The sequence below is a fragment of the Coregonus clupeaformis genome, unplaced genomic scaffold (genome assembly GCF_020615455.1).
Source record: "Coregonus clupeaformis isolate EN_2021a unplaced genomic scaffold, ASM2061545v1 scaf0049, whole genome shotgun sequence".
In the NCBI taxonomy this organism is placed as follows: Eukaryota; Metazoa; Chordata; class Actinopteri; order Salmoniformes; family Salmonidae; genus Coregonus; species Coregonus clupeaformis.
Window position 1 is genome coordinate 259,365 of NW_025533504.1, and position 72,089 is coordinate 331,453.

General features: G+C 44.1%; 3 protein-coding genes and 1 pseudogene across 5 annotated transcripts in view; 1 reads left to right on the forward strand and 3 right to left on the reverse strand.

The window, feature by feature from the left end:
• Nucleotides 1-2,079: 2,079 nt before the first annotated feature.
• On the reverse strand, nt 2,080-3,517 carry LOC121555547 (annotated as a pseudogene).
• Nucleotides 3,518-27,978: 24,461 nt separating this feature from the next.
• Nucleotides 27,979-30,966, reverse strand: LOC121555562 (transmembrane protein 196-like). Its single transcript, XM_041869400.1, has 4 exons — nt 30,685-30,966; nt 30,544-30,600; nt 28,974-29,228; nt 27,979-28,352 (listed from the first exon to the last, which is right to left on the reverse strand). The coding sequence occupies exons 1-4, from the start codon at nt 30,847-30,849 to the stop codon at nt 28,266-28,268; spliced, it is 564 nt and encodes a 187-aa protein (XP_041725334.1). The 5' UTR covers nt 30,850-30,966; the 3' UTR covers nt 27,979-28,265.
• An 11,831-nt stretch (nt 30,967-42,797) lies between these two features.
• LOC121555554 (metastasis-associated in colon cancer protein 1) lies at nt 42,798-49,879 on the reverse strand. 2 transcript variants are annotated; one of them, XM_041869387.1, is made up of 7 exons: nt 49,833-49,879; nt 49,617-49,691; nt 48,551-48,644; nt 47,039-47,164; nt 44,685-46,738; nt 44,323-44,511; nt 42,798-43,998 (listed from the first exon to the last, which is right to left on the reverse strand). In XM_041869387.1, exons 4-7 carry the CDS (start codon nt 47,154-47,156, stop codon nt 43,795-43,797), a joined length of 2,565 nt encoding a protein of 854 aa, XP_041725321.1. In that variant the 5' UTR covers nt 47,157-47,164; nt 48,551-48,644; nt 49,617-49,691; nt 49,833-49,879; the 3' UTR covers nt 42,798-43,794. The 2 variants fall into 2 exon arrangements, with proteins under 2 accessions (XP_041725321.1, XP_045068698.1); XM_045212763.1 differs by lacking the exons at nt 49,617-49,691; nt 49,833-49,879 and having other exon boundaries at nt 48,551-48,907.
• A 12,641-nt stretch (nt 49,880-62,520) lies between these two features.
• The window catches only part of LOC121555559 (ATP-dependent translocase ABCB1-like), a 22,714-nt gene continuing 13,145 nt past the window's right edge, over nt 62,521-72,089 (forward strand). For both annotated transcript variants that reach the window (XM_041869396.2, XM_045212764.1), the window contains exons 1-6: nt 62,521-62,586; nt 63,837-63,914; nt 65,058-65,160; nt 65,266-65,311; nt 65,509-65,659; nt 71,900-71,993. In XM_041869396.2, coding sequence (XP_041725330.2) covers nt 63,863-63,914; nt 65,058-65,160; nt 65,266-65,311; nt 65,509-65,659; nt 71,900-71,993 — 446 coding nt within the window. In that variant the 5' untranslated portion in view covers nt 62,521-62,586; nt 63,837-63,862. The remainder of the gene's footprint in view (nt 62,587-63,836; nt 63,915-65,057; nt 65,161-65,265; nt 65,312-65,508; nt 65,660-71,899; nt 71,994-72,089) is intronic.

Sequence of the window (72,089 nt, forward strand, 5' to 3'; positions counted from 1 at the left end):
AACACGCCTGTGATCTCAGCTTGACAATCAGTTGTTCTGCGTTATCTGCAATAAAGTGACATGTTTGCACAACATCTACAACTGATACACATAGCCTTTAATACATGCTAATAATCAATCAACACCCGTTCACGTCAAATAAATTGGTGAAGAATATTGGGACAAAGTTATGGTGATAAATTAATTTGACGTGTTTTGATTTACAGGCGGTTTGCAGGGGCTTTAGCCGGAGAGCTTGCTACTATAGCCCGCCATAAGGGAAAGAGCATGCGCCCCATCAGTTCGACTTATTACATCGTTTTCGTTTATATGGAAGCCACAGAGAGAAAATAAAACACACAAACAATATTTGTTAACTTATGCTTCATCTTTTACTCTGTCTCCCATGAATAGCCTATTACATTTAGCAAAGTAACATGAATATTTGTGAATAGATTATACAGAAGCCTAAGATAATACAGACAGTCATTTACAATATGCCTGCTACATCGTCTAGGCTACGTAGTAGGGTATATTAAATATCATGATTTAAGGTGTTATGAATCGCATATCAATATATATCACAATTGAATAGGCCTATATTAATTTAGTATTTTTCAGCTTTTGCAAAACTATTCTCCATTTCTCATTAAAGAAAGAAGCAAATTCATGCAACTGATCAATCATGTCGAATTGTAACCTAATTTATCAGGAACATGGAATAACCAAATTTATCAGGAACACGAATAACCTTATTTATCAGGAACAGGAATAACTTCATTTATCAGGAACATGGAATAACCTCATTTATCAGGAACACAGAATAATTTAATATATCAGGAACAGGGAATAACCTCATTCATCAGGAACACGGAATAACCTTATTTATCAGGAACAGGAATAACTTCATTTATCAGGAACATGGAATAACCTCATTTATCAGGAACATGGAATAACCTCATTTATCAGGAACATTGAATAACCTCATTTATCAGGAACATGGAATAACCTCATTTATCAGGAACATGGAATAACCTCATTTATCAGGAACACGGAATAACCTTATTTATCAGGAACAGGAATAACTTTATTTATCAGGAACATGGAATAACCTCATTTATCAGGAACACAGAATAACTTAATTTATCAGGAACAGGGAATAACCTCATTCATCAGGAACACGGAATAACCTTATTTATCAGGAACAGGAATAACTTCATTTATCAGGAACATGGAATAACCTCATTTATCAGGAACACGGAATAACCTAATTAATCAGGAACATGGAATAACCTCATTTATCAGGAACATGGAATAACCTCATTTATCAGGAACATGGAATAACTTCATTTATCAGGAACATGGAATAATAGCAAATGTCAACACTATAGGCTTCAGTGACGCACAAAGTGTTGCTACACAATTATAAACCGCAAAGTTTGCCTACTACTATATGATAATAATTAAAGTGGTAGACAGGTTTAATATACAAATAGGCTAATAATAATAATATTAATAATAATATTAATAATACATTATTCCAACAATGTCCTCTCATTACTACAAAACAAACATAATAAATATTGTAATTATTTAGTCCTTCATAACCTATACCTTCGCGTCGAGAGAAATCCGATAATCTGAGGCATTTCAGGAGTATGTTGGTTTAAGATAAAGCGTGATTATGTTGACTATAAGCCCATGCCAATAACAACCGTGAAACGTTTCCCAGGTGGACACAGTTTCATACACCCCTCTTACTGAATGACCCCTGCGAAAGTTGTTGTCGTAAATGTGGATGTTAAGCATGGCCCACTTGTGGATTGGAGCAGGGCACATTATAAACATGTCAAAAGTTCAACTTCAATGTGTAGACGTAATGCCAATTTATTAACTATTTGGGTTAGAATAAAACTCAAAGTAGCCTAACTGATAGCCTATAAGATAATTCTGCTGCATAATATTGCCTATTTGCATCAAAAGAGGGACTTACTAAAGTATTTGACAATTGTTCGATCCTAGGACATTTATATTTTTATAATCACACCATATTTGTTTGATTAAAACTGAATTCATGAAGTAAAAAGGCAATACTTTTTTAAAAATCATTTACTTTATTGCGGAAAATATACAATTATTTACACAACAATAATAAAAATAGGAATGCATTTCAGACATCAGATCTATTCCTCATGTAACACGTGTCATCAATAAATAAATACATGAATTCTTAAAAGAATAACCTCAATTATTTTTGCACAGGTTGGCGACACATTATTTCAAAACATTAGCATATAATACCGCAGTCAGTCCACATCGAAAGTCTCACACGGAAACTGAGACAAATGCTTCGATGCTGCCCTTTAACCTCCACAGAATACAGTCCACAGAGTCAAAGACATGCATAAAAACATACATTTCCAAGTAACATTCGTCGTCAACAATAAAAAACTAACGTATATCAGAATGTAGTAGTGTAGTAGCCTAGCACACGAATGCAGGTCCAGGTCGTCCAAAGGCGGGCCTTTCCCCCGCAAAGTGCTCTCCCCACGCCCTGTCCTCTTTGGTTTAAATAGTTTGCTCCCATAAACCGCAGCTTTGTGTGTTTCCAGCATTATTCTCCAAATTTGGCCCGTTGTCATATTGATAAGCGGAATCAGCTGTCACCTGCAGATCAGAAAATGTATAAAAAGACGATTAATTCTTGACGTCTGACTACGAACAAGTGAAACAAACACAGCAACCTAGACTTGTTTGTGGCTGCAGTATGATTCACAGATCCAGTGAAGTACAATAGGCTATTAAAGTTGAACACTATTCAAGCTGATACTGTAAAAAAAAAAAACAATAGCCCAAATAGGCTATAGTCAAATGTAGAAGGCCTATAGGCCTAAATGGACTGTTTTTGTATTTTGCCATTTTCGTACAACGAACATCAACTGAAATGGTTGCAATGTAGTATGGTCTTAAAAAGTAAGACAATGAGTTGGAAAACAGAGCATACCATTTTGGACTACAGCTCTTCGGCCGTGAGCTAGTGAGATGCTGACATGGACCAAGCGCCCTCCATCCTCCATACAGAGAACGCATAGCTTAATCTCTCATGAGCCACATAACTACAACTTGCCATTTTGGAGTCCAATTCATCGCTCTGCAGAACTTGGTACAGGAAATCGATGTACCTGGCAGCAAGTTTTAAGGTTTGTATTTTGCTCAGTTTGTCTGAGGGCAAAGTGGGGATAATTTTCCGCAAAGAGGAGAAAGCTTCGTTGAGTGACTGCGTCCTCTGCCGCTCGCGCACGTTCGCCATGACTCGTTGCGTCTGTAGGTCTTCGAAAGAATGTGGACTGCTGCTGCTGGACTTTTTCCCTCTTTTCCCAGGGGTAGGGCTATCTGAATCCTCCCCGTTTTTCCTGCTTGATCTCCTTTTCCTCCCACATCTCTTCGGTTGCCTGTCCAGTTCCCCCCTCACTGTTGCTGAGACTGTCTAGTGGAGAGCCTGGGGAGCTCGACTCTTCCCCGTCATTTCCTCAGACATCACCCCTCAGTTAGAAGACAGACAAGCGACAGTCAGTCCGAATGATCCTCGCATCAAGTTAACGGTTAATTCCAGTTGCGCCTTCGTTTCGCCGCCTTTGAAGACACCAATAATAAAGTATCCATACATGGGATCCCGAGACAAGAAATATTTTCTGATACTTGAGAAAGTTACGGAGTTCTTATAGCCTGTAAGGCGTAAAGATTTGGAGAGAGAGAGGATTGGCCAATAAAGTTTATTACGTGAAAAGAGGGGTGGGCGCAAGCAAAGAACTATGAGGAACTCCTCTCGCTGCATGGTCTTCTGAAAACAAAGTCGGAGACTGCTGAAAGCATACTTCATCAATGGCGGGTTTGGTATTGTATAACCTAGAATATAAATATGATAGGCTTATCAAAGTAACAATTTTGACTTTTATACACATTTTGTTTGATTTGAATCTCATTTAATAGGCATATTAGGTAAAAATGACACTATAAGGTAAAAAAAAATATAAGGTTAAGCGTTGAATGCAATATTTGTTTTTACGCACAGCAAATAATCTAGATTTTTAACTAAATTTATGCCATGCACCATGTTGTAATTCAAGGTGAAATTAAACACTAAAGTAAAACAGTTAAATGATATGGAGCCAAACGATGAATACCTAAAAGTTATTCTAATATTCCTCTAGTTTGGATAAACATGATCATAATGCGCTGGCTCATCGATGCGCATAAGTGGCGCGCATCCAACTGACCACACACACACCACCTGTAAGCATACAACTGGAAACCCTCTGCTGACCCAACCTTTAATTTGCTTAAACAGTTTTCGAGGTAATTATCCTGGATGAGAGTATACATAGATACGTTTCTTTAAGGGCATTTCAATTGGTCCTTAACTGGAATCAATATATTTATGTATTAATATAAGACTTAGCCTATGCTTTCTGTTGATTAGGCTACTACAGTACTAATTTTAGCCCTTTATTCTGGAAACTAGAGATGCGTTTGAGTCCAACAATATCATAGACCTCTAGCCACAATTCTTCAGTGTTGTTGAAATTCAAATTGTATGTGTGGCTTCAGTGTTGTTGAAGCTCTCATGAGAAGACTGTAACTAGATTGTCCACAAGAGGGCATATTCCTCTATCTCTACCTTTTTCTCTATCTCTAGACTCCAGAGCAGGGCTCTCCAACCCTGTTCCTGGAGATACCCTCCTGTATGTTTTCGCTCCAACCCTGTTCCTGGAGATACCCTCCTGTAGGTTTTCGCTCCAACCCTGTTCCTGGAGAGACACCCTCCTGTAGGTTTTTGCTCCAACCCTGTTCCTGGAGAAAAACACTCCTGTAGGTTTTTGCTCCAACACTGTTCCTGGAGAGCTACCCTCCTGTAGGTTTTTGCTCCAACACTGTTCCTGGAGAGATACCCTCCTGTAGGTTTTCGCTCCAACCCTGTTCCTGGAGATATACTCTCCTGTAGGTTTTCGCTCCAACCCTGTTCCTGGAGAGATACCCTCCTGTAGGTTTTCGCTCCAACCTCAGTTGTAACTAACCTGGTTCATCTTATCAACCAGCTAATTAGAATCAGGTGTGCTAGATTAGGGTTGGAGTGAAGACGTACAGGACGGTAGCTCTCCAGGAACAGGGTTGGAGTGAAAACCTACAGGATGGTAGCTCTCCAGGAACAGGGTTGGAGTGAAAACCTACAGGATGGTAGCTCTCCAGGAACAGGGGTTGGAGTGAAAACCTACAGGATGGTAGCTCTCCAGGAACAGGGTTGGAGTGAAAACCTACAGGATGGTAGCTCTCCAGGAACAGGGTTGGAGTGAAAACCTACAGGATGGTAGCTCTCCAGGAACAGGGTTGGAGTGAAAACCTACAGGATGGTAGCTCTCCAGGAACAGGGTTGGAGTGAAAACCTACAGGATGGTAGCTCTCCAGGAACAGGGTTGGAGTGAAAACCTACAGGATGGTAGCTCTCCAGGAACAGGGTTGGAGTGAAAACCTACAGGATGGTAGCTCTCCAGGAACAGGGTTCTAGAGCCCTGCTCTAGTGTCTAGACCAGGGTTCCACACCTGGCGCATGTTTATTTTATTTATTATTGTTGGACATGAAAGACCGTAGGCTAAAAACACCAGGAAATCCTCTCCAAGTGATTTTAATTTTGGAAATCTGTTCCCAAGTATTCCCTCGCATAATAGAGAGACACATGTGATCGTATGCAAATGTAAGCAAGGTTTGAAATGATCGTTTTAGTCAAATATTATATCTGTTTGGGCTTCTTGCGGTCAATTTGCAGTCTACAAATTATTTGTAATTATGTTCCGGCCCCCCGACCAAAAATGGTCCTGCGGCTGAATCTAGTTGAGGATCCCTGCTCTAGACTGTTATTGGAAGATATCCCCCCCCCCCCCATGCTATAAAAGTATAATTTACAGTAATTTAGCATAATACTAAAATCTAAACAAAAAACAGCAATCTCATAAATACTGCAATCAGATATTCATGAAGTCAATCACATGAATTAAATGTTGTAACATACAGTATGATTACTTAGTCCGGGTTAAAGTTGTAGCCTAGGCCACATGTGGGATCCCATATAAAAGAGAAGGTAACACTGCTGCTACCTCACTCTCTAACCAAGGTGAATTGAGGAGCAAAATGAAGTGCAGAGGAAATTCTGCAACTCTTAGAGGACAGTGCCCCTATATAAAAGGCCTCTGTCTGTAAAAAATATTTACCAGGATGTGGGGGTGGTAAACAATAAACAATATCCATATTGTGTCATAGTAAGAGGATTACCTTCTCTGGGTTCTAGAATCCCCAGGAGCACCAATAGGGGAGCAGGAAGCAGGAGGGCAGGCACGGTTAGAGGTCACAACACTAGTGACCATCCATTGAAACCAGCATCTAGCCAGGGCCCAGGGCTCAGAGTGAACCATTGTTCTGACTGGGGGACAGACAGGGGGACACCTCAGGGTATACCTTACTTGCACAGAGGTTGGTTAACTGTGACCTGACCTGTCCTGACCAATAATTTAATTTAATCTGTTTGACATGTTAGGGGTCAAACTGAAGTACCAGTATCCAGGAACATCCATACATTGTGACTTTAGATCTTATTGCGATATGCCAACAATTTAAGGGCTCATTTGAAAAAGAGGCCTGGGTCTCAATGTGACTCCCTGTCAAAATAAAAAGGCAAAAAAAAATATGATTTCACACAACTTTCCAGAATAATTTAGCACTGAGACTAAAGATTAAACTATTGATATTTCAGTCGACTTTAAGAGTTTAGGAGCAGCAGGTCCCCTCACCAGGTGACTCTACCTGGCTGTGTAGCCTTGTCCATGGTGCTGATCCTTACAGCATTACTTTGCCTGATATAGTAGTCAGTGTACAATAGCTTATGTTGAGCTATTGCCTTGATTATGGAATACATCACATTGTGAAGAAGGACAAAGCGGTGGGTGTGCAGTTAGGAGGCAGACAAGGATATTACGTTGTTTTTGCTTAAGGTGAGGGCTTTTCTTTGACGTTGATATAAATAGGCGCCAAAACGTACAATGTTTACAAAGCAATAAACAGGACGAAAAGAAGAGCAACGTAAACTGAAAGTCAGAGCAGTAGCCTTACCCAGGACTCCATAATGCCTGATTGAAAGTCAGAGCAGTAGCCTTACCCAGGACTCCATAATGCCTGATTGAAAGTCAGAGCAGTAGCCTTACCCAGGACTCCATAATGCCTGATTAAAAGTCAGAGCAGTAGCCTAACCCAGGACTCCATAATGCCTGATTGAAAGTCAGAGCAGTAGCCTAACCCAGGACTCCATAATGCCTGATTGAAAGTCAGAGCAGTAGCCTTACCCAGGACTCCATAATGCCTGATTAAAAGTCAGAGCAGTAGCCTTACCCAGGACTCCATAATGCCTGATTGAAAGTCAGAGCAGTAGCCTAACCCAGGACTCCATAATGCCTGATTGAAAGTCAGAGCAGTAGCCTTACCCAGGACTCCATAATGCCTGATTAAAAGTCAGAGCAGTAGCCTTACCCAGGACTCCATAATGCCTGATTGAAAGTCAGAGCAGTAGCCTAACCCAGGACTCCATAATGCCTGATTGAAAGTCAGAGCAGTAGCCTTATCCAGGACTCCATAATGCCTGATTGAAAGTCAGAGCAGTAGCCTTACCCAGGACTCCATAATACCTGATTGAAAGTCAGAGCAGTAGCCTTAACCAGGACTCCATAATGCCTGATTGAAAGTCAGAGCAGTAGCCTTACCCAGGACTCCATAATGCCTGATTGAAGTCAGAGCAGTAGCCTTACCCAGGACTCCATAATGCCTGATTGAAAGTCAGAGCAGTAGCCTTACCCAGGACTCCATAATGCCTGATTGAAAGTCAGAGCAGTAGCCTTACCCAGGACTCCATAATGCCTGATTGAAAGTCAGAGCAGTAGCCTTACCCAGGACTCCATAATGCCTGATTGAAAGTCAGAGCAGTAGCCTTACCCAGGACTCCATAATGCCTGATTGAACGTCAGAGCAGTAGCCTAACCCAGGACTCCATAATGCCTGATTGAAAGTCAGAGCAGTAGCCTTACCCAGGACTCCATAATGCCTGATTGAAAGTCAGAGCAGTAGCCTTACTCAGGCCTCCACAATGCTTGATTGACCTTGATGACAGCTTTGCACACTCTTGGCATTCTCTCAACCAGCTTCACCTGGAATCCTTTTCCAACAGTCTTGAAGGAGTTCCCACATATGCTGAGCACTAGTTGGCTGCTTTTCCTTCACTCTGCGGTCCGACTCATCCCAAACCATCTCAATTGGGTTGAGGTCGGGGATTGTGCAGGCCAGGTCATCTGATGCAGCACTCCATCACGCTCCTTCTTGGTAAAATAGCCCTTACACAGCCAGTAGGTGTGTTGGGTCATTGTCCTGTTGAAAAACAAATGATAGTCCCACTAAGCCCAAACCAGATGGGATGGCGTATCGCTGTAGAATGCTGTGGCAGCCATGCTGGTTAAGCGTGCCTTGAATTCTAAATAAATCACAGATAGTGTCACCAGCAAAGCACCCCCACACCATAACACCTCCTCCTCCATGCTTTATGGTGGGAACTACACATGCGGAGATCATCCGTTCACCCACACCGCGTCTCACAAAGACAAGGCGGTTGGAACCAAAAATTTCACATTTGGACAAATTTCCACCGATCTAATGTCCATTGCTCTGCTTATTTGAGCTATCTTCTGTATAACTACCTTGTCACAACAAGACTGATTGGCTCAAACACATTAAGAAGGAAAGAAATTCCACAAATTAACTTTTAAGTAGGCACACCTGTTAATTGAAATGCATTCCAGGTGACTACCTCATGAAACTGGTTGAGAGAATGCCAAGAGTGTGCAAAGCTGTCATCAAGGCAAAGGGTGGTTATTTGAAGAATCTCAAATATAAAATATATTTTGATTTGTTTAACACTTTTTTGGTTACTACATGATTCCAGATGTGTTCTTTCATAGTTTTGATGTCTTCACTATTATTCTACAAAGTAGAAAATAGTACAAATAAAGAAAAACCCTTGAATGAGTATGTGTGTCCAAACTTTTGACTGGTACTGTACAGGCAGTTAGATTTGGGTGTCATTTTATGCGAAAGTTGAAAAAAAGGGTCCGATCCTTAAGAGGTTAATCAACAGATCATGGAAAACAGAGTAGGCCTTATAACTATTGGAGCCGCAACAAAAAGTTTGGTGTCTAAAGTTTGGTGTCTAAAGTTTGGTGACCATGTTTCTTTCTTCAGTGTTTTTTTTTCTCACTTTGCAGTTTTCATTTCCTTATAAAATATGAATGGGCTGCATACTATATCAGTACATAGGTTATCCAGAGTTTTGCATCAGAATGTTGTATGTTGTTGTGTATGTATGGCAACACATTCGGCTAGTTCCAAAATTGCGACAGAACCATTGTTTAAAGGTCCCTGACAGTTCTTGGTAGAGCTAAAACAATCATCAGTTTACCAGAACCATAATATATAACTCCCATAGTTACACAACAATGGAATCAAATGTTGAACTACTGCATGGAAATCATAGGAGGTGTCCCAAATGTCACCATATTCCCTATATGTAGTGCACTATGGGGCCTGGTCAAAAGTAGTGCACAATATAGGGGATAGGGTGCCATTTGGGACACAACCATAGGAGTAGTATAAAGGGTAATATCTATTTCAGTCTTTTTGGCAGATTCCCCCTCAGTGTTCCCCTCACCGCAGCAGAAGAAGAGACTCTGAGAAAACACAGCTGTTTCATGAGAATATGATGTCATGAGAGGACACACAGACAGGCCTGGTGTTGATTTTTAATAAAGACAGGCCTTTAGGAGCCATAATAACCTCTAAAATGAGATAGCATTTGTCAGTGGTGGATATTAGGAGAGGTAGCAGGCTAGACATATCATTAGGACACTGAAGAGGGACCAAGATAAGTCCTGTCCTGTCATGCTTATTTTAGAATAGAATGAGGCTCCATAAACTCTAGGCTGCTCCCTTTAGGGTTAAAGTATGCTCTAAGTATTTTCTTTCTGAATATTAGTGCTGACCTTGTGGTGATTTTTTGCAAGTGGATATGAGCTCCGACCCAATATGTCTGGGCAGCCAACCCTTTAAGTTCGGCAAGGGCATTCTGTGTTTTGATAAGATAAGAGGTTTGCAGGTCTAACAGTTATATACTGTATGTTTTTTTCTTCATAATAGTTTTCCCCCTTAATTATTTAGTGTGGGGTAAAAATGGTTTCAGGATGTAACTGTCTCCTACACTACAGGTTACATAAAGGAATAACACAAACTGCGTGTCCCATCCCATCCCGCACCACCATAATACAAACCCACTCTTTGTCTAGTGAGTAGGAGGGGTGATTATGTCTAAGTGTATAATGGTGATTCATGCAACTTGACTTGACAGTCCTGAGTGATCCACCCCAGAGGATCACTAACAGCCCCTCCCACCAGGTCACTCAAGTCCCTCCAGCCTGCAGTCAGAACCGGGTCCAGCTCCAGCCTCCACCACCATAGCCAGAGTCAGCCCACAGGGACTGGTGACCTTTACTCTGTTATGAATCTATCTGCTGAGCCATATCTCTCTCTCTCTCTCTCTCTCTCTCTCTCTCTCTCTCTCTCTCTCTCTCTCTCTCTCTCTCTCTCTCTCTCTCTCTCTCTCTCTCTCTCTCTCTCTCTCTCTCTCTCTCTCTCTCTCTCGCTCTCTCTCTCTGTCTCTCTCTGTCTCTCTCTGTCTCTCTCTCTCTCTCTCTCTCTCTCTCTCACTTTCTCCCCCCTCTCTCTCTCACTCCCCCCCTCTCTCACTCTCTTTCCACCCTCTCCTTCTACCTCCCTCTCTCTTCCTCTTCTTCTCTCTCTCTCTTTCTCTCTCTCCATCTCTTAACCTACTCAGATATCTGTAGAAATAACAAATCCTGCACGGTCTCTCCATAACATAAGTCTCCCCACAATTGCCAGTGATATTCCTGTTCACTCCATTAAGTTGAACACACCGAGTGGGACGCCAGAGAGGGAAGATGGATCAGCTGCTAGCGTTGAGAAAAGACAGGGGCCTTGTCTTCAAAGAGGCAGGCAAAGCTTGGAGGATAAAGTCCCCTCGGGCCTCGCTGACTAACAAGGTCAGGCTCTTGTGGTGGATGACAGCAGAATTCATTCAACCAAATGACCTCAATAGTCTCAAAAAGTCGCATTCCGAGGAGAAACTCAGACATCATATCTGGGTGTTTGATAGCGGCCAGTCTAGCAGTCGGTCGGGGGAGAGAGGAGAGAGGGAGGAGAGGATGTGGGGTTTAGATTAGAGAGAGGTGAAGATGAAGACAGGCTTTTATAACCAGTCCGGAGCTCCTGAAGTAAACTGTTAAAGAAGCCTTTTAAAAACACAGGGCTTTGATGCTGGGAGAGGCTAATCATTTTGGTTGGCTATGTATCGCTTTAGCAGAACTCTAAAGAAGTCTCAGACTGTCCAAGAAAAATACCCTCAAATCAGATCAGTCACCAATCATTGACATGGCATAGTGGTTTGTCAATATGCATCACTAGGAGCTAACTTTCATTATTCCGGTACTAAACAATACAAAAAGACAGTTTGGAAAACAATTTGTAGATCTTGGTAGAATATAATCTACTCTATACCTGTATGGTTTGTAGATCTTGGTAGAATATAATCTACTCTATACCTGTATGGTTTGTAGATCTTGGTAGAATATAATTTACCATATCTGTATGGTTTGTAGATCTTGGTAGAATACTCTCCCGTGTGGTGCAGTAGTCTAAGGCACTGCATCGCAGTGCTAGCTGTGCCACTAGAGATCCTGGTTCGAATCCAGGCTCTGTCGTAGCCAGCCGTGACTGGGAGACCCATGGGGTGGTGCACAATTGGTCCAGGGTAGGGGAGGGAATGGCTGGCAGGGAGGTAGCTCAGTTGGTAGAGCATGGTGTTCGCAACGCCAGGGTTGTGGGTTTGATTCCCACGGGGGGCCAGTATGAAAACAAATAAATAATATAATGTATGCACTCACTAACTGTAAGTTGCTCTGGATAAGAGCGTCTGCTAAATGACTAAAATGAATAGACTCTGCCATATCTGTGTGGTTTGTAGATCTTGGTAGAATAGACTCTATCATACCTGTATGGTTTGTAGATCTTGGTAGAATATAATCTACTCTATACCTGTATGGTTTGTAGATCTTGGTAGAATATAATCTACCATGTTTGTAGATCTTGGTAGAATAGACTCTACCATGTCTGTATGGTTTGTAGATCTTGGTAGAATAGACTCTACCATGTCTGTGTAGTGTAGTAGGAAGATGTCTTGTCTCTAACGTCAGCAGCCTGTGGTTATAATGGCTCACTGGGATCTCAGACAGCTCTACCATACATCAACACCTTATTGGCTACTGAACCCCAACAAACCTCTAGCATGTTTTTACAGCTTGGAAGCCAGAGGTGAGGGGAGGTCTGGGGAGAGCTAGGATCCCCACGGTATGCTTTCCACCTTATACTTTGGAATTCACACACACACACACACACACACACACACACACACACACACACACACACACACACACACACACACACACACACACACACACACACACACACACACACACACACACACACACACACACACACACACACACACACACACACACACACACACACACACACACACACACACACACACAAACAAACACACATCTATGAAATTATTTTATAAAGCCCTTTTTACATCAGCAGTTGTCACAAAGTGCTTATACAGAAACCCAGCCTAAAACCCCAAACAGCAGCAATGCAGATGTAGAAGAACATGCATGCACATACACTTTGGAATTCACATACATGCACACTGTCATGCACACACACACGCATGGATGAATGCACGCACGCACGTACACACATACACACATTTTGGATTTCACACACACACACAAATACACACGTGCACACACACATACATAAACACACACATACGCACACTTTGGATTTTACACATGTGCACGCACCCACACTAATACACACACACAAACACACACACAAACACGCGCACACACACACAGTGAAAGGCTTTCCCCTAGGGCTGTTTGAAGCTGCCTCTCCAGCTCATGTTTATTATTCCTGAGTGATTCTCTCCACAGAGATTTGAAGGGGCACATGGCCCTCTTCCTCAAAAGCTTTATTTCTATGTTTTCCTTCAACAAAGTAAACATGCATTGTGAAAACAAGGCAGATTGGGGCAACAAGTTACATCATGGACACAGAGGGAAACAGTATAGTCACTATTTGTGCCTTCTGGCAATTGTGAGAAGTTAACAATGAACCATTCTTGCGCCTACTGTAAACTTGCTTGGTAACATTGGAAAATTTAATATTTTAGACCATAACATGAGATGAATGTGAATGTGGTGAGTTTCCAACATGATATACTAGGGGTATGTCCCAAATGGCACACTATTCCCTTTAAAGTGCGCTACTCTGGTCAAAAGTAGTGCACTATAAAGTGAATAGGGTGCCATTTGGGAAATATTCCAAGGGCCCCTCGACCACTGAACCATCCTGCTCAGCCTTCTGCTACCCATAAAGCACTCTGCCTGCCAAACAGCAGACCCCACACATCCTCCCATCCTCTGGCTCCTGCATGAGGCCAAGGCACTGACCCACGGAGGGAAAAAGCCTCACTACAGATAGCTATTTCAGACCACAACAGGTGCTACTGTAGGTTTAGTGTGCAATGACTGAAAAAGTTATTTGAGTGAAGTAGCTAGATGTTTCAGTAGCAGTCACTTCAGGGCAGGAAATCTAAACCATTACATCAATATTGGTTATGATGTCATGTAATAGCAGGCTGTAGCCGTAGCAACATAACCTATAGCTACCGTACCATAAAGCCTTACATTTAAGAATGCAGCTACATATTTCGTTTGTTGCCTAGTACTGCGAGGTGAGGACTCCCACCATAGTCTCTTAATGCGAGCTCTGTGAGAGGAGAGGAGGTCACACAGAGTGTCTGCAGCTGCAGTCCAGGATGAATGGTGGACAGGGGGATGATGATGGGCAGGCAGATGCATGGGGGGAGGGGGGGGGGTGCTCTTAGCCAAAAACAAGAGAGGGACGGAGGCTCGTTCTGGCTCCCCGGCGAACCCGCTCCCCACCCCCCCCACTCAGAGAGACAGAGACATTATGGTGTCCCACCTAGCCTGTAGTTCTACTCCTACAAGAAGAGAGACAGACAGACAGACAGACAGACAGACAGACAGACAGACAGACAGACAGACAGACAGACAGACAGACAGACAGACAGACAGACAGACAGACAGACACAGACAGACAGACAGACACACACAAAGAGAGAGATAATTCCTCACTGGTTTCTCAGGTCAACAGGATAGACAAGTATTATGAATGATGTGGAGTTATGTGAGAGGAGTCATCCTCCTGTATATCTGAAGAGGGTGAGGTGGCTCTCAGCCCAACAACCACATACACCATGAGAAATATAACCATTTACACCATGAGAAATATAAACATATATACCATGAGAAAAAAAAATATCCTAGCAGTCCATCTTAAATTATGCGAGACGCTGACACCACTTCTCCTCTGAACTGCAGCTGTGAGTTTCACACTGCGTCACAAATGTCACCCTATTCCCTACATAGTGCCCTATTCCCTATTCCTTACACAGTGCACTACTAGTAGTGAATAGGGTGCCATTTGGTACGCAGACTAAGTTTCCGTCTCCAACTAAAATCCAGTTCCCCTCACCTCTCATCTCCTCTCCTCTCCTCTCTGCTCTCCCAAGCTTGTCAGTGAGGTGACCTCCTCCTCCCCAAGTTAGACCAATCTGTCATGACACAATGGGCTACCTCTCCTCTTCTCTGCTCTCCTCTCCCACCTTGTTGTTTTTGGAACGCAGACCCCCTCATTCTGTTGGGGGCGTCCCAAACGGCAATCTATCCCGGGAATAGGGTGCCGTTTGGGACACACCCTTACGCTATTCTCCCTCTGTTGACTGACAGACATTAGAGGCCGTCGAGGAGTCGACGGGACGGCGCTATGTGCGATTTATCTTCACTCATCTCAATTCACACTCGTGAAGTCCATTTCACAATGTGTTTCTAAGGGGTTGTTTATTTGTACACGTTAATATGGTGACCGCCGAGTCGCGGTCCAGTGGTCGAGTGATCCTGTCTGACCACCCAGCTTGGACAGCCTCTCTCTCTAAGGTGTGTCATACAGGATACGTCCCAAATGGCACACTGTTCCCTATTTAGTGCACAAGTTGACCAGGGCCATAGTCAAAAGTAGTGAACTATATAGGGAATAGGGTGACATTTGGAACGCAGAAACAGTCAGCTAACATGCAGACTGTTTTACATTTACAGTATGAATAGAGTAATTACACTGATTCTGTACATGTACACATCGTTTGACATTTTCTGATCTCTGATCCTCAAGCTATGGCCACACTCAAGAAGCAACAACTCTGGACATTAGGTTTTAATAACAACACATGGGTTTTATATACTGCTTTTCCTGGACTCTAAGACGCTCCTTCAAACCAACAAAGTGCATCACCAGCTATGTACTATGTCCTTACACCTATTATCATCAAACAGTAGAGGTACTCCAAATAAGACAATAACAGAATAATGACAGTGTGGTATGGGTATTGTGAACACAGAGCAGTGTGAATGTCTGTGCCTGGTGAACACAGAGCAGTGTGAAGGTCTGTGTCTGGTGAACACAGAGCAGTGTGAAGATCTGTGTCTGGTGAACACATTAGACCAGTGTGAAGGTCTGGGTCTAGTGAACACAGAATTGTGTGGCGGTCTGGGTATGGTGAACACAGAGCAGTGTGAAGGTCTGTGTCTGGTGAACACGGAGCATAGTGAAGGTCTGGTGAACACAGAGCCGTGTGAAGGTCTGGTGAACACAGAGCAGTGTGAAGGTCTGTGTCTGGTGAACACAGAGCAGTGTGAAGGTCTGTGTCTGGTGAACACAGAGCAGTGTGGTTGTGTCTGGTGAACACATTAGAGCAGTGTTCTAGTGTAACGTGGACCCCTGCAGCCCCTGGCTCTGCAGACCATCTGGAGGTCAGGGAAGGTAAAGAGGAATGTGTGGCTCCAGACTGCAGTAGTAGGGGAGCAAATAGTAGTCCCAAATGGAACCCTATTCCCTATATAGTACACTTCTTTTGACCAGAGCCCTATAGATACTGTAAGGCTGCTCTGGTCTAAAGTAGTGCACTTCGTAGGGAATAGGGTGCCATTTGGGACGAGGACTATGAAAACCCTGTCTTTCTGTGGGTTCTAGTTCCACTATGTATATATACTTCACTGGTGAAAGACATAATTTGACTCTTTCCACTCCAAAGCATCATTATGACCTATCAAAACATACATTAGTCTACTGTCCTCATCATTATGACCTATCAAAACATACATTAGTCTACTGTCCTCATCATTATGACCTAACAAAACATACATTAGTCTACTGTCCTCATCATTATGACCTAACAAAACATACATTAGTCTACTGTCCTCATCATTAGGACCTAACAAAACATACATTAGTCTACTGTCCTCATCATTATGACCTAACAAAACATACATTAGTCTACTGTCCTCATCATTACAACCTAACAAAACATACATTAGTCTACTGTCCTCATCATTATGACCTAACAAAACATACATTAGTATACTGTCCTCATCATTATGACCTAACAAAACATACATTAGTCTACTGTCCTCATCATTATGACCTAACAAAACATACATTAGTCTACTGTCCTCATCATTAGGACCTAACAAAACATACATTAGTCTACTGTCCTCATCATTATGACCTAACAAAACATACATTAGTCTACTGTCCTCATCATTACGACCTAACAAAACATACATTAGTCTACTGTCCTCATCATTATGACCTAACAAAACATACATTAGTCTACTGTCCTCATCATTATGACCTAACAAAACATACATTAGTCTACCGTCCTCATCATTATGACCTAACAAAACATACATTAATCTACCATCCTCATCATTATGACCTAACAAAACATACATTAATCTACCATCCTCATCATTATGACCTAACAAAACATACATTAGTCTACTGTCCTCATCATTATGACCTAACAAAACATACATTAGTCTACCGTCCTCATCATTATGACCTAACAAAACATACATTAGTCTACTGTCCTCATCATTATGACCTAACAAAACATACATTAGTCTACTGTCCTCATCATTATGACCTAACAAAACATACATTAGTCTACTGTCCTCATCATTATGACCTAACAAAACATACATTAGTCTACTGTCCTCATCATTATGACCTAACAAAACATACATTAGTCTACCGTCCTCATCATTATGACCTAACAAAACATACATTAGTCTACCGTCCTCATCATTATGACCTAACAAAACATACATTAGTCTACTGTCCTCATCATTATGACCTAACAAAACATACATTAGTCTACTGTCCTCATCATTATGACCTAACAAAACATACATTAGTCTACTGTCCTCATCATTACGACCTAACAAAACATACGTTAGTCTACTGTCCTCATCATTATGACCTAACAAAACATACATTAGTCTACTGTCCTCATCATTATGACCTAACAAAACATACATTAGTCTACTGTCCTCATCATTAGGACCTAACAAAACATACATTAGTCTACTGTCCTCATCATTATGACCTAACAAAACATACATTAGTCTACTGTCCTCATCATTACGACCTAACAAAACATACATTAGTCTACTGTCCTCATCATTATGACCTAACAAAACATACATTAGTCTACTCTCCTCATCATTATGACCTAACAAAACATACATTAGTCTACTGTCCTCATCATTAGGACCTAACAAAACATACATTAGTCTACTGTCCTCATCATTATGACCTAACAAAACATACATTAGTCTACTGTCCTCATCATTACGACCTAACAAAACATACATTAGTCTACTGTCCTCATCATTATGACCTAACAAAACATACATTAGTCTACTGTCCTCATCATTATGACCTAACAAAACATACATTAGTCTACTGTCCTCATCATTATGACCTAACAAAACATACATTAGTCTACTGTCCTCATCATTAGGACCTAACAAAACATACATTAGTCTACTGTCCTCATCATTACGACCTAACAAAACATACATTAGTCTACTGTCCTCATCATTACGACCTAACAAAACATACATTAGTCTACTGTCCTCATCATTATGACCTAACAAAACATAAATTAGTCTACTGTCCTCATCATTATGACCTAACAAAACATACATTAGTCTACCGTCCTCATCATTATGACCTAACAAAACATACATTAATCTACCGTCCTCATCATTATGACCTAACAAAACATACATTAATCTACCATCCTCATCATTATGACCTAACAAAACATACATTAGTGTACTGTCCTCATCATTATGACCTAACAAAACATACATTAGTCTACCGTCCTCATCATTATGACCTAACAAAACATACATTTGTCTACTGTCCTCATCATTATGACCTAACAAAACATACATTAGTCTACTGTCCTCATCATTATGACCTAACAAAACATACATTAGTCTACTGTCCTCATCATTATGACCTAACAAAACATACATTAGTCTACCGTCCTCATCATTATGACCTAACAAAACATACATTAGTCTACCGTCCTCATCATTATGACCTAACAAAACATACATTAGTCTACCGTCCTCATCATTATGACCTAACAAAACATACATTAGTCTACTGTCCTCATCATTATGACCTAACAAAACATACATTAGTCTACTGTCCTCATCATTATGACCTAACAAAACATACATTACTCTACTGTCCTCATCATTATGACCTAACAAAACATACATTAGTCTACTGTCCTCATCATTATGACCTAACAAAACATACATTAGTATACTGTCCTCATCATTAGGACCTAACAAAACATACATTAGTCTACTGTCCTCATCATTATGACCTAACAAAACATAAATTAGTCTACTGTCCTCATCATTATGACCTAACAAAACATACATTAGTCTACCGTCCTCATCATTATGACCTAACAAAATATACATTAATCTACCGTCCTCATCATTATGACCTAACAAAACATACATTAATCTACCATCCTCATCATTATGACCTAACAAAACATACATTAGTGTACTGTCCTCATCATTATGACCTAACAAAACATACATTAGTCTACCGTCCTCATCATTATGACCTAACAAAACATACATTTGTCTACTGTCCTCATCATTATGACCTAACAAAACATACATTAGTCTACTGTCCTCATCATTATGACCTAACAAAACATACATTAGTCTACTGTCCTCATCATTATGACCTAACAAAACATACATTAGTCTACCGTCCTCATCATTATGACCTAACAAAACATACATTAGTCTACCGTCCTCATCATTATGACCTAACAAAACATACATTAGTCTACCGTCCTCATCATTATGACCTAACAAAACATACATTAGTCTACTGTCCTCATCATTATGACCTAACAAAACATACATTAGTCTACTGTCCTCATCATTATGACCTAACAAAACATACATTACTCTACTGTCCTCATCATTATGACCTAACAAAACATACATTAGTCTACTGTCCTCATCATTATGACCTAACAAAACATACATTAGTATACTGTCCTCATCATTAGGACCTAACAAAACATACATTAGTCTACTGTCCTCATCATTATGACCTAACAAAACATACATTAGTCTACTGTCCTCATCATTACGACCTAACAAAACATACATTAGTCTACTGTCCTCATCATTATGACCTAACAAAACATACATTAGTCTACTGTCCTCATCATTATGACCTAACAAAACATACATTAGTCTACTGTCCTCATCATTACGACCTAACAAAACATACATTAGTCTACTGTCCTCATCATTATGACCTAACAAAACATACATTAGTCTACTGTCCTCATCATTATGACCTAACAAAACATACATTAGTCTACTGTCCTCATCATTATGACCTAACAAAACATACATTAGTCTACTGTCCTCATCATTATGACCTAACAAAACATACATTAGTCTACTGTCCTCATCATTATGACCTAACAAAACATACATTAGTCTACTGTCCTCATCATAATGACCTAACAAAACATACATTAGTCTACTGTCCTCATCATAATGAACTAACAAAACTAGCTAGTTTCTGGTGCGGAAAGTGGAGACACACAAACACGTTTGTTTAACTATCCTTGTGGGGACCAAACAATTGATTCCCATTCAAAATCCTACTTTCCCTAACCTTTAACCCTAACCTTAACCCCAAACCCCTAACACACACAAACACACACACACACCCCTGACTGCAATTTGATATTAATTAGCATGAATCGCTCAAAACACAAAATCATTTTCAGTATCAGCAAATATTGCACTAGATTCTTGAATAACACAGGGCATGAATCATTAGTGTTCATATATCCTTACTGTGTCAGTAGTATTGACCCGTTGCTCTCCTCCTCCTCCAGCTAACCATCCCTCTGGTTCTTACATTACCAGTGGAACTGAGAAAGTCGAGGTTGATACCTCAGCAAAATCTGTCCGGCCCACGATCCCATTCAATCTGGCCCACGGAGGGTTGAGGTTTTTGTGTGAAAAATCTTCTTTTGGGAGAAAGAAAACACACACTCCAGGCCACACTTGAACGTCTAAAACTAGACAGGAAGTATTTGGAAATTATAATGGACGTATATATTATCACATAACTGCCTTTTTTTCTGGCCCACAAATTGATTTCGACAAACAAATATGTGCGGCCCTCAGTTGAATTTCAAAATCCTGATGTGGCCCTCGAGCCAAAACGTTTGCCCACCCCTGTCTAGAGCCTGCTGTTAGAGTCTCCTCCGCCTTATCAAAGGGCCATGCTGTGAGGGAATCGCTTTAAAGTGATGTACATGTGGCTGGCTGGTGGAAAAAGTGACAGTGAAAGAAACACAGTGTGTCCAAGGATGTGGATATGACCCAGCAAACCACAGCGATCACTCCCAAACAGACTCACAAACACTTCACATTTCCTCTCCCTGCAATGAGTCACAGAGCTGGAGCGGCAGATTTTCACCATTCCCAGCGGTGGTCCTGGAGAGAGAGAGAGAGAGAGAAGAGAGGGAGAGAGAGAGAAGAGAGGGAGAGAGAAGAGAGGGAGAGAGAAGAGAGGGAGAGAGAGGCACCTCTTGCCAAAAGTATGACCACCTCTTATACTACTGTATGTTCTAACTCTTGTACATAGTGGTGTAGTAATACTCATTATTATTAAGACTCATTATTAGTAATACCCATTATTATTCATACTCATTATTATTAATACTAAATATTACTAATACTCAATATTATTAATACTCAATATTATTAATACTCATTATTAGTACTACTCATTATTAGTAATACTCATTATTATAAGTGGCAAATATTTATTGTAATTTTATGGCACTGTACGAAATGCTAATTTATTTACATGTTACACTAAGGGAATTGAAATGTTCTCTTAATTGTTCCTGGTCTGAAGGAGTGTCTTTGGTATATAACAGCTGACTGATTGATGAGGAGTTGATGAGAGGCTGGTTTCAGGACAGATCAACAAGTGACTCAATGAAACCATGACTGTAGAAAAACACCATCTAGAGGCCGCATTCCAAATGGCACTCTATATCCCCTATATAGGGCACTTCAGATCCCTATAGGCTCTGGTCAAAAGTAGTGCCCTAAACAGGGAATAGGGTGCCATTTGAGACACATAGTGCACAGTACACGGCCTCTTCAGTAATCTATCTCCCTCCATGGAGGCAGTGTTATACTCTGCTCTTTTAGAGGTCTGCTTCCATGCGCTGGTCTCAACATTCATCCATTACCTTCCACAGTACTCAACTACCAGAGTGACACATGAACTGCGGGCCAAGAAACCGTAAACCCATGTTTGTTTTGATTTTGTCTAATTGTTAAACTTTCTCAGCCTTCACATCGTCTGTCACCAAATTATTAGAGTGTACTCAGAGGAGGAGTGGGGAGTGATGGAGTGATGGAGGGATAGAGAGATGGAGGGATGGAGTGATGGAGCAGACACTACTGATGCTTTTATAGTGTACACAGAGGAGGAGTGGGGAGGGATGGAGTGATGGAGGGATGGGTGATGGAGCAGACACTACTGATGCTTTTATAGTGTACATAGAGGAGGAGTGGGGAGGGATGGAGTGATGGAGGGATGGGGGATGGAGCCGACACTACTGGTGCTTTTATAGTGTACATAGAGGAGGAGTGGGGAGGGATGGAGTGATGGAGGGATGGGGGATGGGGGGATGGAGGGATGGGGGATGGGGGATGGGGGGATGGAGGGATGGGGGGATGGAGGGATGGGGGGATGGAGGGATGGGGGATGGAGCAGACACCACTGGTGCTTTTATAGTGTACATAAATCAAGGGGCTAATAAATTAATAGCTGCATGACTTCTTGGCCTCAGCATATATCACAGAGGGGAACAAGTTGAAGTCCTGTATACCCCAGAGGACAGAAGAATGCTTCTGTTCAGAACTGTGATTTGTGGATGTCTCTTAGACACATTAGCCTCTGAAACTCAAGCTCAAAGACGGTGATCAGGCTCCGAGGGGCCAAGGGCTCCAGTTACACACACTAACAAGCAGAGCCCCTCTGTATACAACAGGTCTGTGTCCCAAAAGGCACCATATTCCCTATATACTGCACTACTTTTGACCAGGACCCATATAATCCTGTTCCCTATATAGTGCACTACCTTTGACCAGGACCCATAAGGCTCTTGTCAAAAGTAGTGCACTATATGGGGAACAGGGTGCCATTTGGGACGCACACCAGAACACCTCTGAATCATGTCTACCTGCAATGTTATGGGTGTGTTATTGGATAGATAGGGGTTTTGGAGGAACATACTTTTTTGGCACATTTTCAAGAAGTTAGTTACAGGCTACGTTAGTGGACTCATAAAACAGGCCCCTTAAATGGAAAATCTGCGATTCAAACAACAGAGATTATACATCATTAATTTAAACATCCAAAAACTGATGTACCAATCCCAGATTGCCCCTTTAAACCAGAACTACACCCCCTGCCAACGTTCTCCTTTCCAGGCTGGCTGAAGTGAACTGTAGTGGAAATGTAGTTTTGTCTAGACACAAATTCCAAAAGATTATAAAGAACCATTAATCTCTATGAGTTTGCAGATTCAAACTTCTTACAGAGAGCAAATGGAGAGGCAGTGGATTACTAGAAGAGAAAGGACAACAGAGGAAATAATATGGAAGGACAGTACAGATTAACATGGTATTAGATACGGGATACTGTTCTCATGGCTTTCACCTCTTTGTATCAACACAGACATAAAGAGCTCGTTCAGACTGAATAGACATGAACACACAATGCATGTCCCGATCAATTCCTTGTCTTTTGACACCACAACATACATGCGCTTTACTTTATGAATAATCTCTTCCCTTATCAAGGACTACAAGTCATGAAGGGTTAGACTCTTTCTCAGTCAAACCCCATCAATCCCTGCCCTTATCAAGGACTACAAGTCATGAAGGGTTAGACTCTTTCTCAGTCAAACCTCATCAATCCCTGTGGTATACAATGGAACAGCCCAGTTCATCTGTGTATATTAAGGGCAGCTTGTGTTGTTGGATGGAAATAGTTTTACCCACAATACGATAGTTCCACCCCTTGGATTGACAGTGTACTGCAGTCTAATTCCCAGTCTAAAATCTCCTGTTTGCTCTCACACAACTGAACGACTACTACAGTCAATGGTACAATATTAGCCAAAGGATAAAGAACATGACCACTTCATAATGGAGTTATATAATCAACATGATGCCACATATACATCCAGTACAGTACATAAGTGATGATAGAATTAAATATCAGATGTAAACAGTATTTGACTTGGGCAGGAGCTCACCGGAACTGAGTACAGGCACCTCAAATGTTCTTCTGCTTTGCTTGAGTTCCTGCACATCGTATAGAATATTACCTCAAAAGTATTGAGGGTTCCCGCACCTAAATATAAACGGTACCAGCACCCAAAATGAGTACCTGCCCATATTTCAGTCCAAATCAAGCACTGAGTGTAAAATGAGACAGTGTGATCACAGAACACTTCTGGCTGAACCTGTGGGATGTCTGTTGTTCACCTAAACAAACCTACAGTGATATTCAGTGCACCCGCACACACACTCAGTATGCGTCCCAAATGGCACCCTATTCCCTTTATAGTGCACTACCTTTGACCAGGGCCCATAGGCCACCATGCACTATGTAGGGAATAGGGTGCCATTTGGGACACAGCCTCAGTCTGCTCTGTGTACAAATCACCTCCCAAATATTGTGGGGGCTGATTCTTTCTGTGGCTCCAGGATTAACCTTCAGTCATATATCTTCAGACACTCCCTTCCGAGACAGGCAGGCAGACAGACAGACAGACAAATAGACACACAGACAGACAGACAGGCAGGCAGACAGAGACAGAGACAGAGACAGAGACAGAGACAGAGACAGAGACAGAGACAGAGACAGAGACAGAGACAGAGACAGAGACAGAGGCAGGCAGGCAGGCAGGCAGGCAGGCAGACAGACAGACAGACAGACAGACAGACAGACAGACAGACAGACAGACAGACAGAGATGAATTAGCAGCGGTGGGGGAACATCACCTTGTCTACATCCCAAATAGCACCCTATTCCCTGTATAGTGCACTACTATTGTCTTTCTCTCTGCATGGTTGGGAAGGGCCCTTCAGTTGATTTCACTGATAGTCCACACCTGCTGTTTACCAAACATGTGAGGAATAGCATTTGATTTGATTAGACTTTTGACCAGGGCCCATAATGTTCTGATAGAGGGAACAGGGTGCCATTGAGACAGACACTCTGTATCTGTGCTGCTGAAGGAAATGGTTTGGTGTAGCTACATATCTGGAGCTGCCCATCACTGACTGAGTCTTTTTCTGTCATTCTCACTTTTTAACCAGATAGCAGACAACTGTGGTGATTCAGCTGCAGTACAGTATCAACACAGGTAACTAAAGTACAGTACAGTACGGACCTCTCCACCGGGGCAATATCGTGTGCATCTCAAATGGCACACTATTCACTATATATGCCCTATGGGCCCTGGTCAAAAGTAGTGCACTATAAAGGGAATAGGGTGCCATTTGGACACATCCACTGATCCATCACTGTAGTACTCACTCAACATTCCCTGGAAACATAAAAGATGGCATATGTCTGTCTCTGAGCGCTTCCCCTAAAGTATCTCCTGAAGGAAAGAACCCTAAAGTCTCTCCTGAAGGAAATAACCCTAAAGTCTCTCCTGAAGGAAATAACCCTAAAGTCTCTCCTGAAGGAAATAACCCTAAAGTCTCTCCTGAAGGAAATAACCCTAAAGTCTCTCCTGAAGGAAAGAACCCTAAAGTCTCTCCTGAAGGAAATAACTCTAAAGTCTCTCCTGAAGGAAATAACCCTAAAGTCTCTCCTGAAGGAAAGAACCCTAAAGTCTCTCCTGAAGGAAATAACTCTAAAGTCTCTCCTGAAGGAAATAACCCTAAAGTCTCTCCTGAAGGAAATAACCCTAAAGTCTCTCCTGAAGGAAAGAACCCTAAAGTCTCTCCTGAAGGAAATAACCCTAAAGTCTCTCCTGAAGGAAAGAACCCTAAAGTCTCTCCTGAAGGAAAGAAAAATACAATGGAATAATAGAATAAGTTATTATTGGCAGCCAGCCAGCCAGCCAGTCAGTTAGTCAGTCAGTCAGTCAGTCAGCCAGCCAGTTAGTCAGCCAGCCAGTCAGCCAGTCAGCCATCCAGCCAGCCAGCCAGTCAGTCAGCCAGTCAGCCAGCCAGTTAGTCAGCCAGCCAGTCAGCCAGTCAGCCATCCAGCCAGCCAGTCAGTCAGTCAGTCAGCCAGTCAGTCTGCCAGTCAGTCAGTTAGTCAGTCAGCCAGTCAGTCTGCCAGTCAGCCAGCCAGTCAGCCAGCCAGCCAGCCGGCCAGTCAGCCAGCCAGTCAGCCAGTATGTTAGTCAGTCAGCCAGTCAGCCAGTCAGCCAGCCAGTCAGTCAGCCAGTCAGTCAGTCAGTCAGTCAGTCAGCCAGTCAGTCAGTCAGTCAGTTAGCCAGCCAGCCAGCCAGTCAGCCAGTCTGCCAGTCAGCCAGTCTGCCAGCCAGCCAGTCTGCCAGTCAGTCAGTCAGTCAGTCAGTTAGCCAGCCAGCCAGCCAGTCAGCCAGTCTGCCAGTCAGCCAGTCTGCCAGTCAGTCAGCCAGTCAGCCAGCCAGCCAGTCAGCCAGTCAGTCAGCCAGCCAGTCAGCCAGTCAGTAATTCAGTCAGTCAGCCAGTCAGCCAGCCAGTCAGTCAGTCAGTTAGTCGCCCAGTCAGCCAGTCAGCCAGCCAGTCAGCCAGTCAGTCAGCCAGTCAGTCAGCCAGTCAGCCAGCCAGTCAGCCAGTCGTCCGGGACTAGAGCCAGGTGAAACAGTATTTGGAAGTTTTTCCAAAAAAAGGGGAAAGGAGAAAAATATAGCAGTCAGTCAGTTTGTCTCCCACACCTCCACCTGGTTCACCGTGGCAACAGATTTATAGGACAGACAGAGCTGGGTGAGGACCTTCAGGGGAGCTTTGTTTGGAAGGTTTCACCCTGTCCAATGTCCCCATGAGAGCAGGGGTGGCCCTGGAAGGACGAGGTTTCACTTTACAGGAAGTTCTGGTGGTTCTCACAGCTCCCCGGGATACAGTCTTCCTGTGTCCCAAATGGCATCCTCCCTATGGGCTCTGGTCAAAAGTAGTGCACTGTGTATGGAATAGGGTGCCATTTGGGACGTAGCCATCATCTGTATTCTTACTTTACAAGGGATGAGGGAGTCGGTTAGAGAATACATGAATGTCTTTCCTCGTCCGTCCAGACTCTGCTTAACTTCTCTGGACAGCATTCCCATAAATAGGACTGGATATTTTCAGGTTAAGGGATACACAAACTGCAACACTCATGTATCCATAACGTTCCAGATTTATTATGCTGTTCAAATGTTCTACTACAAGAATCATCGTCTGAGTCCCTATTCCCTATATAGTGCACTACCTTTGTCCATAGGACTCTGGTCAAAAGTAGTGCACTATATAGGGATAGGGTGCCATTTGGGACACCTAAGTTAAAAGGAGATGGAGTGCTCCCTCTAGTGGGGAAAATATAACTATCACTACTGCCTACTACTGGTGGTGGTCTGCTGCAAAATATACTAATGCATTTAGAATTAATTTCCTACTGGATACAATAAAGTCATCAAAATCATCACCATCATCGTCATCATCATCATTCATCATCATCCATCGAAGTCGTCATCCATCATCATCGTTGTCATCCATCATCATCATCATCATCATTATCATTCATCATCATCCATCGAAGTCGTCATCCATCATCATCGATGTCATCCATCATCATCATCATTCATCATCATCCATCGAAGTCTTCATCATCCATCATCATCGTTGTCATCCATCATCATCATCATCATCATTCATCATCACCATCATTAAACCTTTAATTCATTATAATTCTCTAAATTGTAAAACCATGTCACAGATGGGACATTATTATATTTGCATGCTTATGAATAAACAATAACATATTTAAATAATAAATACATAAATAATAATTAAAATAAATAATAGTACTGGAAACAACATCCACCGTATGACATGATCTCTATGACCAGTCAAACTCTGAAGCAGTAATGTCTCTCAATGTCTTAAGACTGACAATCTCAATTGTTTTAGTTGTTCTTTTTGAGCCTTTGGAGGTGCCATAGCTTTGTCCCCTTTACCTGCTGTTTCCATGTTCTCCAAAGCCCTGTCTGGGGACTATCCAGGTGCATCATTCAGCCTCCATCGTCATTGGTGAGCCGATTGTCAAATCTCACAGCGCCTTCTCATAGCGTTGCCGTAACTTCCGTTGATTAAGTTGATTCCTTTGTGTATCAGTTAAGTGCAAGAGATCACGTCCCCTGCAACCGTTGGGGTTGTATGGAACCAACATTGTCTCCAAGTTGCTTTGAATACAGTAACACAGCTGGGCTTTAGCCTAATGATAATGGAGGTGAGGACTTTCCATTGAAGGAGATCTGGGGGATGCTGGCTGCTCTTTCAGATCTCTCAGCAAACTCCTGGAATAAAGAACAGTACAGTGGGGTTATATGAGGTTCACAATTATGACTTTTTTGTCATTTTAGTTAGCAGACACTTATGAAGAGCGACTAAAAATAGGTGCATTCCAGTGGAGGCTGCTGAGGGGAGGACGGCTCATAATAATGGCTGGAACGGAGCAAATGGAATGGCATCAAACACCTGGAAACCATGTACTTGATACCATTCCACTAATTCTGCTCCAGTCATTACCATGAGCCCGTCCTCCCCAAGTAAGGTTGCACCAACCTCCTGTGGTGCATTCATATCTCTCTTTAGAACAGTGGTTCTCAACTCCGATCCTCGAGTAGCTCCAACAGTACACATTTTTGTTGTAGCCCTGGACAAACATACCTGATTCAACTTATTGAGGGCTTGATGATTAGTTGACAAGTTGAATCAGGTGTGCTTGTCCGGGATACAATAATAATGTGTATCGTTGGGGGTACTGGAGGACCGGAATTGGGAAACCACTGCTTTAGAAACACATAGTGACAGAAATGACAGGCCATTCACTCTGTCTGACTGAAATGTCACTATTTTATTTCCAATTATATAACATTATTGAGTTTTCCATTTTTTAAATTTTTATCTGAGCTCACCTTTTCACTCATCTCATGGGAGTGGTACAGGGACAGCTCTCTCTCCAGGTACATCCTCTGCTGTTCGCTGCTGGCCAGACGACAGGTGAGCCAGGTAAACAGGATGGACACTCCGATGCCCAGGCAGGCCAGCACCATGATGGCCAGGTAGAGGGACGGCAGGGCATCGGGACGCTTTGCCACCACACGCACAAACTGGAAGTTTAGGATCCCACTGATCAGCCCACAGATACAGCAGGCTGAAAACAGGATCATCTGGAGAGAGAGAGAGGGAGGGAGAGAGAGATAGAATCACATAAAAATAAATGTCCTTACTATGACTGAGATATGTGGTTGTCCCACCTACATTTACATTTACATTTTAGTCATTTAGCAGACGCTCTTATCCAGAGCGACTTACAGTTAGTGCATACATTATTATTATTATTTTTTTTCATGGGAATCAAACCCACAACCCTGGCGTTGCAAACGCCATGCTCTACCAACTGCGCTACATCCCTGCCGGCCATTCCCTCCCCTACCCTGGACGACGCTGGGCCAATTGTGCGCCGCCCCATGGGTCTCCCGGTCGCGGCCAGCTTCGACAGCTATCTTAAGATGAATGTGCTAATTGTATGTGGCTCTGGATAAGAGCGTCTGCTAAATTACTACTACTACTACTACAAATTTTGCCATGGGGTGAAGAGAAATTGTTGTAGTTTTAAAGAAAATTTCCTGCAATTCTACACATTTTGCCATGGGGTGGAGAGACATTTTTGCAGTTTTAAAGCTAATTTCCTACAATTCTACACATTTTGCCATGGGGTGGAGAGACATTTTTGCAGTTTTAAAGCTAATTTCCTACAATTCTACACATTTTGCCATGGGGTGGAGAGACATTTTTGCAGTTTTAAAGCTAATTTCCTACAATTCTACACATTTTGCCATGACTTATGCCATGTTAATGATATCTGAATGAGAGTGACTAACAAAATCAATGAGGGGCCCTCTGGACGTCAGGGCCTCTGAGCACGTGCCCTGCATGCCTGGTCGGTACTCGGCCATGATTACTACAAGTTTAGATGGCTGGCTAGACTAATTTAGCAATCTAAAAATGGTTAGCTGACATGGCCAACTGAGTGACTGTCAGTGACTGACATAACAGCAGCCTCGGGCCCTAAGCAACCGCTTATGTCGCTTATGCCTGGAGCCGGCCCTGGGTGTTTCAAGTTTAGAGTTTTAATGTCACATGCACAAGTACAGTGAAATGCCTTTCTTGCAAGCTCTAACCCTGGCAAGCTCTAACCCCAACAATGCACTGAATGTTCAAAAAAAGGGTTCCAAAATGGTTCTTTGGCTGTCCCCATAGGATAAACATTTTGGGTTCCAGGTAGAACCCTTTAGGGTTCCAGGTAGAACCCTCTGTGGAAAGGATTATACCTGGAACCTAAAAGGTTCTCCCTGAAACCAAAAAAGGTTATTCAAATGGTTATCCTATGGGGACAGCCAAAGAACCCATTTAGGTTGTAGATAGCACCTTTTTTTCTAAGAGTGTACCCATGTTAAATATATTGTATTAAAATCAACTTACAATCAAGCCTGACCTCTTCTTTGCACACACCATCCCACATAGTCCACAGATGAGAAACTGGGGGGAAATAAAAAGTTATACCCTCCCATTCCTATTAACCATAGAGCTAATAATACTGCAAAAGTGAATGATTTGACTTACACACACTCCGCTCCATATAGGGGAGGCATCCCCCAGCTGCAGCTTGTGAACCGACCGGACTCGGATGATGCCGACCACCCCGAGGGCGATGCTGGATGCACCGAGCCCCATCTCCAACACCGACAGTACCACCAGACTCCAGATGGTACATCCTCTCTCCGGCATCACTCATTCCTCCACAGCGTGTCAGTCAAGAGATGGTGGTGGTGGTCACCCCCTCGAACCACCCAAAAAGCAGCGAGTATTGTTTTTTGCGCTAAAGACATTAATCCATTAATCCAAATTACGCAGGTGGACTTTTGCTCAGAGGGAATGTTTTCTATCCAGTATCCACCAAGTGATCCAGACTCCACTGTAAGACTTTAAAAGGTATTCCTAAATCATATCTTGTCATGGACTACTTGGACTATTAGGAGGCGTTTTGGACAGCTCTGCAGACAGCTAGTATGCGTGTTTGATCTACTGTAAAAGTAGATCAAACACAACTGGCGTCACGCTCGCCAGTTGCCACCCTCTCAAAACTTTCCTTGCGCACAGCTGCAGGGGTCGCGACTCACGTGACTTCCTTGACCTCTTATAGTGCTCATGTGTGCAGTTTATATACATGAGGGTGGTTTAGGGTAAATAGCTAGTAAGATTATATAACTAACTAATCCCATTAATTGCCCCTAAGGGGATAAAAATAATAATATTTAATTAAACCCCCAATCAATGCTTAATGCATAGGCTAATGCACAATGCATAATATTTGATATGTTTGATATTTGCAGGAAAGTTATTGTCAATTGCATAGCTTGCATGGTCCAATGTTACAGTATATAGCTGAATGAATCCAGAGGTTTTATTTTGCACACATTATTACATATTATAAACTGGGTGGTTCGAGCCCTGAATGCTGATTGGATGAAAGCTGTGGTATACCACCTGTATGACAAACATTTATTTGTACTGCTCTAATTACATTGGTAACCAGTTAATAATAGCAATAAGGCACCTTGGGGGTTTGAGGTATATTGTCAACATACCACAGCTAAGGGCTGTATGCAGGCACTCCGCGTTGCGTCGTACATAAGAACAGCCCTTAGCCATGGTATATTGGACATATACCACACCCCCTCTGACCTTATTGTATTTTTATTTTATTTTTATTTATTTTTAGTCATTTAGCAGACGCTCTTATCCAGAGCGACTTACAGGAGCAATTAGGGTTAAGTGCCTTGCTCAAGGGCACATCGACAGATTTTTCACCTAGTCGGCTCTGGGATTAGAAACAGCGACCTTTCGGTTACTGGCACAACGCTCTTACCCACTAAGCTACCTGCCGCCCCTATATTATATTTCAACTGTAGTATTTAAAAAATGTCATTATGGCATTATGAAATATATCTAGTAGGAATACTTCCTGTGTAGTATAAAACCCAGCAACATGTTGTAGGGCCTGTTTCCCGGACACAGATTAAGCCTGGAACTAGACAAAAAATCATTTTCAATGGGGTTGTCCATTGAACATGGTTTTTAATCCAAGACTAAGCATAATCTGTGTCCAGGAAACCGACCCTTAAACGTTGCATAATAATTCACAAACCCTGCCAACCTGATCCTTTACTCCAAGCCCTGGAGAACAACTCAGTCTGACATAGTAAGAGGCGTGCTATTTTTAGCACCTGCCACAATATTACATGAACACTTCCCTCTATAGAGGCAGGCATCGATGTTCACCTGCTAAACCCTACAACCCTAATCTCTGACTGAGATAACACTCCATGCTCGGTGTGTGCGTTCCACTTCTTTTGACCAGGGCCCATAGGGCACTATAAAGGGAAGAGGGTGCCATTTGGGACGTAGAGTGTCAGTGAATGGGAAGGCTACAGTATAAAAGGTTCCCTCAACAAAAGTAGTCATATCTCATTAATCACAAAATACACTGCCTCACTGAGTCTGAAAAGGCAGAGTGCTGGTCCATTCTTTGTGCAGGTTGGTTTTGCCTGGGGGCATTTGGGGGTTTTGCTCATCTGGTTTCGCTGCTATGGGTGAAGTCTCTCCGCTGATTCTCCCTTGGCTTGTTAACAAAAAAGCAGGCAGGCAACAGAAACATTCCAGACAGTGTTCGCATTCAGTTCACACAGACAGTCCATGTTTTTAGTGCTGACGGTCTCAGACAACCTGTTCCTGTGTGTTCTGTTCTTTGCTCTACTGTCGGTGCAAGGAAGAAACCAGGAGAAAGAAATTGTCAAGCACGCATTACTTTTTACACTTGACAAGCTGCAGTTTATGTTAATGCTGTTGATGTTTGGGTTTGTGGATGTTGTATGAGTGTTGTATGAGTGTTGTATGTGGAAGAGGATGCATCCTTTAGTCATGTTATCTTGTTCCTGTAAAAAAGAAAAGCTACAGGTGTACTATTAATACCTAAACGGTACCCTATTCACTACATAGTGCACCACTTTTGACCAGAGCCCTACTACGGACCCTGGTCAAAAGTAGTGCACTATATAGGGAATATGGTGCCATTTGGGACGCACCTTGTGTGTTTGGAAATGGCCGTCTTCTTTAATAGGCCGGGCAGAGGAGATACTGTCTGATGTGGTGGATCATGTGACGTCAATAAGCATAATGATGGTGATCTACAGTCAACATCAAAACAGGGTCGTGGGGATTAGCTGTATGTCTTATTCAAATGGGCACTGACGATCTGGCTCAGATTTAGGGGTCGACTCGGTACATTACAATATTTTAATGAACTCTGTAATCGACTATTAACTTTAACCTACTCTCACTGCAACATGTGCAGGAAGTTGCGTTTACAGATTGAGCACGGTTAAAAAATAGAAAGTGACTGTACATGAGGCATGTTTCACACATTTCTTGAGCTTGAGACATCACATCATTTAAATGTAGAACAGGTAACCTGCCACCTCCGTTTATGAAACATGTCAGGTGCATTGTTGTTTCGTCTTCACAAAGGGAAGCTGCGTACCTCCATCAGGTACTTCTCTTCCTTCCTGTTTACTTTAACTAAAGAAACCACTGAAACTATATTTGATCATGCAAAATCAGACCTAAATAAATAGACAATACATCTCTGTCTCTTCCTATATGATACTAAGCGAGTGACAGCCAGGCATGTTGACATCTCACTCGTGACGATCTGTGCCGTCCCAGATAGTGCATTTTACAGCCATTACCTCCATCATCACACTGCTCCCAGTAATGTGGAGTGTCAGAGCCAGCGCCATCTTAGAGGACAGCTCACCAGGTACAGGCAACGCTACCTGCCTGCCTTCAACATGTCTAGTGAAGGAAAACCACAAAGTAACTATTGCTGTAAAACAATAACCTGCATGGTGTTATTCTAAAGGCCTAGACTGTTAGATGCAGGCCTGGGTCAGTCAGTTCTGTTTTCATTTCCTGAATAGCAAACAGAAGATTAAAGTGCATTTGGAAAGTATTCAGACCCCTTGACGTTTTCCACATGTTGTTACGTTACAGCCTTATTCTAAAATGGATTCAATAGTTTTTTCTTCTTCCTCATCAATCTACACACAATATCCCATAATGAAAAAGCAAAAACAAGTTTTTATAAATCTTTGCAAATATATTATAAATAAAAAACGAAAATATCACATTTACATAAGTATACAGACCCTTTACTCAGTACTCTCTTGAAGCACCTTTGGCAGCGATTACAGCCTCAAGTCTTCTTGGGTATGACACTACAAGCATGGCACACCTGTATTTGGGGTTTCTCCCATTCTTCTCTGCAGATCCTCTCTAGCTCTGTCAGGTTGGATGGGGAGCGTCGCTGCACAGCTATTTCAGGTCTCTCCAGAGATGTTCGATCGAGTTCAAGTCTGGGCTCTGGCTGGGCCACTCATGGACATTCAGAGACTTGTCCCGAAGCCACTCTTGCATTGTCTTGGCTGTGTGCTTAGGGTCTTGTCCTGTTGGAAGGTGAACCTTCGCCCCAGTCTGAGGTCCTGAGCGCACTGGAGCTGGTTTTAATCAAGGATCAAGAATGATGGAGGCCACTGTGTTCTTGGGGACCTTCAATGCTGCAGACATGTTTTGGTACCCTTCCCCAGATCTGTGCCTCGACACAATCCTGTCTTGGAGCTTTACGGACAATTCCTTCAACCTCATGGCTTGGTTTTTGCTCTGACATGCACTGTCAACTACTGTGGTACCTTATATAGACAGGTGTGTGCCTTTCCAAATCATGTCCAATCAATTGAATTTACCACAGGTGGACTCCAATCAAGTTGTAGAAACACCTAAAAACCGGTTTACGCTTTGTCATTATGGTGTATTGTGTGTAGATTGATGAGTGAAACAAATAATTTAGTCTATTTTAGAATAAGGCTGTAACGTAGCAAAATTTGGAAAAAGTCAAGGGGTCTGAATACTTTCCAAATGCACTGTAGACGCGGCTATCATTTCTGCACATTCAGATGGGACATCTGTTTCCTATGAAGCAGATCTCCCAGTCTATGGTGGTGACTGGTGATTGAAGGAAACTGATTGATAAGGAAACTGATTATTTAAATGGATTAATCCAGGTTTTTTTACACATTGAGCAACCGGTGTGGTGTCCGAACAACGATGCTGCGATGATGTGTTGATAAGGAATCCGCTGACACTGTACTTGATTATAAAGGTTTATTATATCAAAGATTTCAGCATCAATTTACAGACTCTGCAGAATCTGGAGAGCAACGAAACCAATCCCAAATATGATCGCTCTCCCTGTCCTTTTGTTAAAACATGATATATATATCCTATGCTTCATGTAACACAAGATGGCGTGATTTGAATAGACCAATCCCTGGCCTCCACATATCCGAATCTCCACTGTTTTAGGGGGCCCCTATATTAACACTTTCCAGATGTTTCAGCAAAGTAGAGTAAAGTTCATCTAACCAACAATATGAAAAGCTCAGATACTACAAATTTCCCCCCTTCGAGACTAATTAAGTCTCGAAAACAAAAAGAATAGGATTATGACAAATAACAATTTTTATTACATCAGGCTTCTTGTGTAACTTTAGCAACAAAACAAAGTTTATGGAGTGTGAACAAATTTTTATGGAGTGTAAGAGCGAAAAACCTGTCTGGCAGCTTTGTTTCCAAATATCCATCAATCAATCAAGACAGGAAAATTCTCTCACGGCCCCTCTGCTCCAGGCGACCACCTAAGTACTCCAGATCAATTTATAAATCTTTATCAATGCATTTTAAGCTATGATGCAATCGAATACACGTGAAAGCCTCAGAAAACAAAATACAATAAAAAAATGTCCACATTCAGGCTGGTCGACCCATCGGACCCTCCCGTGGATTCTCTCTGTCCCTGCCTAGACCCAATATCCCTAAGCGTCAAAGAAAAAAGAAAAACATCTGATGTCCCCACATGTACCCAACAACAGAAAACATAATTCTTCAAAAAATTAATACAGAAAGAATATGACACAAATTATGTATTACACATGCAAATATGTATATACAGTGGGGAGAACAAGTATTTGATACACTGACGATTTTGTAGGTTTTCCTACTTACAAAGCATGTCCAGAAAATCACATTGTATGATTTTTAAGTAATTAATTTGCATTTTATTGCATGACATAAGTATTTGATCACCTACCAACCAGTAAGAATTCCGTCTCTCAGAGACCTGTTAATTTTTCTTTAAGAAGCACTCCTGTTCTCCAATCATTACCTGTATTAACTGCACCTGTTTGAACTCGTTACCTGTATAAAAGACACCTGTCCACACACTCAATCAAACAGACTCCAACCTCTCCACAATGGCCAAGACCAGAGAGCTGTGTAAGGACATCAGGGATAAAATTGTAGACCTGCACAAGGCTGGGATGGGCTACAGGACAATAGGCAAGCAGCTTGGTGAGAAGGCAACAACTGTTGGCGCAATTATTAGAAAATTGAAGAAGTTCAAGATGACGGTCAATCACCCTCGGTCTGGGGTTCCATGCAAGATCTCACCTCGTGGGGCATCAATGATCATGAGGAAGGTGAGGGATCAGCCCAGAACTACACGGCAGGACCTGGTCAATGACCTGAAGAGAGCTGGGACCACAGTCTCAAAGAAAACCATTAGTAACACACTACGCCGTCATGGATTAAAATCCTGCAGCGCACGCAAGGTCCCCCTGCTCAAGCCAGCGCATGTCCAGGCCCGTCTGAAGTTTGCCAATGACCATCTGGATGATCCAGAGGAGGAATGGGAGAAGGTCATGTGGTCTGATGAGACAAAAATAGAGCTTTTTGGTCTAAACTCCACTCGCGGTGTTTGGAGGAAGAAGAACGATGAGTACAACCCCAAGAAAACCATCCCAACCGTGACGCATGGAGGTGGAAACATCATTCTTTGGGGATGCTTCTCTGCAAAGGGGACAGGACGACTGCACCATATTGAGGGGAGGATGGATGGGGCCATGTATCGCGAGATCTTGGCCAACAACCTCCTTCCCTCAGTAAGAGCATTGAAGATGGGTCGTGGCTGGGTCTTCCCGCATGACAACGACCCGAAACACACAGCCAGGGCAACTAAGGAGTGGCTCCGTAAGAAGCATCTCAAGGTCCTGGAGTGGCCTAGCCAGTCTCCAGACCTGAACCCAATAGAAAATCTTTGGAGGGAGCTGAAAGTCCGTATTGCCCAGCGACAGCCCCGAAACCTGAAGGATCTGGAGAAGGTCTGTATGGAGGAGTGGGCCAAAATCCCTGCTGCAGTGTGTGCAAACCTGGTCAAGACCTACAGGAAACCTATGATCTCTGTAATTGCAAACAAAGGTTTCTGTACCAAATATTAAGTTATGCTTTTCTGATGTATCACATACTTATATTTATGTCATGCAATAAAATGCAAATGAATTACTTAAAAATCATACAATGTGATTTTCTGGATTTTTGTTTTAGATTCCGTCTCTCACAGTTGAAGTGTACCTATGATCAAAATTACAGACCTCTACATGCTTTGTCAGTAGGAAAACCTGCAAAATCGGCAGTGTATCAAATACTTGTTCTCCCCACTGTATAAGTCTGCGTGTCACAGCAGCTCAGTGCAGGCAGGGGAGTGGCATATTTGTTCTGTGTAACTGTAAACTCCTAGAACTCCACACATGCGCAGTTCATTTATTAGTGTGACTTCAGAGTGAGATGAGCATTCCCGCAAGCAATTTTTCTCTAAGTCAAACAGCAGACAGACCAGCTGTCTCTCCGTTCTTTCCAACAAACCACATTTACCACACAGACAACAGTAACACTGAACAAAATGCACAAACCAACACAAAACATAGAACACAAATCCTACTTCGAAGTTTCTTAACTTTACTTTAGTCTATTTTCTCTCTCCTCTTTCTTCACCCATTCTACTCCAATCTGCAGATCTATACCCATTTTCTTATCCATTACAAATCCTCTCTATACAATCATAACGTCCTCCCGGGGGCTCATAGATTTTAACAAATTTGAAAACGTTCTCTCAAATGGAGACTCATAAGGTTTTAACCGTAATTAACAGATTTCCTTACAAAAAACTAAAACCCCTGTTCTCAACCAAAACATATATATGTATATATATATCTAACATAAAATCTTATCATAGCATGAGTCGAGCATATAAATCTCTGCACAATCCACACAGCTGAAACACAGCAGAGACATCTTTCTTCGCGCACACACACACTCTCTTTCTCTCACACACACATGAAAACTTCCCTAAAGCATGCTTCCGCCGGCTCCTTTTCCTTTATTTTCCTTCCTAAATTTGTGCTACCTTGAGTTGCAGATATTCAATGAGAGGCTACTTCGGATATATAGCTCGTCAACTATATAACGAAAGGTAACATACAATTGAATGTGTATTCTACAATCTCCCAGTTCCTTGGAACGGACCCGAAAATTCACCTAGTGACTTTCCAGGATTTGCGGCCCATCTAATGATCGCCTCATTTGAGGACTTCCGTAGATCAGCGGCGTCATAATCATTATACCTTTTTCCTTAATTCCTTGTCCCTTATTTTATTCCTCTATTTTATTCCTTTTTCGCTTTAATTTTATTCAAGCCAAATTTCCCTGGGCCCAGTGTTATCAATTCCTTTTTTCCTTTGATCCTTTATTATATAGACACTCCCCCCTGTTTGCGTCGTTTCCAACGCAAACAAAATTTAGGAAATTTAGAACGGAATCTCATCACACAGCAATCACAGCATGGCACACACAGGTTCTTCACGGTGCATCCCCTCAACGCACACACAGCCACACGAACTGACCAGCGCCCAAAGTTGTGAGAAAGCTCACCTTATCTGCCGGCCTCTGGAGCGGGAGTCAGCTCACCTTATCTGCCGGCCTCTGGAGCGGGAGTCAGCTCACCGTATCTGCCGGCCTCTGGAGCGGGAGTCAGCTCACCTTATTTGCCGGCCTCTGGAGCGGGAGTCAGCTCACCGTATCTGCCGGCCTCTGGAGCGGGAGGCAGCTCACCTTATTTGCCGGCCTCTGGAGCGGGAGTCAGCTCACCGTATCTGCCGGCCTCTGGAGCGGGAGTCAGCTCACCTTATCTGCCGGCCTCTGGAGCGGGAGTCAGCTCACCGTATCTGCCGGCCTCTGGAGCGGGAGTCAGCTCACCTTATTTGCCGGCCTCTGGAGCGGGAGTCAGCTCACCGTATCTGCCGGCCTCTGGAGCGGGAGTCAGCTCACCTTATCTGCCGGCCTCTGGAGCGGGAGTCAGCTCACCGTATCTGCCGGCCTCTGGAGCGGGAGTCAGCTCACCTTATTTGCCGGCCTCTGGAGCGGGAGTCAGCTCACCGTATCTGCCGGCCTCTGGAGCGGGAGTCAGCTCACCTTATCTGCCGGCCTCTGGAGCGGGAGTCAGCTCACCGTATCTGCCGGCCTCTGGAGCGGGAGTCAGCTCACCTTATTTGCCGGCCTCTGGAGCGGGAGTCAGCTCACCGTATCTGCCGGCCTCTGGAGCGGGAGTCAGCTCACCTTATCTGCCGGACTCTGGAGCGGGAGTCAGCTCACCTTATCTGCCGGACTCTGGAGCGGGAGTCAGCTCACCTTATCTGCCGGCCTCTGGAGCGGGAGTCAGCTCACCGTATCTGCCGGCCTCTGGAGCGGGAGTCAGCTCACCTTATTTGCCGGCCTCTGGAGCGGGAGTCAGCTCACCGTATCTGCCGGCCTCTGGAGCGGGAGTCAGCTCACCTTATCTGCCGGACTCTGGAGCGGGAGTCAGCTCACCTTATCTGCCGGACTCTGGAGCGGGAGTCAGCTCACCTTATCTGCCGGACTCTGGAGCGGGAGTCAGCTCACCGTATCTGCCGGCCTCTGGAGCGGGAGTCAGCTCACCTTATCTGCCGGCCTCTGGAGCGGGAGTCAGCTCACCTTATCTGCCGGCTTCTGGAGCGGGAGTCAGCTCACCGTATCTGCCGGCCTCTGGAGCCCATGATGGAACGTTGAAACAGACGCAACACGTCCCAAAATCCTCGTCGCCAATTTCTGTGGTGTCCGAACAACGATGCTGCGATGATGTGTTGATAAGAAATCCGCTGACACTGTACTTGATTATAAAGGTTTATTATATCAAAGATTTCAGCATCAATTTACAGACTCTGCAGAATCTGGAGAGCAACGAAACCAATCCCAAATATGATCGCTCTCCCTGTCCTTTTGTTAAAACATGATATATATATCCTATGCTTCATGTAACATAAGATGGCGTGATTTGAATAGACCAATCCCTGGCCTCCACATATCCGAATCTCCACTGTTTTAGGGGGCCCCTATATTAACACTTTCCAGATGTTTCAGCAAAGTAGAGTAAAGTTCATCTAACCAACAATATGAAAACCTCAGATACTACACCTGTTTCTTTAGTGAAACAAGGAAGTGAATCAGAGGAATTGTCCCAGTAAGTGTGGACAGTCAATGACTAAATGGGCAGACATCCTGACCTGGGGTGGTAATCCAGTCAGACAGTACTCTCTCTAGCCTGTCACATCAGAGAACTGTCATGACTTGGGATGTTCAGGACGGTAGATTAGTATCTATGTTCAAACACACTTAAATACTGTGGTTCTAGCTCTGCCTATAATTAAAATATTTTTATTTTAATAGTGAGGAATAAACAGTAAATGTCCCATCTATGTTCCTCCTCTCTTCTCCTAGGAAACAGTCGGACATGAGCCAGATATCTGGACAGGATTTGGTGTCCTCCTTGTGTTACTGCCTGCTCACCCGTGCTTTAACCTCACCCGGAAAACAGGACCTCTTTGTCTTGGGTTATGTCACATTTAATGGCCCCCTAATAGGTCCCATGTAGCTCAGTTGGTAGAGCATGGCGTTTGCAACGCCAGGGTTGTGGGTATCGATTCCCACGGGGGGCCAGTATGAAAATGTATGCACTCACTAACTGTAAGTCGCTCTGGATAAGAGTGTCTGCTAAATGACTAAAATGTAAATGTAATTGATCTGAAGGCTGGGATTGGTTGAATTTTTTTATTTAACTTTTATTTAACTAGGCAAGTCAGTTAAGAACCAATTCTGATTTACAATGCTGGCCTGCCAAGAGGCAAAAGGCTTTCTGCAGGGACGGGGGCTGGAATTAAAAATAAAACTGTAGGACAAAACAGACATCACGACAAGAGAGACACCACACCACTACGTAAAGAGAGACCTAAGACAACAACACAACACTACATAAAGAGAGACCTAAGACAACAACACAACACTACATAAAGAGAGACCTAAGACAACACTACATAAAGAGAGACCTAAGACAACACTACATAAAGAGAGACCTAAGACAACACTATATAAAGAGAGACCTAAGACAACGCAACACTACGTAAAGAGAGACCTAAGACAACAACACAACACTACATAAATAGAGACCTAAGACGCCACAACACTACATAAAGAGAGACCTAAGACACCACAACACTACATAAAGAGAGACCTAAGACAACAACACAACACTACATAAAGAGAGACCTAAGACGCCACAACACTACATAAAGAGCGACCTAAGACACCACAACACTACATAAAGAGAGACCTAAGATGCCACAACACTACATAAAGAGAGACCTAAGACAACGCAACACTACATAAAGAGAGACCTAAGACACCGCAACACTACATAAAGAGAGACCTAAGACAACAACACAACACTACATAAAGAGAGACCTAAGACAACAACACAACACTACATAAAGAGAGACCTAAGACAACAACACAACACTACATAAAGAGAGACCTAAGACAACAACACAACACTACATAAAGAGAGACCTAAGACAACAACACAACACTACATAAAGAGAGACCTAAGACACCACAACACTACATAAAGAGAGACCTAAGACACCACAACACTACGTAAAGAGAGACCTAGCATGGCAGCAACACATGACAACACATGAATTCTGTGTGTCTCACTCACTCACTGCTGACCAGTCCAGCGGAGAAAGAAAGAATACTGCCCATGCAAGCTGGAGGAGTGATATCCATCCCTCTTATTACGTGGATATGAAAACACATAGTAATCATTTATTGTTTCCTCAGTGCAGAATATGAGGAGTTGGTGTTGACTGTTACTGTACATTTACCTCCACGTAGGGCCGGTTTCCCAGACACTGATTAAGCCTATATAGTCCTGGAAGATAAAGTGAAAACAGGCCAAAATGTGATTCAGGCCTATGTAATGAAAGCGTTTTTGCCATGGTAAATCAGGCCATTTTATTAATCCACCTCTATGAACAGACTTCAGTATTAGGGTCAATGACGTCACTAACGGAGCCCAAGTATTCTCATTTATCTTTAACTGAATGGATGTGACATGTTAAAGACCAAAGTGAACCGCATGACACTACTTGTAGTATCTTGTCACATGATTCCACTACCCACAATGCAAGACACAGACCAGACCCTTCCTGCTCACTATCCCTGCTACTCTTACAAGAAAATGGGATTCACAACCTGGTGATAAACTACAACATGAATAATGGGTCTTCTTCTCAATTAACTACTTACAGTTTTAGTTGCTAATTAATTGAAAATAAATTTACATTTTACAAAATAGATACATTTTCACAGATAAGTAATATATAAGTAATATTTATTCATACTTCACACACACCAGGTCACCATTTCAGTTATATATCTACATTGTGAAATATTATATTTCAGAAAAAGCACAACAAGGTTGTTTTACATTATATTACATATTTAAAATAGTTTTTAACATAATATGCTATTTTCAAGTAGACAACACTGAGTGCCCTTTAATAGGTTTCAATGGATGGGCTTAAGACACTGAGATAGAAAACAGCAATCTAAATACTTAGGATTGGATTTGGCAGATAAAACATTCCAACCTTAATCAAAATGTGCGTAAATACAGTGTCTAAAATCAACATTGTCTAATTACTAAATGTAAAATGTAATGAAAAAGCAGGGGGATTGCATGTAACATAAAATATATACAGTATAAAACTGTGTGAGAACATATTGTGTACAACTGGAAGAGCTAACTACTGTATGTTGCCTTACTATTAATGTAAGATCAATAACAAGCTCTATCACATAGTGTCGAACAGAAAAATCAAAAGTAACAGACGTCAATATAGTTTCTGCTGTTTTAAGAAAATATGTAAATGGAGGCAAATTAGATGATAATCTGTTAGAGAAATTATCATGTAAATGGTTAATATGGCAGAGAAATATGTTTGTTTGCATCCTGTGTAACAGAATCTGTCCATACACTGGTTCTAGATTTGTATGAACAAAATCTAGCAATATAGTTTAAGTATCTGGCCACAATGAAACATGCAATATTGCTATAATTATTGTTTACGACATTAACTGAACTATAAGAAGAAACTCTGAAAAAGTGGGCAAAGATACGGCACAATACAAGAACAAGGACAAACATTGACTCTGCATCGTAAACAAGGACCTCCATTTTCAAATATAGTGGGAACTGTACAGTAAGCTTCATCAAAGGGCCTCTGTGGCCTCAGTTATACAGTTCTTACCCATTGGAGCGCTCCAGCGCGTTCATTCTTCTCCTCAGTGGGGTTCTATGGTTCTATGGTTCTATGGTTTGGGGAAGGCCGAGACCCTGAGGATCTCCAGACAGTTGACTGCGATGAGCGCCCCGGTCAGCTGCCTCCACTGTCTGGTGATTGGGCTCTTCATCTTGTCCAGGGCCAGGTGGAGGTCCTGGATCATGTCCTGGTAGCCCTCCTCATACAGCTGGCTCCATGAGTACAGGAAGTCATAGGCAGGTTTCCACATGGACTACAATAGAGGAGAGAGGAGGAACCACGAGTTCAGTTCAGTTGATAGTTAATTGATAGTTTGAGCATCTATCATATCAGAGTTTATTCATCATATGCACAGGATACAGCAGGGTATAAACGGTACAATGAAATGCTTACTTGCGTGCTCTCAAAAGAGCAGTGGAAATAAATCTATTGCCCATCTATAATGGACGATATGAATAAAAGTATTGGTACAGCCTTACTAATCCTTGTCTGTTGATCCAATGAGATCATGAAGGTGTGATCTTCTAAAAACAACACATTTTCCTAAATACAACAAATACAAGTCAAATGAACAAACCGTGGCGCTAACTTCTCCACTCTTCCCCCGGTGTGGTGCCTCGTAATCAGTGATCTGAGCACTGGAGAGTTTCCCCAGCCTCTCAGCGAGCTCCCTCCACCTGATACCCAGCTCCACCGCCGTGGACAGGATGACCGTGTTCTGGATCAAATGAGCCACAAGAGCCTGAGAGTCCATCTTCAACAGGCCCTAGGATGTAAAAAGCACCATACAAAACACATACTTGAAATGCAACAAATGAAGCGCATTTAGAAAAGAGAAAAAGTCACTCAAAACAAAGGTCAAGTTGGTTTGAAGTTTCTTCTCTAAACCTGAGACCTATCAAACAAATGTTATCATGCCCCGTCCTTTTCTACACTTACGATTATAAGCTTGTGCTGGAACTTCTTCTTGCTGTTCTCAGTGTGGCAGTCCTCCTTCAGTTTCTCCAGCACGCATGCAACCTTCTCGGCTTCTGTTTCAGCATGTCTCCGTGTGATTGTGTCCAGCGACAAGCTTGAGTAGCCAAGGGCATCAGCGAAGCCCCTCCAGCTGGGAATGTGTTTGGTCACCAGTGTCTGGATGTCTGAGTACATGTAGGTGAGCTTCTTGAACGGCAGTGCCATGTTGTCCAAGAGGGTCTCGGTGGTGAAGTCAGTGCCGTTGAAGTCGATCACTTGGTCTCGGGTGATGAGCTTGACGTTCTTGCAATGGACCAGGCCGGTCCTGCCTCGGAGGAAGCCAATGTACCACTCCTTGACTTTGGACTGGCCCACCGACCTCACGGTCTCTCTGGAGAGGAGAGCCACTGTGTCTCCCTTGAAGTACTCCAGGAGGTATTCCACTCGCGGTTGACGGAGCACTGACTTCAGTGCCACCCCGTAACACTGCACCTTCACAGGTCTGCTCCCAAATTTGGGGAACTCTGGGACGGATTCCTCCGGGATAGGTAGCGATTGACACATTTTGTTTTGCCTGGAACCTCGCTTTTCAGAGCGAATAGGTGCCGCTGCAGGGGAAGATACCTGGAACTCTGCTACAGTGACACTGTTTGAATCCCTCACCTGGAGGCGTAGCTTAAAGGAATCCATCTCCCCATTGCCCATGTTGGCCAGCTCAAGCGGCAGGTGAATGACTTTGCCCAGTTTGAGTAGCCCTTGTCTCACCTCTTTCCTTTTATCCTGGGCTTTGACCTTGAACTTTGATGCTATGACGGTAGTCGCGATGTGTAGGTCATTCAGTCTCTCTGGGCTAAACTGGTGCTTCTCCCAGAGCTGTAGAACCAGAGGGGGCAGGTTTCTGCTGCCTCTGTGGATATCTGAGAACGGAAGCCTCGGTGGAACATTATCGTGGCAAGAGACGACCACGACCACTTTGAAAGACGGATGGATATACTTTGGGCCATAAACGGCAACAGTGACTCGACGATCCAGGTAATCCCAAACAGATGTAGCAGGGGGTTGGATAACCGATGCCTCTGCGGCTACAATAACATAGAAATGAGACTTTAAGTCTTGAAGCTTCATCTGCATGATGTTCTTGTAAATGTAACAGTCCTTGACTTTCTGATAAGGTCCCTCTCTCTTATTGGACACTAGTCCAACAAAGGTGGTCATGACCTGACTTATCGGATCCTTCTTAACCTCCGCAACCATTTTCATTTCCAGAGAGATGGATTCCTTTCCGCTCGTGTTGCTGAGACTCACCTCCAGGAGCGGACTCACGGTTGTCATATAGTTGTTGTTCAGCCCGTGAGGGGGCTCCAGGATGGCTTTCAGCGCAACCTCCTGAACCTCCCCAGCAGGAACATGGCCCTCTGGGATATGGGCTGTAATATCAGAGTCTGGTAACTGTAGTGACCCTCCGCTGTGACCTATCTTGCAGACTATCTGAGAGTCGGTGGCTTGGGTCTGGGCCCATCCAGGACTCTGACTCATCAGTCCTAGGTCAAGGCATGACCTCGTTAGCTGCCTGTGACTCAACCAGGCCATTTTGTAAGCCTCCCGGTCATTTTTCAACCACTCAAAATCTGCATTCAGAAACAGGCTTGCTGGCGATTTGAGGCTATTGTCTCTTTTGGGTTCCTTTCTCTCCAGGTCGCCGAGAATATCCGAGGCACTCCTCCATCTCCCTGACTGTCTTATGCTCTTTCGCTTCGTATCCGCAAAATGGACGAAGTTTGTTTCGTCCGAAGATGTGCTACTGGCGTCAAAGTTCTCACTGTCAAACAGAGCCGAAGGTTCATCTTGCTGTATTGATAGATCAGCATTGTTTAACGTTTTGTCATTGTTTGTGTGTACAATGTCATCCAAAAATGGATTGGATCCAGATAGTTTGTTCCAGAATGGATTTGTGGTTTGACTTCCATGTTTGACCTCTGGCTGCAACACAGGCCACTCAGAATGTTTTGGCACTTGATTTATTATGTAACTACTCCCTGTGAAAATACAAAATATATGTGTGAAATCAATGCCTTATTTGCTAATATAAAACATACTGTACATATGAGAGCATGGTAAAATCACATAGAATGGGCTTCAATACTGGTTGTAGCTCTTTAAACAGGCAACCATTCAAAGGAGTTACAATACCCATAATGCAATCCTATATTTGAAATTGTTTCATAACTAGGGTTGCAAGAATCTAGTCACTTTCCCAAGACTACCAGATTTTTGCAACCCTATTCATGACATTTAGTTCAAAGACAACATATTTCATAAACGTTAGAGTAGGCTACCAATTAAATTGTTGATGTTCAGCGTTCCATTTTCGTCTAGATCAATCAACATCCCCTCAGATTTGCTCCTAATTAGACTTCCTTGGCGACGAAATGACTTTGCTCTGACAGCTGCCATCTTTACATCTGTAAACATTAAGATTCATAAGTTACATACACAATGACTACAGCTCAAATTGCAATCAGTTTGCATAATAACATATACAGTATATCCTGTATAATATTTTAGCGAATTCGGAGGGTAGCCCTGGCTCGTAACCGGGTCCAGCGACTGTCAAACCAAGACCTTCACCGTTATGCCAAGAGGTCCGAACCCCTTGACGAGGTCGCTAGGTGTTGAGTTAAGGTCGCTACGATATAGGCCTATGTCCTACAATGTTATATGTTTTCTACCCTGGCTGTTTATTCTATAAATATTGGCTACATACACGATAGTTAAAAAATACGGATAAAGTAGCCTACAATTGAAGCTAAAAAAAACTATGAAAACACAGAGAAACAACATATCTAGATAGGCCTACAGTTTCTTTCTTTTACCAAAAATTGTTTTGTGGTGCTGTAGTAGGGCTGGCTGATATCTCCAATTAATATTTTTAGGCCATATCGCCCAGCCATTTGCCATTGTTAGTCCATTTCCTCCACACTGGTTCACACCTGAGATTCTTTACCTGGGGCTACCTGTGGGTTTAGTTTGAGGTAACCTATTTTACAGAGCATAAAGCATGAACTCATTCAGACTGTCATTTGTTTGCGTAAAGGGAGACTTCTTAACATTCATGTATAGCCTATGTAGCTGTCGCAGTGAGTCAGTAGTTATTAATTTGGTTTGTACACGAGTGCACACAAACAGGTTGCTCTTGTCTGGGATTCAACAATCAGTTATTTCGCAAAGCCGCTTCTTGTGTGTGTGTAGGTGGGTGGGTGGGTACCAACCCTCCTGTCGAATTTGACTGTTGCGTCATCTTGAAATACAGAAGCCTAGTTCAGGCGCACCTGTTGGATAGCCTACCTTATCGTTGAGAAAATGTATAAAGCCAGAGCTAGGTGTGAACACACCATCATCATCGACAAAACCATCATAAAAATTAGGCTACATACAGTATGACTACTGTAATAGTTGTTTTTACACATATAGAAATGCTGTCCCACTGTCTATGCCAGATTAATTTTTTTTTTAATACAGTTTCCGCGGAGTCAACAGGTGCATTACAAACGCCCGCTTGTGCGCTTCAACTACGGTAAACCAGTGGCTATGTAGTTCTGTATGATTTTAAAAAGATATATATATATATATATATATATATATATATATATATATATATAGCCTACATGTCAAACTTTCAAACACAAGATAGACCTACCTGTACTACGTTCATACAAATATTATGATTCCGTTCGGCTACCATATATTTAACTGATTTGCCAACTTGCCTACTATTCCCAACGTCGGTAACGTTAGAAGCAGCAGCAGACAAAAATATTGAAAAATAGATTGTAACAATATTTACTTACCATGTCTCGCCAAACGGTCTTTCAGAGATGTCGGGGAATCTCACTTTTCATCCATGGTAATAAGGTTTCCATCATAGCCTTATTTAAACACCAACTTTTTTTAGGAAGCGAGTCATATCGAATCATATCATTACACCTTCACGCCACAACTCTCGCCTCTGTTTGCTTTGAAACTACAAGCATTCCGGGACTAGTAGTTCAAAACAATGAGGCTACTATTCAAATGAACTGGTTTAAGTTGATTATAAAACTACAATATCCGTAATGCAATCCTGTATTTACACAAAGAGCGTTGCAACACTGAAACTGGAGCAGAAACTAGGTAGTTTCAGTGTTCTGTCATTACATGAGATATTCTTTTTTTCTCCCATGGATGCAATTATGTGAATGGCAGACAGTTCAATGACAAAGTTGGCTCATCATGCATAATCATTTAAGCTATTATAAATGATGGGTCATAATAACACATGTATAAGCTATTTACTAATTGTTTTATACAAAGGGTTTTTGATTAGAAGTTATACATTGTGTTACTCAATTAGTGCATTTTAGTGTATTGCTCAAAATATGTGTTATCACTTGTAGCCTAATATGGCCTAGATAGCCTACATTAAATATATGTGAATAACATTGTGATCCTCTCTCTTTGTTTAAACATGGGTGTGTTTCTTCTAGCCTATGGCTTTATGCACATCATATGTTTGTGGTGTTGAGATTGCGCTCATATATCTTGTCTTGTCCAAACTCAACATCCAAACTCAACATCCAAACTCAATATCCAAACTCAACATCCAAACTCAACATCCAAACTCAACATCCAAACTCAACATCCAAACTCAGTTTCTTGCTACAATCACTCCTTTTGGTCATTTAGCCTACCTAGTATCCAGATGGGCCTATGGGCCATTCTGGCTGGGACAAGGAAGGCTTACTTAGTCTCTTTAGATGTTAGGTGACATTTTACCTTTGAACAAAGCATGCTGATATTCTCCTATGCTCTAAATAGGGTAATGTAGTAGTGTTGTTCTCATTGACTTCAATAACACTGAAACATTCAGATACTCACTTTAACCCAAGTAATTTACATACAGTCCTCGTCATGTTGATCTTGACAAGGAGCAGGTATAGCCTGGACATAGACCTGTAAAAATGTTCAGTTTAGTATCAGCATACTGCTGATGGAGTGAGTTCAAATCAAATTTTACATGATGTCTTATTGTCTTCTAGGAAAAAATAGGATATATCCATCACCATAATTTATCCATCTGACAAAATGACTTACAAATGTGTCTGTATAACCAGGGAAAAGTTGAAATGGCTGAATTGTGGCCAGAGCCGCTAATATTGTGGCCAGAGCTGGTTTGGTGGCGTGTGGACCTTGGCCTCTGAAAGTAGCTGGTGTTCGAGGAATGCGACTAAGCGCTCCTGAGTAGATTATGAATGTTAATTTTTAATGGGGAAAAGACGGTCATACAGCACCTATTTAAAACTCTGGGGAACACATGCAATGACTGTGAAAGGCAAATTGCAAATAAAACTTCACCTACAGATTAAGGTTATGCCCCTTTGGTGCTCAACCCTTAAATTTGTATTATTATTATTTTTTATAAAACATGATGAACAATATTTCAGTATTGTACATATCATACCCCTGAAGCTGATACTGTAGTAGTCTATGCTTAGGACAACTCTACTGACAATGACATGAAATAATTGAGACAGTGGGGAGAACAAGTATTTGATACACTACCGATTTTGCAGGTTTTCCTACTTACAAAGCATGTAGAGGTCTGTAATTTTTATCATAGGTACACTTCAACTGTGAGAGACGGAATCTAAAACAAAAATCCAGAAAATCACATTGTATGATTTTTAAGTAATTCATTTGCATTTTATTGCATGACATAAATATTTGATACATCAGAAAAGCATAACTTAATATTTGGTACAGAAACCTTTGTTTGCAATTACAGAGATCATAAGTTTCCTGTAGGTCTTGACCAGGTTTGCACACACTGCAGCAGGGATTTTGGGCCACTCCTCCATACAGACCTTCTCCAGATCCTTCAGGTTTCGGGGCTGTTGCTGGGCAATATGAACTTTCAGCTCCCTCCAAAGATGTTCTATTGGGTTCAGGTCTGGAGACTGGCTAGGCCACTCCAGGACCTTGAGATGCTTCTTACGGAGCCACTCCTTAGTTGCCCTGGCTGTGTGTTTCGGGTCGTTGTCATGCTGGAAGACCCAGCGACGACCCATCTTCAATGCTCTTACTGAGGGAAGGAGGTTGTTGGCCAAGATCTCGCAATACATGGCCCCATCCATCCTCCCCTCAATACGGTGCAGTCGTCCTGTCCCCTTTGCAGAAAAGCATCCCCAAAGAATGATGTTTCCACCTCCATGCTTCACAGTTGGGATGGTGTTCTTGAGGATGTACTCATCCTTCTTCTTCCTCCAAACACGGCGAGTGGAGTTTAGACCAAAAAGCTCTATTTTTGTCTCATTAGACCACATTACCTTCTCCCATTCCTCCTCTGGATCATCCAGATGGTCATTGGCAAACTTCAGATGGGCCTGGACATGCGCTGGCTTGAGCAGGGGGACCTTGCGTGTGCTGCAGGATTTTAATCCATGACGGCGTAGTGTGTTACTAATGGTTTTCTTTGAGACTGTGGTCCCAGCTCTCTTCGGGTTATTGACCAGGTCCTGCCGTGTAGTTCTGGGCTGATCCCTCACCTTCCTCATGATCATTGATGCACCACAAGGTGAGATCTTGCATGGAGCCCCAGACAGAGGGTGATTGACCGTCACCAAGTCAGTGGTGCGTGTTCCTAGTCCGGTCCGGCCCGTGCCTGCTCCTCGCACCAGACCAGTGGTGCGTTTGTCCAGTCCGGCATGGCCCGTGCCCGTTCCAACGGTGCCTGGTCCAGCTCCGGTCAGCTGCTCCACTCCGGAGCCAGAGCAGTCCGCTACACCGGTGCCTGATCCAGCTCCGGTCAGCTGCGCCACTCCGGAGCCAGAGCAGTCCGCTCCACCGGGGTCCAGTCCACCTCCGGTCAGCGGCTCCACTCCGGAGCCAGAGTAGTCCGCTCCACCGGTGCCTGATCCAGCTTCGGTCAGCGGCTCCATTCCGGAGCCAGAGCAGTCCGCTCCACCGGTGCCCAGTCCAGCTCCGGTCAGCGGCTCCAGTCCAGACCATGACGTCAGCCCCTCTCCAGGTTCGGGGTCTCCCACACCAGGGTCCAGACAGGGCCTGGCGTATCGTGGGAGGAAGGAGAGGGGAAGCAGCGCGCCGAGGTCCAGACCAGACCAGGGTCGCAACAGGGAGGCGGAGAGTGAGAGGTCATCACGCCCCGAGCCGGATCCGCCTCTGAGGCGGAATGCCCACCCGGCCCCTACCCTGTTATGTTTATGTTGTGCGGTCGGAGTTCGCACCTTTGGGGGGTACTGTCACGCCCTGACTCAGGGGACGCTTATTTGTTGAGTCAGGGTGTGTATATTTCTTGTTGTGCTTTTTCTATGTGGCTTGTCTAGTATGTTTAGTTCTATGTTGGCCGGTGTGGTTCCCAATCAGAGGCAGCTGTCGCTCGTTGTCTCTGATTGGTGACCATACTTAGGCAGCCTATTGGCACTGTCTAGTTGTGGGATCTTGTTCCTGGTAAGGTTAGTTGTGTATTCTACCTTAGGACTTCACGTTTCGTTTCCGTTGTTGTTTTGTCGTGTGTTTGTTAAATTCAATAAACATGTACGCATATCACGCTGCGCCTTGGTCTGACCCGTCATTCAACGAACGTGACAGATTAGGAGCACACTCTTAAAGGGTGCTCCTAATCTCAGTTTGTTACCTGTATAAAAAACACCTGTCCACAGAAGCAATCAATCAATCAGATTCCAAACTCTCCACCATGGCCAAGACCAAAGAGCTCTCCAAGGATGTCAGGGACAAGATTGTAGACCTACACAAGGCTGGAATGGGCTACAAGACCATCGCCAAGCAGCTTGGTGAGAAGGTGACAACAGTTGGTGCGATTATTCGCAAATGGAAGAAACACAAAACTCAACTCGCCGTGTTTGGAGGAGGAGGAATGCTGCCTATGACCCCAAGAACACCATCCCCACCGTCAAACATGGAGGTGGAAACATTATGCTTTAGGGGTGTTTTTCTGCTAAGGGGACAGGACAACTTCACCGCATCAAAGGGACGATGGACGGGGCCATGCACCATCAAATCTTGGGTGAGAACCTCCTTCCCTCAGCCAGGGCATTGAAAATGGGTTGTGGATGGGTATTCCAGCATGACAATGACCCAAAACACACGGCCAAGGCAACAAAGGAGTGGCTCAAGAAGAAGCACATTAAGGTCCTGGAGTGGCCTAGCCAGTCTCCAGACCTTAATCCCATAGAAAATCTGTGGAGGGAGCTGAAGGTTCGAGTTGCCAAACGTCAGCCTCGAAACCTTAATGACTTGGAGAAGATCTGCAAAGAGGAGTGGGACAAAATCCCTCCTGAGATGTGTGCAAACCTGGTGGCCAACTACAAGAAACGTCTGACCTCTGTGATTGCCAACAAGGGTTTTGCCACCAAGTACTAAGTCATGTTTTGCAGAGGGGTCAAATACTTATTTCCCTCATTAAAATTCAAATCAATTTATAACGTTTTTTACATGCGTTTTTCTGGATTTTTGTGTTGTTATTCTGTCTCTCACTGTTCAAATAAACCTACCATTAAAATTATAGACTGATATTTCCTTTGTCAGTGGGCAAATGTACAAAATCAACAGGGGATCAAATACTTTTTTCCTTCACTGTAGGTGATTCACAAATAATTGATATGGAAACATCATTCAGGGTCAAAGGTCTTTACTTCTTATGCTTTTCCAAATGTGGCATATGAATGCAATGTGAATGCTGCATCTACTGTCCATAGGCTTCAATTAAGCCTTAACAGTTACTGTCACGGTCGTCTATGTCGTCTAAGTATGACCAAGGCGCAGCGTGTCCAAGAAACATGACTTTATTAATTCAACGTTATCGAACTACAAAACAAAAGACGACTCAATGAAGTCCACGGTACACTGACCGAAACGGAACAAAAACCCACAACCCACATGAGAACACAAACAGTTTAAATATGGCTCCCAATCAGAGATAACGAGCCGACAGCTGACACTCGTTACCTCCGATTGGGAGTCACACGACACTACAAATAACTCACCCAAAACACAACCAAACGAATACACCCTATACAACAAAACCCCACAACAAAACCCAACAAAACAAATACACCCTGGCTCAAATACAAAAGTCCCGGAGCCAGAGTGTCACAGTACCCCCCCCTAAAGGTGCGACCTCCGGGCGCACCAGCATACAGTCTAGGGGAGGGTCTGGGTGGGCGTCTGTCCACGGTGGCGGTTCTGGCCCTGGTCGTGGTCCCCACCCCACCTTAGTCACCACCCGCTTCCCCTAGCCTCCTCCACATGACCACCCTCCAACTTACCCCACCTGGATTTAGGGGCAGCACCGGGCTAAGAGGCAGCACCAGGATAAGGGGCAGCACCGGGTTAAGGGACAGCATCGGGCTAAGGGACAGCACCGGACTCAATGGCGGATCCTGGCTGGCTGGCTCTGGCGGATCCTGGCTGGACGGCTCTGGCGGATCCTGGCTGGACGGCTCATGGCTGGCTGAAAGATCTGGCTGCTCATGGCTGGCTGACGGATCTGGCTGCTCATGGCTGGCTGACGGATCTGGCTGCTCATGGCTGGCTGACGGATCTGGCTGCTCGCGGCTGGCTGACGGATCTGGCTGCTCATGGCTGGCTGACGGATCTGGCTGCTCATGGCTGGCCGACGGATCTGGCTGCTCATGGCTGGCTGACGGATCTGGCTGCTCATGGCTGGCTGACTGATCTGGCTGCTCGTGGCTGGCTGACGGATCTGGCTGCTCATGGCTGGCGGAAGGCTCTGGCTGATCCTGTCTGGCGGAAGGCTCTGGCTGATCCTGTCTGGCGGAAGGCTCTAGCGGCTCCCGGTCCTGGCGGACGGCTTTGAAGGCTCATGGCAGACGGGCGGCTTTGCAGGCTCAGTACAGATGGCCAGTTCAAGCGCCTTAGGGCAGACGGGCAGTTCAGGCCCCGTTGGGCAGACGGCAGACTCTGGCCGTCTGAGGCGCACCGTAGGCCTGGTGCGTGGTGCCGGAACTGGAGGTACCGGGCTGAGGACACGCCTCTCAGGGCTAGTGCGGGGAGAAGCAACAGGGCATGCTGGACCCTGGGGACGCACATAAGGCCTAGTGCGGAGAGCAGGAACAGGGCATGCTGGACCCTGGGGACGCACATAAGGCCTAGTGCGGAGAGCAGCAACAGGACGCACAGGACTCGGGGAACACACAGGAGGCTTGGTGCGTGGTGTAGGCACTGGTGGGAAAAGGCTGGAGACACGCACCATACAGCTAGTGCGTGGAGGAGACACAGGGCTCTGCAGACGTACAGGAAGCCTAGTGCGTGGTGTAGGCACTGGTGGTACTGGGCTGGAGCGGGGAGGTGGCGCCGGAAATACCGGACCGTGCAGGCTTACTGGCCCCCTTGAGCACTGAGCCTGCCCAACCTTACCCGGGTTGATGCTCCCCGTCGCCCGACCAGTACGGGGAGGTGGAATAACCCGCACCGGCCTATGTGGGCGAACCGGGGACACCATGCGTAAGGCTGGTGCCATGTAAGCCGGCCCGAGGAGACGCACTGGTGGCCGAGATGCGTTGGGCCGGCTTCATGACATCCGGCTCAACGCTCAATCTAGCCCGGCCGATACGTGGAGCTGGAATGTACCGAACCGGGCTATGCCTGCGTACAGGAGACACCATGCGCTCTACTGCGTAACACGGTGTCTGCCCGTACTCTCGCTCTCCACGGTAAGTCCAGGGAGTAGGCGCAGGTCTCCTACCTGACTTCGCCACACTCCCTTTAAGCCCCCCAAGAAATTTTTGGGTAGTACCCACGGGCTTCCAGCCTCGACTCCGTGCTGCCTCCTCATACCACCTCCTCTCGGCTTTAGCTGCCTCCAGCTCTTCACGAGGGCGGCGATATTCTCCCGGTTGTGCCCAAGGACCCTTTCCATCCAGTATCTCCTCCCATGTCCATGAATCCTTGATAGGCGTCCATAAATCCTGTGTAGGTAGGTCCTGTTGCCGCTTGACACGCTGCTTGGTCCTTTTACGGTGGGTTTTTCTGTCACGGTCGTCTATGTCGTCTAAGTATGACCAAGGCGCAGCGTGTCCAAGAAACATGACTTTATTAATTCAACGTTATCGAACTACAAAACAAAAGACGACTCAATGAAGTCCACGGTACACTGACCGAAACGGAACAAAAACCCACAACCCACATGAGAACACAAACAGTTTAAATATGGCTCCCAATCAGAGATAACGAGCCGACAGCTGACACTCGTTACCTCCGATTGGGAGTCACACGACACTACAAATAACTCACCCAAAACACAACCAAACGAATACACCCTATACAACAAAACCCCACAACAAAACCCAACAAAACAAATACACCCTGGCTCAAATACAAAAGTCCCGGAGCCAGAGTGTCACAGTACCCCCCCCTAAAGGTGCGACCTCCGGGCGCACCAGCATACAGTCTAGGGGAGGGTCTGGGTGGGCGTCTGTCCACGGTGGCGGTTCTGGCCCTGGTCGTGGTCCCCACCCCACCTTAGTCACCACCCGCTTCCCTAGCCTCCTCCACATGACCACCCTCCAACTTACCCCACCTGGATTTAGGGGCAGCACCGGGCTAAGAGGCAGCACCAGGATAAGGGGCAGCACCGGGCTAAGGGACAGCATCGGGCTAAGGGACAGCACCGGACTCAATGGCGGATCCTGGCTGGCTGGCTCTGGCGGATCCTGGCTGGACGGCTCTGGCGGATCCTGGCTGGACGGCTCATGGCTGGCTGAAAGATCTGGCTGCTCATGGCTGGCTGACGGATCTGGCTGCTCATGGCTGGCTGACGGATCTGGCTGCTCATGGCTGGCTGACGGATCTGGCTGCTCATGGCTGGCTGACGGATCTGGCTGCTCATGGCTGGCTGACGGATCTGGCTGCTCGTGGCTGGCCGACGGATCTGGCTGCTCATGGCTGGCTGACGGATCTGGCTGCTCGTGGCTGGCTGACTGATCTGGCTGCTCATGGCTGGCTGATGGATCTGGCTGCTCATGGCTGGCGGAAGGCTCTGGCTGATCCTGTCTGGCGGAAGGCTCTGGCTGATCCTGTCTGGCGGAAGGCTCCTAGCGGCTCCGGTCTGGCGGACGGCTTTGAAGGCTCATGGCAGACGGGCGGCTTTGCAGGCTCAGTACAGATGGCCAGTTCAAGCGCCTTAGGGCAGACGGGCAGTTCAGGCCCCGTTGGGCAGACGGCAGACTCTGGCCGTCTGAGGCGCACCGTAGGCCTGGTGCGTGGTGCCGGAACTGGAGGTACCGGGCTGAGGACACGCCTCTCAGGGCTAGTGCGGGGAGAAGCAACAGGGCATGCTGGACCCTGGGGACGCACATAAGGCCTAGTGCGGAGAGCAGGAACAGGGCATGCTGGACCCTGGGGACGCACATAAGGCCTAGTGCGGAGAGCAGCAACAGGACGCACTGGACTCGGGGAACACACAGGAGGCTTGGTGCGTGGTGTAGGCACTGGTGGGAAAAGGCTGGAGACACGCACCATACAGCTAGTGCGTGGAGGAGACACAGGGCTCTGCAGACGTACAGGAAGCCTAGTGCGTGGTGTAGGCACTGGTGGTACTGGGCTGGAGCGGGGAGGTGGCGCCGGAAATACCGGACCGTGCAGGCTTACTGGCCCCCCTTGAGCACTGAGCCTGCCCAACCTTACCCGGGTTGATGCTCCCCGTCGCCCGACCAGTACGGGAGGTGGAATAACCCGCACCGGCCTATGTGGGCGAACCCGGGGACACCATGCGTAAGGCTGGTGCCATGTAAGCCGGCCCGAGGAGACGCACTGGTGGCCAGATGCGTTGGGCCGGCTTCATGACATCCGGCTCAACGCTCAATCTAGCCCGGCCGATACGTGGAGCTGGAATGTACCGAACCGGGCTATGCCTGCGTACAGGAGACACCATGCGCTCTACTGCGTAACACGGTGTCTGCCCGTACTCTCGCTCTCCACGGTAAGTCCAGGGAGTAGGCGCAGGTCTCCTACCTGACTTCGCCACACTCCCTTTAAGCCCCCCAAGAAATTTTTGGGTAGTACCCACGGGCTTCCAGCCTCGACTCCGTGCTGCCTCCTCATACCACCTCCTCTCGGCTTTAGCTGCCTCCAGCTCTTCACGAGGGCGGCGATATTCTCCCGGTTGTGCCCAAGGACCCTTTCCATCCAGTATCTCCTCCCATGTCCATGAATCCTTGATAGGCGTCCATAAATCCTGTGTAGGTAGGTCCTGTTGCCGCTTGACACGCTGCTTGGTCCTTTTACGGTGGGTTTTTCTGTCACGGTCGTCTATGTCGTCTAAGTATGACCAAGGCGCAGCGTGTCCAAGAAACATGACTTTATTAATTCAACGTTATCGAACTACAAAACAAAAAGACGACTCAATGAAGTCCACGGTACACTGACCGAAACGGAACAAAAAACCCACAACCCACATGAGAACACAAACAGTTTAAATATGGCTCCCAATCAGAGATAACGAGCCGACAGCTGACACTCGTTACCTCCGATTGGGAGTCACACGACACTACAAATAACTCACCCAAAACACAACCAAACGAATACACCCTATACAACAAAACCCCACAACAAAACCCAACAAAACAAATACACCCTGGCTCAAATACAAAAGTCCCGGAGCCAGAGTGTCACAGTACCCCTAAAGGTGCGACCTCCGGGCGCACCAGCATACAGTCTAGGGGAGGGTCTGGGTGGGCGTCTGTCCACGGTGGCGGTTCTGGCCCTGGTCGTGGTCCCCACCCCACCTTAGTCACCACCCGCTTCCCTAGCCTCCTCCACATGACCACCCTCCAACTTACCCCACCTGGATTTAGGGGCAGCACCGGGCAAGAGGCAGCACCAGGATAAGGGGCAGCACCGGGCTAAGGGACAGCATCGGGCTAAGGGACAGCACCGGACTCAATGGCGGATCCTGGCTGGCTGGCTCTGGCGGATCCTGGCTGGACGGCTCTGGCGGATCCTGGCTGGACGGCTCATGGCTGGCTGAAAGATCTGGCTGCTCATGGCTGGCTGACGGATCTGGCTGCTCATGGCTGGCTGACGGATCTGGCTGCTCCTGGCTGGCTGACGGATCTGGCTGCTCATGGCTGGCTGACGGATCTGGCTGCTCATGGCTGGCCGACGGATCTGGCTGCTCATGGCTGGCTGACGGATCTGGCTGCTCATGGCTGGCTGACTGATCTGGCTGCTCATGGCTGGCTGACGGATCTGGCTGCTCATGGCTGGCGGAAGGCTCTGGCTGATCCTGTCTGGCGGAAGGCTCTGGCTGATCCTGTCTGGCGGAAGGCTCTAGCGGCTCCGGTCTGGCGGACGGCTTTGAAGGCTCATGGCAGACGGGCGGCTTTGCAGGCTCAGTACAGATGGCCAGTTCAAGCGCCTTAGGGCAGACGGGCAGTTCAGGCCCCGTTGGGCAGACGGCAGACTCTGGCCGTCTGAGGCGCACCGTAGGCCTGGTGCGTGGTGCCGGAACTGGAGGTACCGGGCTGAGGACACGCCTCTCAGGGCTAGTGCGGGGAGAAGCAACAGGGCATGCTGGACCCTGGGGACGCACATAAGGCCTAGTGCGGAGAGCAGGAACAGGGCATGCTGGACCCTGGGGACGCACATAAGGCCTAGTGCGGAGAGCAGCAACAGGACGCACTGGACTCGGGGAACACACAGGAGGCTTGGTGCGTGGTGTAGGCACTGGTGGGAAAAGGCTGGAGACACGCACCATACAGCTAGTGCGTGGAGGAGACACAGGGCTCTGCAGACGTACAGGAAGCCTAGTGCGTGGTGTAGGCACTGGTGGTACTGGGCTGGAGCGGGGAGGTGGCGCCGGAAATACCGGACCGTGCAGGCTTACTGGCCCCCTTGAGCACTGAGCCTGCCCAACCTTACCCGGGTTGATGCTCCCGTCGCCCGACCAGTACGGGGAGGTGGAATAACCCGCACCCGGCCTATGTGGGCGAACCGGGACACCATGCGTAAGGCTGGTGCCATGTAAGCCGGCCCGAGGAGACGCACTGGTGGCCAGATGCGTTGGGCCGGCTTCATGACATCCGGCTCAACGCTCAATCTAGCCCGGCCGATACGTGGAGCTGGAATGTACCGAACCGGGCTATGCCTGCGTACAGGAGACACCATGCGCTCTACTGCGTAACACGGTGTCTGCCCGTACTCTCGCTCTCCACGGTAAGTCCAGGGAGTAGGCGCAGGTCTCCTACCTGACTTCGCCACACTCCCTTTAAGCCCCCCCCCAAGAAATTTTTGGGTAGTACCCACGGGCTTCCAGCCTCGACTCCGTGCTGCCTCCTCATACCACCTCCTCTCGGCTTTAGCTGCCTCCAGCTCTTCACGAGGGCGGCGATATTCTCCCGGTTGTGCCCAAGGACCCTTTCCATCCAGTATCTCCTCCCATGTCCATGAATCCTTGATAGGCGTCCATAAATCCTGTGTAGGTAGGTCCTGTTGCCGCTTGACACGCTGCTTGGTCCTTTTACGGTGGGTTTTTCTGTCACGGTCGTCTATGTCGTCTAAGTATGACCAAGGCGCAGCGTGTCCAAGAAACATGACTTTATTAATTCAACGTTATCGAACTACAAAACAAAAGACGACTCAATGAAGTCCACGGTACACTGACCGAAACGGAACAAAAACCCACAACCCACATGAGAACACAAACAGTTTAAATATGGCTCCCAATCAGAGATAACGAGCCGACAGCTGACACTCGTTACCTCCGATTGGGAGTCACACGACACTACAAATAACTCACCCAAAACACAACCAAACGAATACACCCTATACAACAAAACCCCACAACAAAACCCAACAAAACAAATACACCCTGGCTCAAATACAAAAGTCCCGGAGCCAGAGTGTCACAGTTACATTTTGTCTAAAGTGGGACCAACAGTTGTTGAGAGAACATAGTTAGCCTGAACCCTTTTTCTAGGTTAAACAGTAGGGTAGTATTTTATGTAATTCAATCTGGAATGGATGGTTATACAAGACAGTATGTTCAGAGTTCATAGATGTTGTCAGTCCCAAAAACAATACAGTTCTCCAAATATTCAGACAAACCAGTTTTTTCTAGATAGCATCTCATGCATTGTAGATAGCATCTTCTGCATTCTCGCCATGAGCTGTGCGCTATGCTAACACACGCACACGGTTGTCAGGCACACGGTTGTCACGCACACACACGTGCACATCAGGTATATTTCAGTGCCAAAACCAGATCATACTGTAGGTCCTCAACAACAAAGTTTTAGGAGAGTTAATTAATCTTGAGTAGCACGATCACTAACATCAAAATAATTACATTTTCCTGCGATTCACCATTAAGTAGAGGAAAAAATCAGTAGGGAAAATCAGATCAATGTCAGGTTGATTAATCTGACTGGATCACTGGGTCGAGATTGTTTATATTAATACAATTAAACATTAAAATGCTCATTCAAATTAAAGTATTGATCTGGATCTTATTCTGGCAATAAAATAACAAGAAATGTTGAAACAGGGAATCTTAGGTTGGCATCTAATTTAACCACACATTTTATTCTGAAAACTGGAAACATTTTTGTCTGATTGGCGACTATCTGGTAGTAAGAGTAGTCTTATTCCACTTATAAGGATGATATTTATTCCACTTATAAGGATGATATTTATTCCACTTTTACTGATGTGTGATGGGATGAATGCATGAAGTACGACAGCCATTGGCTTTGAGGGGCCAGTGTTTTGGGCAACCATAGTCCTGAAGAAGACCCATAGTGGGGCCAAACATGGTATTGATCATCCTTAATATTCAAACATTGTATTGATCATCCTAATATTCAAACATTGTATTGATCATCCTAATATTCAAACATTGTATTGATCATCCTAATATTCACTTGGCAGCATACTGCGGTCTCCAAGCCCCTGGCAAATATCATTTGAATGAATGTGTCATGCCATTAGAACAATGGTACAAATGTGTATGCTGAATATTCATTCATGAACTCAATAACAACATTTATAATAATAAGCTTACAATGACAATGTGTCTCTCTTTTCTTTTGAGATTTAAGGATCCTAGTTGATGACAATTTCAAATTAGCACTTGGATACGTTTCAAAGGTTATGAAAGTTGCTTGTCACACCCATAGAAGCAGAAATATGCCAACCAGATGACTTTGAGGTGTGACTGTCCTAGGAACTTAAAATGTGCAAAAGTTAATTCACTTGTCACATAAATCTGCACTTGAGTGACTGTGACTGCCTGCATAGAGTGATTCACTGATCTCATGGTCTGAATAGTTGGTCAATGCTATGCCACATATTGTAAGATGTGAAAATGTGATGCGATAGAAAATGTAAAATATTTTCACCATTAAAAAAAATATATGCTTTTGAAAACCACTAAGAGGAAAACATTATTCAGACAATAATGGAGTTATTATCTTCAAATAATTTATTGAGCAAAGGTTTATAAGATGTATTAGACATGAGTCTAATCGAAGGCAGGATAAATAATCATCAAATTACCTAGTTTTGTAAATACTGTATATGAAATATGCCATCAGTGACTTGAAGTGTCATTATTGATGAATTGTATAATGTGTCATGACGCACCTCCCCTAGGTGAGTGGAATGTCAATAGGCTCCTGCACTTGAGGTAACTTGACACCTGACACCTGATGATGATGCCGTCCTGCATAGCGATATAAAATCTCCCAGCTCCCAAAATAATGATACAATTCCTCTGACAATTAGTAAGGGTGGTATTATTGAGAGAATAGCTTGTGGATTGTCTAAACGGCACATACTGGATTCTCTGAAGGTAAGTAGCCCACATCTGTACACATTACATCTGTATTCATAAATGTTTGTAGACTACAACATTTTGTATAACATGCTTTTTAAAAATGTTTTTCCACAGCTTAAATGTTTGTTGTTGTTGGCAAAACCCCTCTTATTGTGATTAATTCGTTTTAAATATTTAACTTAGTTCCACTAGGTATAAAAACCAATATGCACCTTTTGGTATGTAGCTTAATACTACATTTGCCAATATTTGCTCCAAGCCCCTGGCAAATATCATTTGAATGAATGTGTCATGCCATTAGAACAATGGTACAAATGTATATGCTGAATATTCATTCATGAACAAAATAACAACATTTATAATAATAAGCTTACAATGACAATGTGTCTCTCTTTTCTTTTGAGATTTAAGGATCCTAGTTGATGACAATTTCAGATTAGCACTTGGATCCGTTTCAAAGGTTATGAAAGTTGCTTGTCACACCCATAGAAGCAGAAATATTATGCCAACCAGATGACTTTGAATTGTGACAGTGCACATGTCCTAGGAACTTAAAACATGCAAAAGTTAATTCACTTGTCACATAAATCTGCACTTGAGTGACTGTGACTGCCTGCATAGAGTGATTCACTGATCTCATGGTCTGAATAGTTGGTCAATGCTATGCCACATATTGTAAGATGTGAAAATGTGATGCGATAGAAAATGTAAAATATCTTTTGAAAACCACCAAAAGGAAAACATTAGTCAGACACTAATGGCGTTATTATCTTTAAATAATTTATTGAGCAAATGTTTATAAGATGTATTAGACATTCGTCTAATCGAAGGCAGGATAAATCATTATCAAATTACCTAGTTTTGTAAATACTGTATATGAAATATGCCATCAGTGACTTGAAGTGTCATTATTGATGAATTGTATTGAAGTGTCATTCTTGATGAATTGTATGTCGCTCTGGATAAGAGCGTCTGCTAAATGACAAAAACATTTAAAAAAAATATTTATATAATGTGTCATGACGCGTCCATTGGACAAAATCATGTTCGTCTAGTTAAAAGCAGCATAAACATGTATTACAACATGTATACATAAATGAAGGCAACCTCAACTCGCCCTAGCATAGCATTCAACAGATTGTTTAGGACAGAAATCATTATTAACTTTTCAAAATGTACATTAACTCATTAATTTAGGGTCCGCAAATATTCTCATATTTACTATATTGAAATTACGGTTTTAAATCGCTTTCTCTGAATTCCAGGAACGCAGTGTCTGAATTCATTCACCATGGGGAGAGAGGATGGGGGCATACCAGACTCTCTACCAACCATCCCTGAGGGTAACGTCTGTTTCACATAATTTACTGTCTTATTTATTAGCATAGGATTCCTAGTTAAGAGTAGATTAGAAGGAGTTGTGGTTGACTGATACAATCAGTAGGTTAAATAAAATAATTCTGTACAGTCAGTACACCAAAGTGAGAGGTATCTTTCAACCTGGTCTCAGAGCATTTCGTATTATTCTCTATGTAAATCATAAAATTCAATTTAGTATGATATCAAATAAAATCAAATAAAATCAAATGTTATTGGTCACATACACATGTTTAGCAGATGTTATTGCGGGTGTATCGAAATGCTTGTGTTTCTAGCTCCAACAGTGCAGTAATATCTAACAAGTAATATCTAACAATTTCACAACAGTACACACAATACACACAAATCTAAAGTAAAGGAATTAAGAATATATAAATAAATATTTGGATGAGCAATGTCGGAGCGGCATAGACTAAAATACAATAGAATATGTTACGTTTTTTTATGGTATGTATTAATTTGTGGATGTCCATCACCCATTTTGTATATGACATGTTACGAATTACTATTCGTATTATATGTTACGAATTTGCTAAATGTACAATATGTTCTGAATTTGCAAAAAGTAGGATATGTAATGAATTCTAGCTAGGTGGCTAGGTGGCTAAGGTTAGCTAGCTTGCTAACGTTAGCTAGGCTAGGGGTAAGGTTTATGGGTTAGGGTTAAGGTTAGGGTTAAGTTAGGAGTTAGGTTAAAGGGTTAAGGTTAGGGTTAGGGTTATGGGAAGGGTAACTAAAAGGGTTAAGGTTAGGGTTAGGGGAAGGGTTAGTTAAAAGGGTTAAGGTTAGGGGAAGGGTTAGCTAACATACTAATTTGAGTGTCCCGAATTTACATTTACTATGTTATGTCTAATCTATGAGACCAAGCTGCCTCATTGGACAGCAGGTAGCCTAGCGGTTGAGAGCATTGGACCAATAACCGAAAGGTCGGTGGTTTGAATCCTGGAGCTGACTGGGTGAAAAATCTGTTTATGTGTCCTTCAGCAAGGCCCTTAACCCTAATTGTCACTGTAAATCGCGCAGGATAAAGAGTGTCTGTTTAAATGATGTAAATGTTCAATTTATCATTGGTAAATGTTTAATTGATTCAGAGGTATTTGAAAAAGGTTACCCCAAGCTGGCCATCGATGAGGATAAGAAGCCTCAGGAGCGGATGACAGAGGGGCTGCCAACTGTTGACACAGAGCGCAAGCCAAAGAAGGGCCTGGGGTAAGCAACATTGCCATAATGGTATTCCTACATTATTCCTGTCACAGTGTGCTAGTACTGTTAAATATATTTTGTTTGCTCATTAATCTATGTTTCATTTTCAAGAAGGAAGAAAAAAGAACCTGCAAAAGCAGTTGGATTTTTCCAGTTGGTATGTCGTGACTTTGGTTTCAGATATAGTAGGAAATACACAACAATCTTTTGGCAATCTGCACATACACTATAGTACATATAGTATATGTCAAAATGTGATAATTTGTTACAAGTGATCATGACAAGATTCATATTCTCCAGTCATTCCAATGTCGGCTGCATATGACAGTGGTTTTCTGTGTGTTGTGGTTGTAGTTCCGCTACGCCACGGGTTGTGAGGTGCTCCTAATGATAATCGGCCTGCTATGTGCTGCCCTCCACGGGATAGCGCTGCCCCTTATGTGTGTCGTGTTTGGACAGATGACCGACAGCTTTGTACAAAGTGGACAGCGGCTCAACGTTACAGGTACAAATTCTGTTTGACAAGGTACATATGTAGGATCTTAATTTGATCACTCTGTTACAGGACATTTAAAACTTCAAATCAAAACACATTTTATTCATCACATGCTTCGTAAAAAACAGGTGTAAACTAAGGGCTCTATTTTAACAAACCTAATGCAATGGTACATCTAAGTGCTGGAGGTAGGGCTTTAGGTTGGGGGTTTTGTCAGAAATATATTTTCTATTTTCACAACCCAAAATTATCCGTGCAGTGCTGAAGGTGGCGAGAAAGGGCTGGGTTTTTTGACAATTAAACCAGTTGTGGGTGTGTCAGGCTTGGCCCCTCACTGGCCATTCAGAAAGTGCTCCATGGCTAAATATTTGGTCTATTCAAGTTGTGTATTTATGGTATTTTATGTATTGCCTTGGAATCAACTCCAATTCCAAAGTTAGTCCATTATAGTTTGTTAAACAGCTTACAGAAATAATAAAATGTAGACCTATCCCATCTTTGCTAAATATGTTAACTTGAACCTGTTTGCAGTCACCATTGTTCAAAGTAATTGCATGGCTTCAATGTGGACATATATACATAGCATTCGCACTGATATCGGGGCTAGGCCTACTGTAAATTGCATTATGGCAGAGCATGGACATGCCAAAAGTTGTCAATAGGCAAGATACAATTCATTATTGATAAGGCCTAAAAAGAGAGCGAATAATTCTAATCACATTTTAAACAAAACAACAACTTGTTTTAAATAGGCTATTTCCAAATACACTTACAGGCACCATAATTGCTCCCAGTGAGCATATAATATTAAAACAACGCAGACTATGGAGGGTTTTACACACATCCAAACTTTTCACAGTAGTTGGACAAAGATCCAATATAAAGAGAAATGGAGGGGTCTCCCGAGTAGCACAGTGGTCTATGGCACTGCATCGCACTACAGACCCGGGTTCGATCCCACTTTACCTCTCCCGAACCCTTTGGGGAGTTGCAGCGATGAGAGACAAGATTGAAAAAGGGGATTTAATAAAGGGAGAATGTCCACTCACCATCACATTGTTCCAAATATAGTGTTTTAATACATATTGGAACCATCTTACAGATCTCATTCACACTGTTCGTTTTTTCAACAACAACAACAACAACAATAAATACATGTAAAATGTAGAGATGTTATAAAACCTCCAGGATAAAAAAGACTGACGCATTGCTGTTGATCCATCCTTCGTTATAGTAGGCCTATAGGGTAACGGTAGCCTATAGAGGGCTTGGGTTTAAAAAATATGAAACAGAAAACAAGCAATCGTTACAGGAAAATAACTTCTAAATATGAGGTTCACAGGTATTCACTGAGGTTCTCATCTCTCGTTAGATGGGCATGGACACATGTAGGGTTTTACACATGTCCAAAGCATGGCTAAAATAATGTACGGCTGCCTACAATACATAGACAAAAAGGGAATGTCAGCTCATTGTTTTGCTCCTCAAACTTGATCTTTTAATAAAGCTTTGGTGATTAAGATTGATTTCTAAGAGGTCTCACTGAGCCAAACCCTTTATATGGTCTTGACTAGCTTGACTTGATTACATTGGGCAGGACAAAAAGAAAACAGGCTTCATTGAGAGGAGGGGAGGCTATGCTTGGTTTTTAATAAAATGAAACAAAATGGGGGGAAAATATAGTGTTTTATGTTTTTAAATACTAAGAAGGCCTATACAGGCACCAAAAGAACATTACTCTTTTCCATGCGCATATGGGCAGTGTGCATCACGGCTGGATAGGCTGCGTTTTCACTGTCAAAATTCATGCCATAACCAACCGCATAACCGCTAAAACCAGTTTTTGTTTGGTCTTAAATATCCCTTCCAGCACTCCCTGAAATTAGCAATTTGATCATGTTTTTAAGGACGCACCTCAAATATTTCCACCCCTCCCATCTGAGTGCAAGCAAGCTGATATAAGAGAGGTACATTACCAATCCTTGCGCAATAGTTGAACAATAGCAGAGCGCAAATTAACGTGCGTTTGACACTAGTGCTGCCTTAACGGCAGCCCAAAATAGAGTCATATCAGTGAAATGCAGAGAATGTTTACTGTTTATACTTCACCCTGTCCCCCCTGCTAGTGTATCCCACTGCACCCTGTCCCCCCTGCTAGTGTATCCCACTTCACCCTGTCCCCCCTGCTAGTGTATCCCACTTCACCCTGTCCCCCCTGCTAGTGTATCCCACTGCACCCTATCCCCCCTGCTAGTGTATCCCACTTCACCCTGTCCCCCCTGCTAGTGTATCCCACTTCACCCTGTCCCCCTGCTAGTGTATCCCACTTCACCCTGTCCCCCTGCTAGTGTATCCCACTGCACCCTATCCCCCTGCTAGTGTATCCCACTTCACCCTGTCCCCCCTGCTAGTGTATCCCACTTCACCCTGTCCCCACTGCTAGTGTATCCCACTTCACCCTGTCCCCCCTGCTAGTGTATCCCACTTCACCCTGTCCCCCCTGCTAGTGTATCCCACTTCACCCTGTCCCCCCTGCTAGTGTATCCCACTTCACCCTGTCCCCCTGCTAGTGTATCCCACTTCACCCTGTCCCCCCTGCTAGTGTATCCCACTTCACCCTGTCCCCACTGCTAGTGTATCCCACTGCACCCTATCCCCCTGCTAGTGTATCCCACTTCACCCTGTCCCCCCTGCTAGTGTATCCCACTGCACCCTATCCCCCCTGCTAGTGTATCCCACTTCACCCTGTCCCCCCTGCTAGTGTATCCCACTTCACCCTGTCCCCACTGCTAGTGTATCCCACTTCACCCTGTCCCCACTGCTAGTGTATCCCACTTTGTGAATGTTTAGTGTATACAGTGTATTCGGAAAGTATTCAGACCCCTTGACTTCCACATGTTGTTACGTTACAGACTTATTCTAAAATTGATTAAATCGTTTTTTCTCTCATCAATCTACACACAATACCCCATAATGACAAAGCAAAAACAGGTTTTAATAAATTTTTGTAAATGTATATAAAAAATGTAACAGAAATACCTTATTTACATAAGTATTCAGACCATTTACTCAGTACTTTGTTGAAGCACCTTTTGCAGCAATTACAGCCTCGAGTCCTCTTGGGTATGAAGCTACAAGCTTGGTAAACCTGTATTTGGGGAGTTTCTCCAATTCTTCTCTGCAGATCGTCTCAAGCTCTGTCAGGTTGGATGGAGAGCATCGCTGCACAGCTATTTTCAGGTTTCTCCAGAGATGTTCGATTGGGTTCAAGTCCAGGCTCAGGCTGTGCCGCTCAAGGACATTCAGAGACGTGCCGAAGCCACTCCTGTGTTGTCTTGGCTGTGTGCTTAGGGTCGTTGTCCTGTTGGAAGGTGAACCTTCACCCCAGTCTGAGGTCTTGAGCACTCTGGAGCATGTTTTCATTAAGGATCTCCCTGTACTTTGCTCCGTTCATCTTTCCCTCGACCCTGACTTGTCTCCCAGTCCCTGCCGCTGAAAAACATCCCCCCAGCATGATGCTGCCACCACCATGCTTCACCGTAGGCATGGTGGCAGGTTTTCTCCAGACGTGACGCTTGGCATTCAGGCCAAAGAGTTCAATCTTGTTTCATCAGCAGAGAATCTTGTTTGTCATGGTCTGAGAGTCTTTAGGTGCCTTTTGGCAAACTCCAAGCAGGCTGTCATGTACCTTTTTACTGAGGAGTGGCTTCCGTCTGGCCACTCTACCATAAAGGCCTGATTGGTGGAGTGCTGCAGAGATGGTTGTCCTTCTGGAAGGTTCTCCCATCTCCACAGAGGGGCTCTTTTGCTCTTAAAACAGCCTCAATTCGTCGGGGCATGGACTCTGCACCTCCCTGACCAAGGCCATTCGCCCCCGATTGCTCAGTTTGGCCGGGCGGCCAGCTCTAGGAAGAGTCTTGGTGGTTCTTCCATTTAAGAATGATGGAAGGCCACTGTGTTCTTGGGGACCTTCAATGCTGCAGAACATTTTTAGTACCCTTCTCCAAATCTGTGACTCGACACAATCCTGTCTCGGAGCTCTATGGACAATTCCTTCGACCTCATAGCTTAGGTTTTTGCTCTGACATGTACTGTCAACTCTGGGACCTTATATAGTCAGATGGGTGCCTTTCCAAATCATGTCCAATCATTTGAATTTACCACAGGTGGACTCCAATCAAGTTGTAGAAACATCTCAAGGATGATCAATGGAAACAGGATGCACCTGTGCTCAATTTCGAGTCTCATAGCAAAGAGTCTGAATACTTATGTAAATAAGGTATTTCAGTTTTTTATTTGTAATACATTTACAGACATTTCTAAAAACCTGTTTTTGCTTTGTCATTATGGGGCATTGTGTGTAGAATGATGAAGAAAACAATTAATGTAATCCATTTTAGAATAAGGCTGTAAAGTAACAAAATGTGGAAAAAGTCAAAGAGTCTGAATACTTTCCGAATGCACTGTATACTTCATCCCTCCCCACGGAGAATGTTGACTGACTCCAGCACTTCCTGGTTCTGTCAGCAGTCATTGTCCTGTTGGAATGTATATCTTCGCCCCAGTCTAAGGTCATGTACACTCTGAAGCATGTTCTCGCCAAGGATTTGCCTCTGTTTGGCTCCATTTATTGTTCCCTCTATCCTTACCAGTCTCCCATTCTGATGGTGTTAGACAGGTGATGAGCTGTGCACTATGATCTTAGTATTTCACTTGCAAACTGTCGTGTGCCTTTTTTTTCTGGAGTGGCTTCCATCTGGCCACTCTCCCATAAAGCCCAGATTGGTGAAGTGCTGTAGAGACTGTTTTCCTTCTGGAAGATTCTCAGCCAAGGAAAGGGAAAGGGGGATCTAGTCAGTTATCTGCCTTGCTCACCTTGCCCTCTTAGGAATTTGAACCAGCAACCTTGCGGTTACTACCCCAACGCTTTAACCGCTAGGCTGCCACCCAGGGAACTCTGTAGTTCATCACTCTAGAAATTGTTTTATACCCTTCCCAGATACTGTATATGCCTCATCACAATTCTATCTCAGAGATCTACAGAGTTCCTTGGACTTCATGGTATAGTTTCTGTTCTGACATGGACTGTCAACTGTGGGACCTTACACTGAGTGTACAAAACATTAAGGACACCTGCTCTTTCCATGACATAGACCGACCAGGTGAATCCAGGTGAAAGCTATGATCCCTTATTGATGTCACTTGTTAAATCCACTTCAATCAGTGTAAATGAAGGATACAGGTTTAAAGAAGGATTTTTAAGTCTTGAGACAATTGAGACATGGATTCAGAGGGGTGAATGGGCAAGACAAAATATTTAAGTGCCTTTAAATGGGGCGCACCGGTTTGTGTCAAGAACTGCAACGCTTCTGGGTTTTTCACGCTCAACAGTTTCCTGTGTGTATCAAGAATGGTCCACCACCCAAAGGACATCCAGCCAACTTGACACAACTGTGGGAAGCATTGGAGTCAACATGGGCCAGCATCCCTGTGGGACGCTTTTGACACCTTGCAGAGTCCATGCCCTGACGAATTGAGGCTGTTTTAAGAGCAAAAGGGCCCTTCAGGTCTTACCCACATCGGCTACGGAGAGTGTGATCACACAGTCATCCAGAACAGGTGGTGCTCTCATGCATGGTTCAGTGTTGCTTGTCTCGAAGCTAGCATAGAAGGATAGAGTTATGGTCAGATTTGCCAAATGGAGGGCAAAGGAGAGCTTTGTATGCGTCTCCACATGAAACATGACATAATTAGGGCTGTTATGGTGACCTTATTACTGCCACACTGGTGGTCACGAGTCATGACGGTAGTCAAATTCCGCGTGACCGTTTAGTCACGGTAATTAGGCTTCTCCAAGCTCTGATGTTGCTGGTGGTCATAAGTAGCCTACCAAACTTGCTAACTGTCTGGTACTCAGCACTCTATTGTCACTCTTATGAAAATGTCCATTAATTATAATCCAGATAATTCACCCATCATGTTGCTGCAGGATTATTTTCCTGCTTGTAGCAAACTGTCTCAAATTAAGATCTTACATGTGTAGTGGCTATAAAGTGCAGGGATCCTTTGTGTCCATGTATTACAGAATGAGATACACATATTAAAGTATTTCTATTATGGTTGTATTGTTTAGGCATATCTTCACCATACATGATGGTGATTTGTGGATTATGTTTTATACTACACATATCATATGTTAGGCACGCCAGATTGTGAACATTGACTACTGGTATTGTCATTTTTCCATAGCCAATTTGACTGTGGAGGAGATCAGTGCTTTATTGAACTCAACTGACGGATGTATTCAAATTCCTGGAGTTGACATAGAGGCTCTAATGACTCGGTAAGTGATAATGAGTACAGTAGATAACAAACACATTATAAATATATTATATCATAAATATAATCCTCATGTAAATACAATGTTGATTTTATTTAT

Excerpts from the sequence above, each read along its gene's own strand:
- LOC121555562 (XM_041869400.1), bottom strand. The coding sequence starts at position 30,849 with ATGCCGGAGAGAGGATGTACCATCTGGAGTCTGGTGGTACTGTCGGTG. Across the intron at positions 30,601-30,684 it reads CTATATGGAGCGGAGTGTGT|TTTCTCATCTGTGGACTATG; the intron begins GTAAGTCAAATC and ends ATTTCCCCCCAG. Across the intron at positions 28,353-28,973 it reads CCCATGAGATGAGTGAAAAG|GAGTTTGCTGAGAGATCTGA; the intron begins GTGAGCTCAGAT and ends TCTTTATTCCAG.
- LOC121555554 (XM_041869387.1), bottom strand. The coding sequence starts at position 47,156 with ATGGCAGCTGTCAGAGCAAAGTCATTTCGTCGCCAAGGAAGTCTAATT. Across the intron at positions 46,739-47,038 it reads GAACATCAACAATTTAATTG|GGAGTAGTTACATAATAAAT; the intron begins GTAGCCTACTCT and ends GTATTTTCACAG. Across the intron at positions 44,512-44,684 it reads TCCAGCACAAGCTTATAATC|GGCCTGTTGAAGATGGACTC; the intron begins GTAAGTGTAGAA and ends TTTACATCCTAG.